The 53,951-nt window shown below is 34.4% G+C and overlaps 3 protein-coding genes across 3 annotated transcripts; all 3 read right to left on the bottom strand.

The window, feature by feature from the left end:
- Positions 1 to 6,642: 6,642 nt before the first annotated feature.
- On the bottom strand, positions 6,643 to 8,367 carry LOC145584182 (uncharacterized). The gene is made up of 4 exons (XM_081641090.1): positions 8,221 to 8,367; positions 7,354 to 7,672; positions 7,129 to 7,257; positions 6,643 to 7,067 (listed from the first exon to the last, which is right to left on the bottom strand). Exons 1-4 carry the CDS (start codon positions 8,365 to 8,367, stop codon positions 6,643 to 6,645), a joined length of 1,020 nt encoding a protein of 339 aa, XP_081497216.1.
- A 15,608-nt stretch (positions 8,368 to 23,975) lies between these two features.
- LOC145586433 (PH, RCC1 and FYVE domains-containing protein 1-like) lies at positions 23,976 to 33,158 on the bottom strand. Its single transcript, XM_081643274.1, has 9 exons — positions 32,648 to 33,158; positions 31,351 to 31,437; positions 28,621 to 28,710; positions 28,436 to 28,522; positions 28,235 to 28,354; positions 26,027 to 28,132; positions 25,799 to 25,945; positions 24,765 to 25,318; positions 23,976 to 24,409 (listed from the first exon to the last, which is right to left on the bottom strand). Exons 1-9 carry the CDS (start codon positions 32,693 to 32,695, stop codon positions 24,247 to 24,249), a joined length of 3,402 nt encoding a protein of 1,133 aa, XP_081499400.1. The 5' UTR covers positions 32,696 to 33,158; the 3' UTR covers positions 23,976 to 24,246.
- Positions 33,159 to 50,275: 17,117 nt separating this feature from the next.
- LOC145584181 (uncharacterized) lies at positions 50,276 to 51,121 on the bottom strand. The gene has a single exon (XM_081641088.1). The coding sequence runs from the start codon at positions 51,119 to 51,121 to the stop codon at positions 50,276 to 50,278; it is 846 nt and encodes a 281-aa protein (XP_081497214.1).
- Between the last annotated feature and the right edge of the window lie 2,830 nt (positions 51,122 to 53,951).

Here is a 53,951-nt window from a genome sequence, read left to right as displayed (position 1 = left end):
TAACGGTGCACGGGGGAGCGGTAATCTGACTAGGGATTCTGTCCGTTGAATAGCAGACCTTAGGCCTGAATTTCGCCTCATTAATGTCATTGAATTAAGGATTAGAAATTAGGAAGATTACCAGCTTGAGAAATTAAGGCCTTAATCGGATATGATAAAATTAATTTGTCGCTAATTAGAGAAGACTAAGCTAGACACCAAGCTAAGCTTGATGGTACAGTGGGAATGATTGTACCTTTTAACCTTAAGGTTGAGGATTTGATCCCCATCAGTAAGGGTATCCCTTACCTTTTTCCCTTGCTTTCAAAGTTTCTGGTCCTCAAATATTGAATTAAAAAAAAATGTAAGAGTTGAGGTTCGGTCAAGGTCCTTCCCTTTACCTTAAATAAAGATAGAGATGACTAGATGGGGTTGACGTGCAATATATGTGGATAATAAATGTGTACAGGTACAGCTAGAGTGAATTGGCATTTGGGTGTTACTGTAATATTTATACTATAGTATACTTGTTGGGTTCTGTTTTCCAAGGAAATGTGCATGCTGTTTCTCTTGGTGTTTTTACTTGTTACTCCATATATAAGATCTTCCTCTTCAAGTTTGAAAAAAAAAAAAATAGATTAACGGTTAGGTTTGGTTATTATGCGGGTCCCCGGTGAAGATTTATAGCTAGTGGTTTGATCAAATTGTCTAGTAAGATCGGATTACTTTATATGGGTTGATGGGTTGAGTATACATTGAGGATATGATTAATGGTTAGGTTCGATTATTATGTATTGAGCCCATGAGAAAACCCACATGTGAGTGGTGTGTTGTCCCACATTAATTGAGCGTATAAGTGAGAGCTTGTATTGGAATATATATCCCACATTGAAGAAAGAAGATAATTGTGTTCACTTTATAAGGTTAAGGGGCTACTAGCCTCATTGCCATATGGTATTGAAGTGGAACTTCCTTGGTCGTATAAAGTGGATAGTCGTAACTGTGTGGCCCAGACCCGTTTATCATTATGCGGGTCGGCAGTAAAGATTCATAGCTAGTGGTTTGATCAAATTGTCTAGTATAAGGTCGGATTAAGCTATATGGGTTGATGGGTTGAGGCGTTGAGCATACATTGAGGATATGATTAATGGTTAGGTTTGGTTTGGTTATTATGCGGGTTGGCGGTGAAGATAATAGCTAGTGGTTTGATCAAATTGTCTAGTATGGTCGGATTAAGTTATATGGGTTGATGGGTTGAGTGTAAATTGAGGATATATTGGGTTTTACCAAAACGGATACAAAAATATGTGTAGTGTTAACACTTTATGAACAATTGACAAGTGAGTCATAGAAGAACCATTTTAAATTTTTAAAAATGAAAAGGAAAAAACATTTTATAAGTTTGAATAAATATTCATCCTATTGATTTTAGAACGGAATTGAACATCTTTTAAACTTGTAAACACTCAATCTTTCTTTATATTTATTGGATGCAATCTAGGCTCATAATATAAAAATTGACGTTCACATGGTATTTATATAGTACACTTTTATGATGAAACATATACTAGACTTGAGTGATCGACATGTCACATTGCCCGGATGGGTGCTAACAGAAGTGTCGATTCAGGTAGAAACTAGTCGGTTTTAAATGGGTGAATTCGTCTAACTAATCTCAATCGGCTGATAACTAGTCGGATTTGTTTGGATCAATCATATATTCTCAAGTGTAATTAAGTATGGTTTTAAACAATTAGGTCGTTCATTTAATTAGTTTGGGTTGTAACATGTAGGTTGCAACCGGATTATATTCGGGTACCAAGTACATGCTAGGTCGAGTCTTTCGGGTGTTAGGTACATATCTTTCGATGTTAGTCAATTGGATAATAGGTACATCTGTACTATATTATATATATCAAAACAGTCCAACCAGACATTAGGATTTAGGAGCACATTGGGTCAAGTATTCAAGTCAAATAGGTATCAAGTATTTTGGTTGGGTCATTTAGGGTACATATATTAGATATATATCAGGGTTGTATCAATTGAGTATTGAATTAATTTGGGTTGAGTCCTTTATGTTATTGGGTTGTATACTTGTATTTGAATCATTATCGATTCAGAGGTTTTTCAGTACGGCAGACTACATGGTGCTGCAGGGGTTACTTATAAGGTGTTACTTGTTTGTCAGGGGTTACTTATAGGTGTTACTTATATTCGAGTAACCCCTATAAGTAACCCCAGACCAAACTCTCATATCAAACCAGTAACACCATACAAGTAACCCTTGACCAAAACTGATAACACCCTACAAGTAACCCCTGATCAAACCAATAACACCCTACAAGTAACCTCTAACCGAACCGATAACACCCTACAATAACCCCTGCTGCACCATGTGGCCAGCCGCGTACAAAAATTTGTATTATCTATTAGATCATTTTAATTATATATTTTTTAAAAAATCCAAAATCATTTATGCTAGCTACTATAGGTTAATAACACTTCAATATTCGGCTAGTAGCTTAGTATCAGCTCATTATTGAATCATTATAAATATCACATCATTATCAGTTTGATTTATAACGCATATTTAAAGATGCTTAAATATGTGCATTGGAAACTGTGCTAAAAATCAAAAGAGATAAACAAAAAGAAATGGAAGAATATATAACTTAGGGCATGTTCACTTCAGTTTGATTTCAGTTCAGTTCACTTCAACTCCAATCAATTCAGTTCACCTCCTAATTTCTTTCTCTCATAAAATATTCAGTTCAGTTCACTTCATTTCAATTTAGCTCAATTCAGTTAATGTGAACAGGTCCTTAGTTTAGGCGATAGTTGACCTTATTTCATGTTTGCAATATAATCATAGGTAGACTTTAGAAAATCTATACTTAAACTAATTTCAGGAAAATTCTTCCAATCCATCTCTTGTTTAATTTCTATTGAAGTATAAATTTCCCAAACAACACATGAAGTGTCTCACATTAAAAAATAAAATAAATGAATAAATAAAAAAAAAGGGGCTAACACTTTATAAGACTAGGGGCTACTCCTCCTTTTGATATATGGTTTTTGGATGAAGTTTCCTTGGACTTGTGAAGTAGCTAACTCTCTCTCTTGGTGACGGGTGCATCCTAAACCCATATTTAACAATTTCCCTTATTCTTCTATGAGAATTGTGAAACCCCCCCCCCCCCCTCCCCCTATCATTTTTTTGCTTCTTTAATTTAATTTTGAAACAACTGTGAAATTATGAAAGTATTGTTCTCTCTAAAATTAATAAGTTTTATACTCCCTCCGTTAATTTTTTTTTATTATTATTATTTGCATTATTTGATAATGCACAAAATTTTAGGAGAGTAATATAATATTGTGAGTGGGTGAATAAATAATTGTAATAAAAGTAAGATGGAGAGCATAAAAGAGAAAGTATGTGAGAGGGGATATATATTTTTATTATTTAAGTGGGGATCATGGAAGAGAGAAAAATGATAAAATAATTTGAGTGGGGTTTAAAATAAGAGAGAGAAATGATAAGATATAGTATAAAGTTACCAAATATAGAAGTGATGCATTCAAAAATAAAATATCCATAAAAAAAAATTAAAAAAAAAAAAAGGAGTACCAATGTGACACAAAAATTGTTTAATACCAACAACAATTGCATGCAAAAATTGCAAATATGATACGTAATAATTCAAGATCTGATAATGGATTAGATATGCCACATTTCAGGCCAAGAAACGGAAGCCTGATAAAAGTCGGCCCAGGAAAAGTAGCCCAATTTCGAAAAACGTAAAATTGTTTTGGGTGGAAAGGGAATAGGTCGAAACTCTAATTAGAAAGAACCGTCATTTGCAAACATTGCATATAGGATGGTGATGCGGTGTCGAAACGCACACAAATTAATAATAATTACCCTAAGACTACTAACTTGTAATTAGCGGAAGTAGGGGTCGATCCCACGAAGAATGTGCTTGCAAATAACTAAGAATAAGATCCAAGACACTTAACAAATACTCAAAACAACGAAGTAAATGATTGGGGGGTGTTTAAGGATAAAGATCAACTAACAACTAGGAATTGAACTTAAACTAATAACAGCAAGAACAGATAAGGAACTTGAGATACTCAGCAACTATATATAGAAATCCACCATGCAAATGTATAATCACAGACATAATACTTAACCCTTTAGAATAGCTTGACTTATGGAACAAGTTCCTCTGTTTTCCCTTATTAATGGTTACATCCCGTACGACTTTCACTAACTCTAACCAACAGATAACCCCTATACTACGAGCAAGGAATTTAACCTGATGACAGCATTAAGAACTAGGAAAACATCAGGCCAAGACAACCACAGCACTCCGGAACTTATGTGATTTGACCTCGATCAAGAATTACTTTTCAATTAATAGAGTGGAACGTCCTCCTCTACAATTGTTTGCTACTCGATTAATGTTCCCAAGCAATTACGGACTTAGTAGTATTAATTAGCAAAAGAAATCAGACCCAAACAAATAGTTGTACACCTACTTATAAGAAATCATCATTCGTATGAACAAAACAATAATTCAAGAATACTCTAAAGCATTAATCATTAAAACCAACAATACTCGTCTCAAATACTTAATACATGGCTTCAAACTAATAGTTACTGAGCATAACAAGCTAAGGACTCATAATATAAAGATAAGAAAAGAAAACGAAACAAGAACCCATCAAGTTTCTCATATTCGGATCTGAGTTCCTCTCAAGCAACTCCGAATTCCTCCGCTGCAATGTATCATGAACAGTGACCAACAACTCCTAACCCTAGAAGGGTTTTGGAGTGAAGCCTCCCTTCTCTCTCGTCTCTTCTTCAGTGTCTGGCTTGTTTTCTCTATGATTTCGTGGCTTTAAATAGGCTAAGAGATAATTGGGAATCTTTCAAAGATAAGGAAAGTAATTAGATAAAATTGTGAAAAATATATCTCTTCCATATCTTAACCAATTGATAAGATCTTCTTTTCATTCATATTTATCTTTTCCAACAGCTGTAGATCTTGTGAATTATTCCCCAAGATTTCCCAAATTCGTGGATTCAATGAACCTAGACGAACAAAACGTGCCCAGCAAGCTGTTTTCATCTCCGTCAGTTTCTCAAGTTCCTCGGTTGGAACTTCCAGTTGCACTCCGCATTGATACCTTCAGTTGGTTGATCTTTTTACCTTCTAAAACCACTCAATAACCTATAAAAACACACAAATGAGTTTTCTCAAAAAAAAAAAAAAACACACAAATGAGAAATAAGCCACAAAATATCAAAAACCTAAATAAAAACACTAAATTGCTAAAGGAACTTATCCAAAATCTAAGGAACATATATATAAAATAGTGTCAGAAATGACACTCATCAGATGGTAATGTAGTAATAAAGTTAAAATTGTGGTGAAAGTATAATGTACCATTTAATAGGTAAATAAATGTTGTGGTGGTATTAATATTTTGCTAATAGTACAAATAAGTATGTAAATGGTATATCAAAATATTATACCATTATGTGGTATAATAGTACTACTAAGACACAATGGTACAATATACATATATAATAGTACAAAATATATACCACTATAACCATAAAAAGTACCAATTTGAATGTCAAATGACTTATTGATTCTGTAAATTTACATTTTTGACCACCTATTTGCAAAAAATGCATATAGGAACTATGCGAATAGTGGGACTCAGAACCTATGATTCATATCAATTGCTGCACTATTTTTTCATTAGTTTTGGATAAAATTGCAATACTTTTATCTTTGGTTAAGAATCACTATTATTTTATTATTTCAATCTTCAATTAACCTTAGGTTTGCTAATTTTTTTTATTATCTCTCTCTCTCTCATATTAACAATTACATATACCTCCATCAACTCTATATTTTTTCTTAAGCTATGTGTCAAATTAATGCAAATTAGAGGGGTAATAAAAAGGGAAATTAGGCTATGTTTAGTTCATCTTATTAGGATTACTATAATATATTCATGTAGGGTCTTGTAAGATTTATCTGCACATATGGTTTCATATATATTATCTTTAAGGTTAAAAATGTGCATTACAAGGCTTACATACTATAATGATGCAATATTTCAAAATGAAAGAATTATATACTAAGAGAAAACACAATGGTTGCCCACAACCATTGTGGTTATTGCTTATTTCATTAATTTCTACATCTTTCACCTCACCTATAACCACTCTTATACCCATTTAATAATTAATGTCTCCCAATAGTTAACCACAACTTTTTGGTTATACATTTTCTCTCTCCTACTTTTACCCAACCCCACCACACAATATCTCTCTTAAATCCTATCATATATAACTAATGCACTTGGTAATAATAATCAATTAAAACTAATAATTATTATTAGCATACATTAATTAAATAAAATGACTTATGTTTAAAATTAATGCATTATATTATTTAATTAGTAAGTAATTAGTCGTTAATTAACAAATACACAATAATTAAGAAATACACAATAATTGCAACTTTACTAAATTCGATAATAATAAAAATAATACATATTCACAACAATCATTAAAAGATAAAAACGAACCGTGCTTGAGTACAAATGCAATAATTTAATGTTACGATTATACAACTATTAACGCAAATTATTTTGCCTACTGTTAACACCGAATTTGACCCACATATGTTCAACTAAGTCTTTTTTCAAGGCTTTATGCATAGCTTCATCACGAACACGAGCTCTATTAGACATATAAATTTCCAAACTTGCAATTCGGTTGTTGTTATTTTCGAACTGAAAAGGCTCTTCAGTATTTCTATTACTTGAAGACGCATTTGTAGCTTGATCATATTCATTTGGATCGTAGTACGTTTTATACATATCTCTTTCGTCCTCAACGATCATATTGTGCATAATGATACATGCTATCATTATTTTTCCTAACATTGATGCGTCACGAGCTAGCGCAGGATTCCGTATTATTGCAAAACGAGCTTGTAATACTCCAAAAGCACGCACAACATCCTTTCGTCTAGCTTCTTGTAATTTGGCAAAAAGACCTTCTTTTTCATTTTGTGGTAGTGATATTGTAGGAATGTATGCTACCCATTTAGGATATACCATCAGCGAGATAATACCCCATATTGTATTGATGGTCATTCACAACATAGTTAATAGAAGGTGCACGACCTTCAAAAACATCGTTAAACAAAGGGGATCTATCAAGAACATTAATATCATTACGACTACCTGGTGTCCCAAAAAAAGCATACCAGATCCAAAGATCATATGATGCCACGACTTCCAAGATTAACGTGGGCTTACCTGGTCTTCCAGAAAACATACCTTTTAATCGAAGTGGACAATTTTTCCACCGCCAATGCATGCAATCAATAGAACCTAGCATGCCTGGAAATCCTCGACGTTCACCAATTCTTAGTAGTCTTACCAGATCTTCTTCATTGGGCTTTCTAAGGTATTCATCACTAAAGTAAGAGACAATTCCTTCCACAAAATGTTGTAGTGAATCTCTTGCAAGAGATGCACTAATTCGAATGTAGTCATCCACAGAATTAGCAGAGGTGCCATAAGCTATTAGTCTCATAGCAGCTGTGCATATTTGCAATCCGGAGGCACCAAATCTTCCTGTAGCATCTTGTCTTTGCTGAAAGAAGGGATGACGTTATTCTAAAGTTTGTTTTATTCGGAGTAATATATGTTAGTTCATGCGAAATCTCCGACGAAATAACTGTGGGGGAAACACAGGATGGTCAGCAAAGTAGTCATTCCATAAACGATTGTGTCCATCCTCGCGATCCCTTGGAACGGGGATCCTTGGTGCCCTTGGAACTTGATTTAACATTTGATATATTTCAATTGGATTGGACATAAAAACTTCATCCATCATTCGGTTACAAGACGATTGGCTTGCCTTCGTCTTTCATATCGTTGTGTTTGGCTATTTTCTGAATTGAATGAAGAATTAGAAGAGTTGGAGCTTTCGTCGGATAACATGTTATTAAAACCAAGTTGATAATGTGTTTGGTATGTAGTCATCTATATTGTCTTATATGATAAATTTGAAGTCTTGCATGCATGCATTGATTTAGAAAAAAATTAATAATTTTTCAGTAATGTAGATGCATGCATTTGTATTGTCAATATCACCTTAGCATTGTTATGTACTTAAAAGCAATGTAATGTTACTATTACCTTTTCAGTGTTGCTGGAAGGCAAGCCTGAATACCCAATATCACCACTGGTTGGTGTTTCTGGGTTTGATGAAGATGAGTAGTTGCCAGCTTCATTGATACGTGATCTCTTTGAGTCACTTCCTTGAGTAGATTTTTTTGCTTGCATTTTTAAACAATATCTTCACTTGGTTTCCACGCATCATGTTGTATCAAAATGTCCCAAATATGCTTTTCTTGAAAGGTTTTAGACATCAATGATGTCTTTGTTTTGTCAACAGCATATATACTATATGCTGCCTTCATAACATCTTCATCATTGTGACCACTTCCCCTTCTTGATTCAGCATGAGCATATGAACCACAAAATTTAGAAAATGAAGCATTGATCCTTCTCTAACGGTTTCTAAGTTGCTCCGAACCCCTCATTTTCAACAAATCTTCTCGTGTTACCCCGTCAGTACCTTCTTTGAAACACCTTTGTTTGTATAATCTAACATTATTATATATTTTCTCAATTTTCCTCCAAAAAACATCCCCCTTTTGGTTAGTGTTAGTTTTTTTATTTTGACTAATCTCAAGCCAAGCCTTCACAAGAACCACTTCTTCAGCTTTTGACCAAAACTTTGTTTTTCCATCTTGATTGCCTTCTTCATGACCTCTTTCATTGACTTCAACTTCTTCAACTTTTGGTTCATTGTCGTCATCTGATGCATTCGATGTGTATGAGCAATTGAAACTCGGAAATACACTATCATCACCTTGTGACATAGGAAATTGGGACATAGGAAATGTTAGATCACCTTGAGAGATTTGAATATTCTCAAAAGATGGGATAACATTTTGAGAATATGAATAATTAGGATTTTGTGGTGGTTGAAAAGGAAAAGAAGTGAAAGTACTTGGATTTGAGAAATTGAGATTTTGTGAACCATAATTCGAAAATTGTTGAAAATTTGTATCTAAATTTGAGTTGAGATCAATTGGAATGTTAGAATAGTAAGGTTGAAGATTTGGATTATTTTGGGTTCTGATGAGTTCTGAGATTTTGTGGATTTTTTTTTTCTATTAGATTTTGGAATATTCATCTCTACACAACTTGATAATAAAGAGAGTAATATTCACTAAAAAAAAATTATTTCAAAATACCTCAATATTGGGCTCATTTTATAGAGAAAAATAAAATAGAGTCGTTGGTGTTTTTTTTTTTAGAATTGTATTTTGAAAATTATGGCCGTTACAAAATTACAACGGTAATAAAAATCAAAGCAAATATCACCCATTGATTAAAGAAATAGGTGTCACAATCCTCTTGTGCCACATCATCATGAGTTGTCATAAAAACCCATCCACTTGCAATATTTTATTGCATAACCAAAGCCAAATAACCGGTTATGAGAATAACCTGGTTATTGTAAAATTCCCCCAAGTTTTTCTCTCTCTTTATTTTTTTTATTATTTTTTCAGTTTCTCTCTCCCAATAACCAACCCAACTGGTCAACAGATGGGCATGCTCTAATAGTTAAATTTTTCTACAGGGTGAGTGGATGTATGTTGAGGAAAAGGACATACACTAGAGTAATATAACACGAAAGGAGCTTAAAATGGGAAATTCAAACAAATCAATGTGAATGAATCGCTGACAAACTATAAGTTAGTTGATGATGTGGCGCATCACATATGATTATGGGATGGTAGAGAGATTGTTTTCAACTATGTTTTTTCCTATAAAACAATAAATATTCACAACTTAACAATTGGAGAATGAAGGATTTATATACTTACATTTAAAGTTTCTAACCAGGGGAGTGAATATATGTTGAGGAAAAGGTTATACACTAGAGTAATAAATGTAGCACGAAAGGAGCTTAAAATGGAAAATACAAACAAATCAATGTAAACGAGTCACCGACAAACTATTAGTTGATGGTGTGGCGCATCACATACAAGACTACAAGATGGTAAAGAGGTTGTTTTCTACTATTAGTTTTCCTGTAAAACAACTATTCATAATTTAACAATAAGAAACTTTTCTTATTTTACAATCTTTGATAACTAGTCAACTAAATATGATCTACCTTATCACACGAAAATGGTAAATTTGATAATCAAAATAGGAACATTGTGGAAGAATCAACAAAAGGTGACCCTACATAACTGCCGACCAAAGCAGTTGCATATTTCCTCAACGAAAAAACGCCATAAACTACAATAATGGTCTCTTCCAAGCGACAACATTTCCTGTCGCGGGACTTTGATAGAACACTACCTATATTGATCATAGTCGGCAATTAATACACACTTCTACTTCAACAACCTTATCTAACTACAAAATAGAATCTCTTCTTGATCATCGTTTGAAATATATACACGGCATAAAATATATTTATATTTAATCATGTTAGTTTATTTTGTAATTAGAGATATTAACGAGTATAGTTATATATTTACAAGCGTGAGAAGGTTAGATGTTAGAAAATTTAAAATATGAGGCAGTATTTAGCTTGTATGTTATTAGGTGTAGCGAAACTTGATATTTAAAGTAAAAATAAAAAAAAGAACTCAAGATGATAATTATTTGCGGTTGTAATAGTCAATTGTTGTTCCCTCTATTCCTAATGATGTTCAATTCCAATGTTCATATATTACGCAGTTTCAACTCCTATGTACAAGTGCACCTTTGACCTTTGATTCATTTGGTTTCAGCTAAGTACGAATTATGAAGAAAAAAAAATGGAATAAATAAACACTTAATAAAGAAAATGCAAGATCCTCTAATCAGTTATCACATGCTAAATTATTCTTATAACCAAAGTATAATTTATTATGGTTGTCAAACTTGTATTGACCACATAGAGAGTAGACATACATAAAATTATAAATAAATTAGAAAGATGATTATAGCTCCACTAATAAGCATGCATAATCAACTTCTTTACCTTGAACCTAAGAGTCCAAAATTAATCATATTAACATAAATTTACTCATAGGACGACAAACCATCTTCCACTCCTACATCTAATACCAAATCAAAAATTGTTATGATTATATACTAATAATAGTATAGCGTGTAATATACTAATTTGCACTAACTTAAGATGATTTATTGGCTATACATTTATCTAATGATTCCTAAATTTCAACCGACTCTTAAAAAAATTCCATAATTGAACATATAAATTCCACTACCTAGTTCTATCACATGCAATATTTCTCTCTTAATTAGTATGTACTATGTTTTTCATATTATTATTATAATCTTAATGTCATCTAGTACTATAAATTTTTTTATTAACCAAAAAAAGTTATATTATTATAATCTTCACATCATCTATACAGTTTTTTATCAACCAAAAATAGTTTTAAATTATTATAATCTTCACATCATCTAGTACTATAACAAATACTAGTCGTCGCATTTAATAGCCCCCCACTAACCCATACTAACAAATTTTGGAGCCACCAAATCTTTTCAACCCCCACACACATGAAAATATACTATGTTTGTGAACCTTGCATTTATTTCCCTTGCCCAACATAAATGCTCCTAACCCCACCATATGCTACAATCTATCATCTGGGAGCTATCACCTACGATAACTCCTGAAATGTGTAAAATTATTTAACCTCGAGTTTTTTTCATTTTAATAATACCTTAGCTAACCGAAAATTTTCAAAACACCCTTATATATACCATATCTCAAAGTATGAAAAATATTCTTAAGACTAATTCGTTTTAGTGTGTTATCCATCCATCTTCGAGAGAGATTCATCATCAATCGATTCCTTTCATCTATTGTAACAAAATAATATTCCATTCTTCAAAATCATACCATATATGCCATAAATATACTAGTTTATATATTTAATTACTCCAACTCTCCTAGCCAGATTTTAGGTCATGCCCATAAGCTTAAGGCAAGTTGATAGTTATACTACATGCAAATAAAGCAACCATTTTATTAATTTGGAGAGATGAGAATAAGTTCATTATTTTACATGCTTAAGGTATTGCTACTACTTATATACTGTACTTCTTTACCTCTTGGGATTGCTTTTGGATCAAGGCAAACTGTTTTCAAAGTCATGAAGCCCGGCCCAAGGAACGAACTTTCGATGACCGTGTTTTCGAGCATGAAGCCCAAAGGATCACTTCCTCCCCCATCTGGCCCATCTCAACGTCACAATAGTTTAGGTTTAGAAGCTTCACCACCTTCATAGTAGGTATTACACTCTTGCATAGTTGCATGCATACATGTAAGTAGGTATGTATTATGGAGTATGTTTATGAAAAGATGATTAGATGACATTTATATCATACATATTGCTCTGATTTTCTCTTTATTGTTCTTGTTTATTGGAAAATATCCATGCATTACTATATTATGAGATTTATGCAAGTAATTGTAATTTACAAGTATATAAAATTACTACTTCGTACGTAGCTTTTAAAGCGTTTGTGCATTTTTTTAGAAATGATTTTTGTTCAATCAACAATAAGAAATAGGATAATAGGGCTTACAAGCCTTGCAACATTTACAATTGAGAGTTTTATGTCTATATGGTATGCTACTAAATTTTTTTGACAATAAGAAATTAATGAGCAAACAGATCGAATTTAAATTAATACAACGATTAGTATGTAGCTATTAGTTATTACCATGTTCTTTTTTTATTCTTCACACTTTCTCCAATAAGTTCGTTCCTATATTTATCTGTGTTTACACTTACACATTAATTATATTTCAAGGAATGACTAGGAAGAGTAAACAAGAAAACACACCTATTTTTGAGATGATATTTTTATTACACTTTTACCCCCCCCCCCCCACTCCTCATGCTAGTCATGCATACAAAAGGGCATATTTTTGCTACCCCTTGCACCATGTTGAAATAATAATCGTCAAGAGCGTTAAGGGACAGAGTTAGTACAAAGTAAAAATTGTCCTGTACAATTTTTTAAATATTTTAAAATGATTTACACTTTTGTAAAAAAAAAATAGTTTAATAGTACTCCAAGAAATATAGTACGAAACTCCAAGAAATATAGTACGAAATACTTCTCTTGCATTATAATCATATGGAACAGTTATTAACATTATACTCCTTATTATCCTTATTTAACCCTTAATTATACCATGACGCAAATTGTCTCAATTTACATGCTAAAAAATTATCAGTTAAGGTTTCGCGGGAGGGGGGGGGATGCCCCACTTTCTCATAGTGAGAAACAAAACACATGACATTTTCTTAAATAAACCAACAACTTTATTTAATTGTGGACCCCACAATAATGAAAAAGTTGTTGATTTATTCACAAACTTGCCCCCATGAGAAACAAATTTCGTCTCTCAGGGTCTGTTCTCATTGACTGAAATGTGCTGAGCTGAACTGAACTGAACTGAACTTATTAGAGCTTAACTGAACTAAAAATAATCGTATGAGAACAGACCCTCAATATGAGAAACATGGAATTTCCCATTTCGGGGGACATTTTAATACTTAAGGTCAAATTTGAAAAAAAAAATATATATATGATACCATAATTAATGTCTTGTTTTGATGAGAGCCTCAAAATTGTTTCAATTTACATGTCGATAAAACTATTCAATTAAGGTTACGGTTGTCATTTTAGCCTTCAAATTTGATCGAGATCAAAAAAAAAAAAAAAAAAAAAACCTAAACATATGGATTCAATATAAATATACTCCCTTGGTCCCTTAATTTTTTCCCCATAGCAAATATATGGGTCAAATTTTTAAAATTTTGACCATGAATTCTCATTAATCTATATATGATAATATATTCTTGAAGGTCTTGTTAAATTCGTCTCATAATATATTTTATTAACATCAAGTTTTTATAATTTTTACGCATATAAATATGGAGATATAATTGTTTGAATACGTGTCTTGTAAACCGTGAAAAGTCAAATGGCGCACAAATTAAGAGACGCAGGGGTAATAATCAAGGGTAAATATGTTAGTTAAAATTAAACAGCACCACACTTAACATGTTAATAAATAGGTCACCAACAATTATAACCTATTTAAGGCAGATATATTTCAAAGACAGACATTTAAAAAAATCGAATTTACAATAAAATATTGTACATCTGCTATAATGTTACCTTAAAATTATCAAAAGTTACCTTATAATGAATTAAAGTTACCCAGTATATATGAGTTATCCTGATATAAATAAAAGTTTTTTATGCTTTAATGATAACATTTACTCAAAAAAGTCTAAAAGTTACCCTAAATTCAATAAAAGTTACCTTGATGTATAGTAACACTAGATGAAGCCCGTGCGATGCACGGTTTGTTAGTATTTTTTTAAAAAATATTTTTTATATTTATATGATTAAAATTGTTATTATATTAGTTTTAAAATATTAGATAAAATTCCTAATCTCAAAAATAATATTTTGTATTTAATTAACATAAACTTTAAAATCTTATTCATCAATTTTGCTTACTGTGATGCACAGTTTGTTTGAATTTTTTAAAATAATTTATATATATATATATATATATATATATATATATATATATATATATGCTAAAATTTGTTATATATTTAGATAAAATTCCTAATATCAAAAGATAATATTTTATATTTAATTAATTTAAACTTAAAAATATAATTCTCCAATTTTGCTTGCGTGGCATTATTTGAAAATTAATTCTAAAAGAAATTAATAATCTCGTATTTAATTGGCTACCACTAAAATTTATTATCCTACATGGCACGCTGAAAAAATTAAATCCTACGTGGCTTTCTAAAAACTCGGGAAAAAACTCCCCTAATATATAGGATTTTTTGATTTTTACCACCTTCAAATAACGACTTTGTCGAATTTACCACCTCCAAAAAAAAAACATTTACTTTACCACCTCATAAAAAAATTAAACATCAGTTTTACCACCTCATCTGAGCTCAGGTGACGGAAAACGCTTGTGGGGCCCACCTTAACGGCTAGTTTTTGAATTTATCCCCAAATTCTCTCGATTTCCCTTCTATTTAAACCTAGTTCTTCATTTCTACACCAAATTCTTGAAGATTGGAGTTTTTTTTTTGCGATTTTCTTCACAAATCAGTATTTTTGGGCAACCTTAACAATCTCAAACCCTCAAATTATCAAACAATCAGGTGAACTCCTCGACAACAAACATCAAAAAGGTAAGCAATTTTCGTTAATTCTGTTGTAATTTTTTGCAATTCTTTGCGTGATTATGTTGCATTTGCTAAGAGTAATTGAAATTTGACGTTTTGTGAGGTCAATTCAACCCCAATTTCATTTAAAATACTTAGGGTTCATGTAAGATTAAATTAGATTGGGGGTTTTTGATATGTCAATTGGCTACTGAAATTAGGGTTAGATTATGGTGATTGTGTTCAAATACAATTAATTTCATTTCTTTTCTTACTGAATTTCAGAAAGGAATGTCTTCACTTAGCATGTCACCCTCAAAGGAGAAAAAATGCCAATGTGGAGTTCCAATGTCTAGGCTGACTGCTTGGACTAGGGAGAACCCTGGACGCAAGTTTAGGACCTGCAAATTCTATGATCCTGTGACAGAGTCAAGGGGGTGTAAAGCTTTTGAGTGGGTGGATCAACCAGATGGAACAACTTGGCAAACAGAGGTGATTAACAACTTGCTGCTGGACAAGAAACTGATGAAGGGAGAGCTGAATGACATGAAGAGGGAAGTTGATGATGTTAGTGGACAGAGGAGGTGCTTGCTCAATGAGATTGACAGCTTGAAGATGAGATGCAAAGCTCTTAGTTCAGACAGGAAGAAGATGAGCAAGGAGGTGCATGGCAGCAGTGCAACAACAAAGAAAATGCTCATAGTACATGCTCTTGTTGTGTTTTGTTGTTTTGGTTTGGTTTTGGATATGTATTTTAGATCTTAGGTTCATTTTGGATTGCTTAGAAACAAAAATATCCCCAACTTATGTTGTCTTTTGTTGAATTATTATGAGTGATTGTTGGGATGACATTTCTTGTACTACTTTTGACTAAATCAATGAGAAAAGGAACTTTTGCTAGAAACATATCAAATTTCATATTACTACTTGCAACACAATGCATTTAATTGTTTTACATTGGCTGAGACAAAAGTTAAGGCACCTTTGTGCAAAATCATTGTTCTAGTAGCAAATATACTGCCTACTATACACATGAGTCACTACTACAAAAAACCCCTAATAAGTCGGACTTTTAGAGTCACATGTACATAAGGTGCAACTTATAAACCTATCGAGTCGCCTCATACTTATTAGACGACTCTTTAAGTTGGGGTTAAAATCAACAAAGCACCTAACGAGTCGCCTAATATATATGAGGTGACTTGATAAGTTAACAAGTCGCCTCATATATGCATGCGACTCTATAGTCCGACTTATTTGGTGGTTTAAATTAGATTTTCAAAGTCACCTGTACATAAGGTGCGACTCGAAAACCTGTCGAGTCGCCTTCTACATATTAGGCGACTCAATAGGTGAGTTTTGTTATCTATGACTCTCACCTAATGAGTCGCCTAATATGTATAAGGCGACTCGATAGGTTAATGAGTCGCACCTTATATACAAGTGACTTTGAAAATCTAATTTAAGCCACCGAATAAGTCGGGTTATAGAGTCGCATGCATATATGGTGCGACTTGTAAATCTATCAAGTCACCTCATGTATATTAGGTGACTCATTAGGTGCTTTGTTGATTTTAACAAGTCGCCTAATAAGTATGAGGCGACTCAATATGTTTACAAGTCGCACCTTATATACAGGCAACTTTAAATGTCCGACTTGTTAGGTGCTTTATTATATGACCACTACCTAATAAGTCGCCTAATACGTAAGACGCGACTCGATAGGTTAATTCTAAGAGTGTATTTAAAATAGTTACAATATCTTATATATATGAAAAGTAACTTTGGCATAATGGCAAGAACTTCAACCTTCCAGGCAAAGAACCAGAGATCAAGCATGCTGAGTGTCATAAACATTGACATTATATGAGCTAATAAAAATAATTGGAAAAAATGTTGATTTTTTACGTGTCGCCTCTTTCAACACAAGCGACACAATAGATAAATCCATGGAGTCGCCTGTTTCAACACAAGCGACACAATAGCTTAACAAATAGAGTCGCCTAATAACTAATAGGCGACTTATATAAAAGCTATCGAGTCGCCTCAGAGGCGACTCCTAAAGTTGGAAGCTATTGTGTCGGTGGCTATAGAGTCGCCTTTAAAGCGACTCGTTAGGTCATTTATAGGCGACTCGATAGGGGTTTTTTGTAGTAGTGAGTAGTTAAAAAACTAGGCTGTCAATTACAAAATACTGATGAGTAGACAAAAGTTCATAGTTGATTGAGATCCTTGTCCTTCTTGCTTCTCATTACATGAAGCTTGGACCTGGTCTGTATTTTGACATTGGGAGGGGTAGCTGCTGGCACTCTTGTGGGCTGACTGAGGCTCTTCTTGCTCCTGTAACAGGCTGAGTTGGCAAGGGATCTGTTCTTGTTGCAGGCTGGCTTGACACAGCAGTTGCAGGTGCAGCATTACTTGACCCAGCCTCTGCTGTTGTTGCAGGCTGATATTGTGACAACTTCAGTGTAGCCTGCAATTACAGTATGACAAGAATCAAAAACCAAGCAACAAAATACACTTAAGTGGATGTTAAAATGTCGGAGACCAAAAATATACCTGTCTTGCTGCTTTCTCTTCACTTTTCTTCCTTTGTTCCTTGAGCCAAGGAGTCTGTATCTGTGGCCTACCACCCTTTGGGTTTGTTACAGGTGGGTTAGGCTGTTCTGGTGTTGCTTCAGCCTTGCATGTTTTGGCAAAGTGGCCAAAACCACCACAGTTCTTGCATTGCTTCTTCACCTTTGGCTTCTTGCCCTCAGGTGCTGCAGAAGTGCCCTCCCCTGGTTCAAGCTTTCTCTTTTTTGCCTTAGGTCATCCTGGTTGCACTTTTAGCACAGGTGGCAAAGGTTGTCTTAGCTTGACCTTTTCCCAATGCTTAGGGCTAGGCATTGGCTGGATTGGGTTCTCATATCCAGCCAAGTATGTCACCCTATAGTAATGTGGGTGCACATACAACTCAGGATCATCCCTTTTGTCCATTATGCAGGCAAATACATGGACACAAGGTATTCCTATCAACTCCCATCTAAAACAAGTGCATTTCTCTCTTGTAGATCCACAATGCACTGATCATCCTTGTATTTCACTTCAAAAATTTCATCCCTTGAAATTGTAACCTCACATGTCCTGGCATACTTCTCCAACCCATCAAAAACCTTGTTGACAAATGGGGTTAGTAAACCTTCCCAAGACTTTGCTGCCTCCCACTTGTCATTACTCCTCTTCATCATATGTCTTCTCAACCATTCCATTTGAGTTAGAATAGGCTTGTCTCTGGCATCTCTAATCACTGCATTATATGTCTCACACATGTTGTTTAACAACATGTTAGACTTGCAGTTTGTAGAGAAAGCATGCCTTGACCAGTGCTGGGGGTCAATGTTTGACAACCACTGGTATGCTTCTTCATCCAAGAAATTGATACTTTCCATAGCAACCTCAAAATCAAACTGATACAAGCCACACACATGACAACCATTCAACACAACATAGACACACATGGCATACAGTTTTCACAAAATAGAAACACATGCCATTATGAGCAAAACAAAATGTAGATAAATGGGCAAAATTCACAACTATTTGGCCAAAAACCAAACTGATACAAGCCAAACACGAGATCACCTAGCATACATTCTAGTTCACCATAAAACTCACATAAAAGAAGCTAAATAGAAGCTTACCAGAGTGCTTGCCCTAGCAGCAGCCCAGAACAATTCCTTGAAAGTTGCACCATGAAATTTTAGTTTGAAATTTGACCAAATATGCCTCACACAAAATCTGAGCTCAGCTTTGGGGGCCACATCTGCAAATGCTTCTAAGAGACCCTACACACAAGGCGAAATCAACAAGTTAGTGTCCTACTTTTACAAAATAAAGCAAAGTGATGTAAATACAATATGCAGCCCACTTACTTTCTGTCTGTCAGACATAAAAGTCAAGCCATCTCCTTGCTCAAACACACAAAGTGCCTTCAGCAAACTCTCTAGAAACCAGCACCAGTTGTCCTTGTTCTCTATCTCTGCAGTAGCCCAAGCAATTGGGAATATGGCATTATTGCCATCTTTTCCAACTGCAACCAAGATCTTCCCAAGGGATGCCCCTTTTAGATGGCACCCATCCACCCCAATTATTGGTCTGCAACCAGAAATGAACCCATCCCTAAGTGCAGCTAAGCACACAAACATCCTCATAAAAATTGGCCTCCCAATTTGACTAATATCATCCACCACCACATTACACTCACTCCTTGGGTTCCATTTCAACAGTGCCTTCCCATAATCCCAAACCCTTGGGTACTGTTCTGCTGAAGACCCATATATTATAAGCTTTGCCCTGCTTCTAGCCAACCAAGCCTTGGAGTATGTAATTTTGATCCCCAAGTCATTCAAGGCCCTGTCCTGAATCTGTCTAATCTTCCATCTGGGGTTGCCCCTGAACTCCTCCAAGTACCTGTCAGCCAGGAACTCTGCTGTCACCTTATTGTTCATTTTAGTCCTAACACACCTATGCTTCAGCCTTAGTGTCTTAATTTGCCAAGCCTCTAATTTCACAAGCCTTGTTGCATAAAACTTGAACCTACACCTAACACCCTTAGTACATGTACACTGCACTATCCTACAACTCTTCTTGTTATACACACACTTGCATTTCCTTTTGCAATATGTTGTCAACCTCTTTGAATCATTGTGAAGAAGGTAATACTCATACCTATTTTCAATTGCATGTTGTCTCAAAGCTTTTCTCAGTGTTTGCACATCATTGAACCTTTGACCAACTACAAATTTGATATCAAAGTCTGTCTCAGGGTTAAACCAAGTAACACTACCCTGATCATCATCTGAATCACCTTCCACACTCTTTAGCTCATCAGAATCACAAGCTGCCTCCTCTTGCAAACTCACTTCAATTGACTTTAAATTTCTTTCTATGTCAAACCTTGTGTCCTCATCCTTATCATCCCTATGTTCCCCTCCCTCACCAACTCCCCTCAAACTGCCTTTCACCTCACTGTTGATATGCTCTAAATTTTTCTTCAACCACTCTTCATCATCATCAGAGTATAAGTCTTCCTCTCCCTCATCAACTTCTAACTCAAAATCACTCAAATCAGAATCAGAAGACTCTGTATCACCATCCTCATCAGTAAACACATCAGTGTCATCCCTTAAGCTCCTCACTCTTTCTTTTATTTTTCTCACTAAATCACCATGATTTCCAGCCTCATTCCCAACCTTAGCCTTACCCTTGTCTGCAGCGGTGAGGTTACCCTTCCCTTTATGTGTATTAGCAGTCACTTTCTCAGCCCTAGGAAGCCTCTCCTCAGCCTCTTTGTCATGTATAACAATGCCCTTTAACCTAGGGCTTCTCCTAAATGGCTCTTCTTCAGTGGGCTTACTAAGTTTTGGGCTGGTTTCAATTAGTTTAGGCCCACCCAACTTCTTTTTCAGTTTCTTCCTTTGTGTAGGGATCAGCTCATTCCCATCTATACATTTGAAGGGTGTTTTCTTAGTCCCTACAATTGGTTCATGACTGGTAACATACATCTCACATGCCCCCTCTTTGTTCACGGACTCCAGGAAACCATTCACCTCACCATCAACAAGCTCCCTTTTACCATTCACCCAAGACTTCCCCTTTTGTTTATACCAGCAACTAAACCCCCTAGGAACCTTCACATTCACATACACAAACCCATGTATAGCTGCTTGCCTCAAAGAGTGTACATCTATCTTATTTTTTTCCACATTTCTCATCCAATAAACCCACCCACCATCCCAAGTTAACACCCTCCTATTTTTACCAGCTAAAGAAGGTATAAAGGCACCCCCTATTGTAATTTTTAAGTTCACTGTGTCCATTCTGTAACAATTCCAACAAAAGCACACACAACAATAAACAATTTCAGTAATTACAGTAAACAACAATAAACAATTCACCAATTACAACAACTAAAAGCAATTCACATTGACTGTGCACTAAATTAACAGTAAACAAGTAAAGCTAACCCTAATTAACTAATTATTTAACACATTGGCATAATTAGGGTTATAATACTTTAATTCACATATTCCCAAAAAAGCATAATTTACCCTAATTAACAACCACAAATCCAACGAAATGTACTAAAAAAGGGTTTAAAGTACCTCTTGTAGTCAGGAATCTCGATTTCTATCAGCAAATTACCAAGCTTTTGGTCCCCTCCCCCTGTGGAAGATGACAAGAGAAGCTGATGTGTTGCAATTTTGTGGTTCCAGCTCGATTTCAACCACCCAAAGTGAATTTGTCAGTTTTTATAGAGAGAAAGTGAAAAATCAAAGGAGAGAGAAGCAGTTACAGTGAGAATCAAGAAGAAAAGGAGAGAGAGATGAAAATTGATGAGGAAGTGAGAAATTTGGTGAGAAATTGATTATGGAAGGTGAGAAAAGGAGGAGAGAGAGGTAAATCGTGTTTAAAAGAATTAAATTGGAGGGAAGTGACAGTTAGTTGGGCCCCACAAGAGTTTTCCGTCACCTAAGCTCAGATGAGGTGGTAAAACTGATGTTTAATTTTTTTATGAGGTGGTAAAGTAAATGTTTTTTTTTTTGGAGGTGGTAAATTCGACAAAGTCGTTATTTGAAGGTGGTAAAAATCAAAAAATCCTAATATATATATATATATATATATATATATATATATATATATATATATATATATAAGATTATTGTACATTAGATGTATACAAAATTTTTGGTCTTTCAAAAGTGGTACAATGTATGAAGTATTATTTTAGAATAGTAATCAAATAAAAGATCATTTTTATTTGGATCTTGCTAACGAGCACCCCGGGGCGTTAGTTAAGGAATAATTTTATTGGTTGAAAGAGTATTAAGTTAGGAATGCATGACAAAATCACGCGTCGTTCGGTGTAATTAATGTTAGTTTTACTCTAATATTTCCACTTTTAATTCTCTTATCTAAAGCTCCGGGGGCGCTAATTAGCTTTTGCCTTTTTATTTATAGACAACCGATCAAAGGTCATATGTTCTTTTTGACGATTTAAAACCTTATTATTATTCAACTTTAGAGGCAAGCTTACAATAAAGATATTGATAGTATATACTTATGTAGTCCGTATCTTCTACCACCTTGGGTCGGTTTTTCATGCGAACATGCTTATGTTTTGAGATAGTGACCACCTCTACGTACACTTCTTACGAACGGACATATTAATTGTTGTCTGGCCAAAATCTTTGAGAAGTTGTATATGCGTCAATAGTCTTGTTCGGTAAAATTGACTTTTATTAGCTCTCTCGTTAGAAATTGGCATTGACTTTTTCTATGTGATCCAACCAATTGAACCAATGCACCAAATTGATATAGTATTCCGAACTTAGCTCAAAAAATTCATCTACTCATGGATGATGTTATACAGTTATATGTACTATCTATCAAAAAGTCAATCACACAACAGATTATGTTGTAGTATAAGAGTATAAGGCATTATACGTTTAAACTCATTAAGACATTTTTTTTGGGAGAAGGTTGTCCTAATTACTGTTTATGTACCTGAAAAATAAAATACATATTTACAATGATGATGATGGGCATGATCATGATATTAACCTTAAATACAACATCTACTGTCAACATCTCGATCTAAATATATGTTTAATTCACTTAATTTTTTTTTTTTGAATGGCATTTACTTTTTTGCTTATTTGATGTACTTTGAACTTAATTTTTTCTAAAAAAAAAAAAAATTTAATACAACCTTTTTTCCTAAGAGCTAACTAGCGCCCGTGGGTTCTTTAATAACAATTTAATACATTTTCTAAAATGATATTAACTTTGAAATACCAACTGGGGTTGGCGTGAGTGGCCCTCGGGTTCGAGCCTTGGGTATGGAAAAAATCCCAGATGGGAGGGATGCTGCACATCGAGGTACCCAAACTCCCGCGGTAAAAAACTTTGAAATACATGCCAAAATCATGCGTCAATTGGTATAATTTAGTAATCTCTATTTAATATTTGCACTTTTAGTCATTTTAATGAATGTCATCGATACGTTTGTTAGGTTTTGCCTTATTATTATATAAGAAAATTATATGCTTTGTAAACATGTATTGAACCAAAACATCAAATTATAAAAACATTTACAAATGTATTAAATGTTTAAAGTTTCACATTAGTAAATGTGAAAAAGTGAACTGTTAACACATCATAAATAAAAACGATAATATTACTTATATTTATAAAATAGTAATGTAAAGATACAATATTAGGTCAAAGTTAATATATAAATTGAGCACAACGTCAAAGTGATTCACTTATTTAAAAAAAAATTTGTATCAGAGATTCAGATGTAGATTAATAAAATGGAAAATTTGAAGCCATACAAATATACATTAAATTCATTCTACATTTACACAATATTATTTATACTTCCATCCGTTCCATAATTTTTGCCTCCGTTTGCCTTTCGGAACTTCATAATATAATCACGAAACCACCCTATGCTAATTAAGGGGTTGCCTAATAAAAGGAAAACAAAAAACAGCAAGCCATCCCAAGTTTTGAGGGAAAGAGACAGATTGGAATTCATCAAAACAATCTCCAAAATAAGAGGAGAATAACAAGGGATGATCGGGTAAATAGGAGACATTGACGTTAAACTAGCTACAATCATACATCCCATTTTTCTCGCAATGAATAATTTATATACACTAATATGACAATTAACAGGTCAAAAGGTGTAGCTTAACCCCCAAAAGGCTAAAATGAAGTGTAAAAAAAATAATCAAATATTCTAGAGGGGCAGAAGAATGTGATTTACTCTGTCAATATCATAGCCAATTCTTTGCAAAAAGGCATCCCAATAATTACAGGGTCACTACCTACCTACAGTCATCGGCTAGTTGTAAGAGGATGCCGGAGACATGGCTCCATCTGATCTTCTCGCTGTTTGTCCAGAAACAGATGACTTGTCAGACCCGCGAACATTGTACCTTTCATACACCTTTTCACGATTCTCCGACCACCATGTTTCCGCCTGATGTTCCCCGAATCTTCTTCGGCTGCATTATTGATGGAAAGATATGTTAAACCTTGGCATATATAGACCGCTAAATTTAGAGTGGTTTTACGAGGACATGTTTCAAGGAGGTAGCTCATTTAACACAATGTTTCTTTATCGATGATTTAGGTAGTGCACCTTGAATCACCCAATTTACAAAATGACGTGAATAATTTAGTGAAAATATCTTCGATGAACAAAAAATCCATGTCATTTTCTTCTATCAGTTGTATTAACTGCCTTGTGATGTAGATGCATAATGCATGGTTTAACTTTAACAGGCAGACTTTTCTCAACGTCATCATACTCTCAAGGGCCAAAAGAAATATTAAGACGCAAAAATCTGGAATATTTACCTGAAGCGCACTCGTTTGAGATCTCTAGTTCCATCTCGAAGGGCAACCAGAGTGATATAAACACCAGGTTCATACTGTTCAATCCACTCTGCTTCAACTTGACTATTATTATTAGCTGCTGATGGAACTGGACTTTTTGACCTACTACTATTAAAGCCATCTTGAGATGATGCCGAAAACCGAGCATCAGTGGCATCAGAAACACTGCTGCTGCATGTCTGCAGACCACCAGCAGCAGCTGACAGTTTGGCATGTAACTGATCCTCTCTACCCTTCAAGGCTGCAAAACTCTCATTCAGCTGGTAACTGTTTTCATTGAGCATGTATGATTCCCTAGGTGACTGTAAAGGTCCTTGAGTTCCGTTTGTCATGGACAAATCAACTCCAGTTAACGAGGAGATGGGACCATTCATAGGATCGGATCTTAAAACATGCTCTCCGCTTGCATCAGCAGAATGGATACCATTTGGTTCCAAGCCATTTGGTAATTGTGGCATCTTTATGTTCTCTAAATCATAGGCCCCAGGTGGCAACCTCTCAGCCATATCTTTGAGCTGAAACAAGAATTGATATATATAATTGTGAACCCATCTTCACAGAAGCATCCTCCACATAAAAACAGAATTAAACACAAAGAAATCACTAAATTAAGGAGAAAACTAAACTTGGTCCAAAACATTATTTTTAATGCATATCGCAATCTTACCTAAAAAAACCTTCTAGAAGGGAATGGGATAGTATGAAACATAATAAGGTAGCGCAAACAATGGGAAGGATAGCATTGGATTTTGGAGACATTTGCTAAGGGATGAACAGAGCACAACGCATTGTCAAAGGAGATAATATCTTAAGGATCAGCAGAGAAGAGAAATGTTTTACTAGTAAAAAGAATTCAATTTGAAGTTGAAAGTAGCATAAACGAAATATAAAACTCAGCTTCGTAAACTTGCACAATTATGTAGCACCAGATATTATAACATTAACTTCAATAAAATGATATCAAAAAGTGTTGAAATAGAGATTCGGATAAGAACCTGTGCAGTAAGCGACTTTATTACATCCTTAGCAGCTTTAGTTTTTGCAGTTTCATCAGCAGCAAGCGCCATAGCTTCTTGAGTTTTCTTTGACGATTTTTGAAGCTCTAACTCTTGAAGTTCACATCGCTGCTGCAAGCTCTCAACCTTACCAGATAAAGACCAATTAGATAAAAGCATTAATTCAAATGACTGCTAGAAAACATACATGGGAGGTATATAACATACCTGTGCACGCAATTTAACTACTTCTTGATTTAGGAGTTCATTAGTCTTCTTCAAACTGTCAGAAATACTTTTAGAGAAAGACAAGCCGGAAGTCGTAGGAACCGGAGTTGCTGAACGTGGAGGACTTGGCTTACGTGAGAAAGGTGACACTGGTCTGGAAATGGAAGTAGCAGCTGCTGTTGTAGCAACTGGCCTTGGTATTGTCTGCTTTACATCAGCACTACCAGATAAAACGACGTCCTTCAATTGTAACATAGGCGTTTGGGAAGTCTGAATCAGCGAGAATGTCTCAGCTTTCTTTCCCTGCTTGGCAGCTTTAGTATCTAATTGTTTAATTAAATCCAGGTTGGGAGGTAGCATTGACTTTGACAATCTTAATTCTGCTTTATCTAATTTATCTTTGTTTTCACCTGAGAGCCGAGGCCCAGAACTTTTTCCTCTATTGCTGCCACCTTCCAAAACTTTACTCAATTTGGCATAACAAGTATCACATACACGATAAGGTTTACTAGGATTTGGAGCAAGAGCTGCCCTAAATGCTTTCTTTGAACTACAAGAATGACAGTGGACAAGTCCACAATTGTAGCAGTTATGCCTTTTTCGAGTAAATCCAAAAGCCTGCCTACAAGAGGAACACTGAGACTGCTCAGCTCCAGATACCCATTTGTGAAGACATATAGCTGCTGTGTAAGTAGAACCACAAGTGATATATTTAACATGTCTATCCTTTAAGGCCTCAATCAAGGTTGGTGTCTTTCGGTCCTCTATATCTCCATGACCTAGCCTCCCATTTGCTCCCTTTCCCCAAGTGTAAACTTCATTCCTGGATGTTAACGCCGCCACATGATATGCACCACAGGCAATCTCTTCGACCATTTCACCACCAAGCCTATCTTCAACCAAACAAGGTAGTTTTCCGTCAGAAAAAGGATTTCCAAGCTGACCATAAACTGTACTCCCCATGGTAAATACATGACCCATAGTAGTCAACCCAACAGTTAAACTATGTCCACAAGCAACTTTATGAAAGTTGTATTCAATAAGTGATGGCACACAAGTTGGTTTCAGACGGGGCTCTTTATCACCTTGACCAAGACGATTTTTATCTCCGTCACCCCAAGTGAAAAGTTTTCCTGATGAAATGCTAGAACTGGATTGATTTACGATAACTTCAACCACAGCTGCAGTATGCCAAACCCCACATGCAACAGCAATTGTCCTCAAACCTGATAGAGAATCCACCTCTCTTGGATAAGGAATATTTTCACGGTCTCCATGGCCTAGGACACCAAAGGTTCCATCACCAAATGTAAAGAGCTGCCCAGTTGATGTTATTAAAGCAGTATGCCATGGACCACAAGTTACAGAAGCCACTTGGAGACCTTCAAGAGGTCCGGCAATTCTCTTTGGTATCCAATGACTAACTTCATTACCATGACCAAGAAGCCCAGCATTATGAGTGCCATCACCCCATGTGTACAACTCACCAGACATTGTTACAGCACAGCTATGAAACTCACCACATGCAACAAAATCAACATTATAAGCAACTAAAGATTCAACTAAACGAGGTTGAAAAACATCCTTCCCCACACCATGCCCCAGCCTACCTCCAGATTCTTCACCCCAGGTGAAAACTTCGCCTTGCCTTGTGACAAGAGCGGCATGCCGGACACCACAAGCTATGAGGTGTACATCCAGAACAACATTAGACTCCAATGGCTTGGGAAGAAGAAGATCTGCTCTTGTGCTAACAAAATTTACACTTTTATCAGGTCCAGCCTTGAAAGAATTCTCACATATAACCTCGCCCCAAATGTACACATCCCCAAGAGCATCACAATCATCACCTGCAGATCCATGACTAGAAGTGCTGGGTGCACTAGAAACACTAACCCGGAAAACATCTGAAGCAGATCCTTTTGCTTGCATATTTGTATTTTCTGAAGCTACATGTGATTTCTCAGAAGACATAAAGTTGCCTGACTGATTATGTTTAGGAGAGAAACCACCATGAAAACTAAAAGAGTCTTCAGGTGAGCTAAGATATCTTGTCAAGGTAAGAGAGCTGTCACTTGGACTACTTGATGTCAAATCTTTGTTTTCCTGCAATCAATTATCAAAAAATTAGCTTAAAATTCCTTTGGATTTACAAACATGAGAAACAGCAACCAAATTTCTAAGATTATGATAGTTTCAAATGTTTACTTGTAAGGAAAGGCCTTCATCATTCCATCCGTCAATTTTCGAGCGTCCACCTTTCCCTGCAGAGACGAGTGCTGTGAGACCAGCAATCCACACCTCAGCCTCAACTTTCTCCTTGCAGATCTGAAAGGCACAATAAACTTTTAATCATAGCCAGACATGATAAACTATGACCAAGACAATAACTAAAGCGTTGTTACCAACCAGATCAAGAGATCGTTTTCCGTTATTGTATATAAGGGAAAAGGACAAATAATCCTTGTCTGGACGCAAATACCTTCTAAAAACAGCCTGGAAAACAGAGATAAGAGAAAATGTTTAGTTGGAGTTATTAAAACATCAAGTATAACTCCAATACTTGCAAGTATTGCCCAAAAAATAAAACTCACAGTTCTTTGTCCAGGAATAACTTTTGAGACACAAGATAGCTTTATACTTTTCTCACCACCACTAGACAACCAAATCAATGTTGTTTCATCCTGTCATATTACAGAATAAACCGCATGGTCAGCAAAAGAGAGATCTGCTAAAAAGTACATATAAAGATGGTAATCTGACTAGCAATAATAATCTACTAGGTTAAACGTCGAAAGAATCCACTACAACGTAAATGAAACAGAACGTTACGTGCTTAGAATTGAAGACAGGAACATATACTATACACGAGTAAATTGGTAGATGATTAAAAGGCATCATCTACTTGCATTTGGGGAAAAATAGATCGATAGAACAGAGAAAGAAGATAGCTAGAAATCCCTGACTCGACCCAATAACCTGACCCGACCCAATAAACCGACTTGAACCTGAACCGAACAACCCGAATTTGACCCGATTTGACCCAAATATCATATTTTGTAAAAATATTAAGTTTTACATTATTTTTAATAGTTTTTAATCACAACCCAAAAATCTAACCCGAACCCGACCTAATGACCCGAATTGCCACCCACTGGAAGTTAAAATAAGCTAATAGCGATCGAAGCATCAATAATGATCAATTTCGAAACCCTATGAATGCACAGCTTACAAGTGTCATCTATAGACACATATGCTTAAGCAGGTCCTAATTCTATAAACTTTGTCGCTGCAATTAAATTAATATTCAGCTAAGACATGAGTCAATGTGTACTAAGAGTTACTAAGAAATATAAAAATCCCAGAATTATCAACAGAGCACAGTTTGTTTACTACATAGAAACTCTTAGATCTTGTTTAATGAAATTTCACAGTAATCCAAAATTGAACAATTGTTGCTTCACTTCAACTTCATATCTATAACCAAGTTTCCTCATTGCACTAGTAGTTGCATGGTTAAAGTTCAATTGTAATTTGCACCAATGTTGAAATCTATCATTCTTTATCATTTCTATGGCAGAAATTCCTAAAGGCCAACATCAACACATGCCACACCACTACAAGTCTACAATTGAAAAGATTAGTCATTCAAGATTATATGACCTAATGACCTCCATCTAGGATCTGCAACTACAGCTTACAGTACTTGACTGATTCTAAGCCTAATCTTATGTCATGAGTCAAACAATCTCCACTTCTCATATACTCCCTCTGTCCCTTTTTTTTTCCCCCATTTGACTTTTCACGGTCTCCAAGACGTGTCTTCAACCGTATATATCTCTATTTTTATACGCGTAAAAATTACAAAAACTTGATATTAATAAAATATACAATGAGGCGATTCTAACAAGATCTCACTTGAATATATTATAACTTATAGGTTAGCGAGAATTCATGGTCAAAGTTTTATTAGTTTGACCCATATATTTGCAATGGGGCAAAAAATAAGGGACGGAGGGAGTACTCCATAAGTGATTTACAAACTTCATTGAAACAATTTCATGAAATAGATAAAGCCATCGCAAAAATTCAGATCAGATAAACAGACAAGCCTATTGGACAACAATAATATTACTATTTTCCATCACTTTTCCAACTTAGCTTTGAACTCATCACACAATTCTACTAAAAGATTTATTTTTCTTTTCTTTTTTTTTTTTAATCCCTCTTAACCAACTAAATATTAAGTCAAGAAACACCATTGTGACACACCCATCATGAGAGTTCACTTTATAAGTCCAACGAGGTTTCACCTTAAAACTATATGGCAATGAAATGAGTAGACCCTTAGGCCTTCGCCTTATAAAGTGAACACAACTTTCTCTTCAATGTGGGATACATATTCCAATATTCCCCTCTACTTTACACTTCATTAACGTGGGGCAACACTTTCACTTACATGTGGGTTAGTCCATGGATTAAACCCTCCCCCTTGCACATGAGTTGTTCATATTACTAGCACATAATCACATATCACAACTCAATCCAATCCAACCCAACCTAGCTCTAATACCATGTTAAACAAGCCTAGCCGCACCCTTCACGAGAGTCCACTTTATAAGTCCACAAGGAGCTTTTACCTCAAAACCATATAGCATGAGAGGAGAAGCCTCTTAGCCTTATAAAATGGACAGAACTTTCTCTTCTCTTCAATGTAGAATACACATCCCAATACTTACTTTTTTACATTTGTTTGATGTGGGACAACACTTCCACTCGCATGTGGGTCCATGGGCTCAACATTCCACATTCTAAAAAAAATTCCAACACTAGGTCAAACAAACTTCATACTAGCAACACATTCATGATGCTAGTGGTAAGTGATTGACTTAGCATGTATCTTAACGTCTCTCTTTCTTAAGATCTTGAAACTAGTGATTGTTAAAAAGAAGATAACAGTAATAAGCTCTTATGAACCAATACTATTAATATTTTTGCAAACTCGACCCTTGTTTCTCAATAGATTAGATATTTCTATTCCAAAACACAATCAAAAGATGGAAAGAGCATTATATAACTTAAGACCCCAAAATTTAAAATTCGGTAAACACATACATCATAGATGTTGAATAAGCAGAAGTGCATATTGGCAAGAGCTGAAGCATTCAGCTCTTCTACAAGACTACAACATATCTCCTACAAGACTACACAACATAAACAGACCACGGTTCTTTTAACAGTAATACATGGACACAAACAAGATAATGTAAAGGATAGTGTTGGAACGTTGGTTTTTATAATAAACAGAAGAGCACTGAACTTACACTAGAAAGTCTAAACGGACAAAATTTTGGCTTTCCCTTACGACCATATTTAAGCAACTGAGCACCTTTCTTCAAAGCTATCAATGCCTGCATTTTAAATAAAAGTGAAACTGATTAGTTTATGAGGCCCTAATCAATATAGAATGAGTAGCCCTTACTAACTATTTTGACGACATCATTAACAATTTTAAATAAAGAGGGTTAATAGATAAAAGCAAGAGTAATCTAGGACATGCCAAGCTGGAAAGAGAGATAATAATATAAGTCGCAATAATCAAGAGTATACACCAACATCTTCAGAAATATGTGAATCACAACTCATGAAGTGCTCCCGTATATCTAGCAACCATTGTCTAATGTTCCAAAGTTGCCAGTACATTCTTCACAACTTAGAACAAGAATTTGTAAACTGTTATCAATAAACAAAGCTCGCCTGGATTTAAAACCACATTCATTAATTTTTATACATGATCATAAACGTAACCCATTTTTTCAAGGTTCTAAGCAAAATCAACAAAATGTACATAGGTTACAGGAATTACATAGGCATGCCAAACAATGATCAGCACCATCACAATACTAAAACCTCACCTATGAAAATCTTTCAAACCCCTTAAAGTTGCTATTTCCCCCTGCCCCCACAAGTCTAAAAGACAAAGCCTCCCCCTCCCTCCCCCCCCCCCCCCCCAAAGTTAGAGAGAAGATGATAATAACACAACCCATTTTTTTATACGACAACACGAGCATTTGCCAGCTCTACCAAAACAAAAACAAAAGGAGGAAAAAGGAATGTGATATGAGCGTAAATCCTACTTAAAACCCTCTTTAAAATCCCTCCTTGAGTAAACAATGTAGTTAATTCCAACCATGTATAAGCAAAATTAGTACACAATCTAAAAAGAACCCAACTTTTAAATTTTTAAACAATAATAATCAAAACAAAAATACAAAAAAAAAAAAGTTTTTTTTTTTTTATTCTTTTTTGAGGAAAAAACCATTATACTACATTCTTCCTAATTTCTAAAAAAAATTCATAAAAAAACCCCATTATACTACATTCTTCCTAATTTCTAAAAAAAATCATCAAAACAAAAATACAAAAAAACCCATTAAACTACATTCTTCCTACTTTCCTGTAATTTCAACCAAGTCAAAATTAACTTCAAATTGACCACCAAAATCAACTAAATTCCTCACATACAGCTAAAATTCGACGTCCCAAAAACAAAAATTGTTAAAACAAACCAAATTAAGCACAAAAAACAACAACAACAAATTGAGGAGAGAGAAAAACAACCTGCTCAATGTCACGATCGGCATTACCATAACTAACAAGATCTGCCATTCCATGTGAGAAATTCAACTAATCGCCTCCCTCTCCGATCTCTAACATCACTGCCTTTCATCCTCTTTCTACACTACCACCATTAAAATTCAACAAAATCCCCTTAACCTTGACCAAAAATCCCACTCTAAAAAACCCAGAAATTACACAATTATACTCCCCCAAAATTCAATTTTCAAAACCCTAGATCTAACTAATTCTATCTTCCCAAAAAAAACCCTTTTCCTTTTCCACCTCTACAACAACTCTAGTGCAGAGTTCCCACAGCAGATCAATCTTGCTTTTTACTAGCAATTGCACGAATTTCGAGGTAGCAATGAAATCTCGGAGTTTGAAGGAGGAGAGAGAAAGTACGGCGGCGAGAAGTTGCCGGCGGCGAGAACTCCGGCGAAGGAGGAGAAAGGAGGAAGAAATGAGGAGAGAGAATGTTTTTTTTTTGTTTTGTTTTTATTTTTTAATTTAACTTTTTATTGTCTGAAGAGAAAGAGGAGAGAGAGAGAAAAAAGAATTAAAGTTGCGGTCGCGTCCGCCTAAGTACAAGTCAAAGATGATGAAAGAACTGAAAGAGAGAGAGAAAAAATGTTGCTTTTTACAAAAATAAATAAATAAATTTTAAAATAATTTCAATATTTTTATGGTTTTGCTAGAATTATCAAAAGGCGCGAAATTGATTTTGGTATAGATTTTTTTTTTTTAAAATCTTGTTAATAGGGTTCGTGTACTATTAGATAACAATTTAAAAGCTTTCAAAAAACAAAATAACAATTTAAAATATTGTCTAAAATGTTATTATTAACTTGAAAATGCATGTTATAATTAAGGGCCTATTCGGATTTACTGAGCTGAGATGAACTGAACTGAATAAAATCGATTGAAGCTGTACTAAATTGAACTGAATATTTTGTGAGAGAAGGAAATTAAGAAATGAAATGAACTGATTAGAGCTGAATTGAACTTAAAATAAGGTGAAGAGAACAGGCCCTAAGTATTGATTGGTGTAATTAATACTTTTAACTATACATCCACTTTTAGCTAAGTCATCTGAGCAAGTGTTAGATTTTGCCGTTTTTTAATGTTAAGAAAAATTTAGAATATTGTTGAGTTTTGAAGTTCTTCTTACAAGGAGAACTCCTAATGTGATTTTGGTATAAAGTAGAGTATTAGATTGGACAATTCATATTTAAGAGTTGATTTATCTTATCTATTTTTATGTGGAGTGTAAACCTCCTGCTCAATTGTCTCATTTACTTATGGAGTATTAAACAATATGCTCTCTATATTTCGCTCATTTTAGGGCCTATTCTGATTTGTTAAACTGAACTTATTAAAGTTAAATTGAACTGAACAGAGCTGAAATGAATTGTGTATGATAGAAGGAAATTAGGAACTGAACTAAATTGAACTGAACTGAACTGACCTGAACTGAACTGAAATTAAGCTGAAAAGAACGAGCCCTGAGTTTGGTCCTTTATGCACTCACTTTTTTCCTTGTAGCTACTTTTTTTACTTGCAACCGAACCTACACTCAGGAATAGTAAGTCTTATGTAAATGTCATGGCTATTACATGGTAAATAAATTGAGACAAACAAAATAAAGTAATTATGTGTTTTTTTATTCCAAAATGGAATGACATTTTATTGTGAAGTATGTTATAAGTAGGGCTGCAAACGATCCGGAGCGAGCCGAGTTTTAGTCTGTTCGAGCTAAGTTTGATAAGAATTATTTGTGTTTGAACTATCTCGAGCTTGAACGAGCTTTTAAAAATCTTGTTCGAGCTAGGCTCGTTAAAAATTTGGCTTGTTCGAGCTTTGTTCACGAACATAGTCATTTGCATTTCATATTTAAGCTCGAGCTTGAACGGGTTTAAATAGGGCTTGATTAAATAAACGAGCCGAAATTTATCATTAAAAATATGATTTCTTTCCAATTTTAACACATCCATTTAATTTTATATAAGATATTTATATTCTTACTATAGAAAGAGGTAATGACGGAGTTTTCATGCCTTTACATGATGAAAGAATTAGTACTTTTTACAAATATCTATGAATAAAAGATTTATAAACTTTCCAAGTTTTAATTGGCCGTGAAAAAACTTATAAATGGACTTAAACGAGTTGTTCATGAACACTACCGAGTCGAAAATGATGTTGTTCGAGCTTTGTTCATTTATTTGACAAACTTAAGATTTTTGTTCAAACTTGTTTGTTAGCTTAACAAACAAGTTTTGACCAAGCTTTGACCAAGCTTGTTCGCGAGCAGTCCACGAACGTATCGGCTCATTTACACCTCTAGTTCTAAGTAAGGCTTAGCTTTTCAAATATCTTGTTTTAAATTCAATTTAAATAAAACTATATATAGGCGAATAAGTCCATATAAGTAAATTAAGTTTAGATAAGATAAAATAAGATAAGGTTTGATAACTACAAATAAGATAAGATAAGAATTGATAATTACAAATAAGATACAATAGAGATTTATAATTTCAATAAGAGCTAGATTTAATAATATCTTATATAAGACCTAATGTCCGATAAGGTTTTATAAGGTTCAATATGATAATATGAAGTTAATCAATAAGATAATCCAAGATAAGTGAAATTCAAATGAAGTAAGCGGGTTCTTGATCAACTTTGAATTGGATCGATTGCACTAAAGTTCGAGTTAAAAGTTGGTTTGGGATAGCTAGATAAATGAAGAGGGTCAATCAATACTCATAGAACTAATATAGTTTTTGGTTATAATCAGCAAGATTAACACTATAGAAGGAAAAAAAAATAGACTCATATTCCCCCCCCCCCTAAAATACTCCGATCTATAATAAAAAGAATCTTAACGGAACTACAACTCTCACGATTTTCAACTTCATTTTTTATAGGCTAACCTCTTTTAATTAAAGGAAAGCATCACCATTCCCCATTCTCAAACACTTGAGATTTGGAGAATTTATTTTATCTAGTGGCGACTTCAAAAGTTATAATTTGAATCCTCAACCAAGCTGATAGCTTAAATATATCCAATTATGGTATAGAATCACGTTACGTTGTATGGTTTAATCAATCTGAAGATTACATTTCTATCATGGTTCTCTACACATTGGCAATTTTTAACTATTGTCCAGCATTAACATTGACAACAACACTTTAACAACTACTTAGCTTCCTTCGTTCCAAATTATATGACAAAGCTTGACTTTGTGCATTATTCACATTACTTGCTTTGACTTCGCTTGTTTTCATGTTGAGAAAAAAAATATAGCCATGTAGGGTCTTGTTAGATTTGTCTCAACATCTATTTTTCAAATATCAAAATTTTTTAGTTGTTGCTAATATTTAATCAAGGATGATTACATTGGAAAATATGCATTGATAAACATGCCTAAATGAAATATGCCATCTAATTTGAAACGGATGGTGTATTATTATAAAAACCAACGTTCCAACACCCAAATTTTAGTATGAGTTTAGCAAATTTGAATATCCAATTTGTGCTTTAAAAATGAATTGTGCAAAGTTTTGGATACCATAATTAAAAGTTCTGTTTTCTTATTTAGTTTAACTAATTGTTTGATTTTCAAATATAAAGCACTTCATATTTAATTTAGGCAGATCAAGTTAGACTTTATTGCATTATTAGCTCTTTAGATGTGTATAATGAGTATTGATAATGGTGGCTTAATGAAAGAGTTTTAGGCGGCTTATAAGGAGACCAAAAAAATTCAAATCTAATGCTATTTTAATTTGGAAAATAAGAGTCACTATAATATTATATGTTTTTGTTGATTTGTTCCGAGTGTTTTTTTTACAAATCTATCAACTTTTCTCAATCAAAAATCTTTATATGGACAAGAATGAATGAGAAAAAAAAAATTCTTTTAAGATCTTTACTCCTAGCTTTCAAGTGTAACTAAAACAAAATAAAGGTGATATTCGGACTAAACTAGTAAGATATTATGAGAGACGAAGAGAAAATTATAATTTATGCATTTTATACTTTTCAATAATAGAATATTTAATTATGTGAGAAATGATTTTTTTTTTATTTTTTTTACGAGAAGAAAAAGGATTTCATTAATGAAAGATAGCCAAACGACACTTACAAACAATTCCTAGGAAATCTAAAATTCCAACACAAGTACAAATCACCTTAGAACTAGTTACATCGCAGATTTGATCAATGATCGCCTTAATAAAAAAATTCATCCAAAACAATACAATCTGTGAGTTAGCACTAATTCGGCTTGAGATCCACTAATGAGTAGTTGTTTGGGTGAAAAAACTCATATGACCGTCTAGATACTTTCGGAAATGATGAAACCCTAAATCTTCAAATTTTAGCACACGAACAAACAAAGAAAATAACCCTAATTGAATAAACATCATCATAAATATGGGATCCATTTATTGAAAGCAATTAAAAAGTTTTTTGGGTCTTACCACCGGTAAAAACACCGGAGTAAGCCCCTACAAAAATTTACAATTGAGATTAGAAGAAAAGAGATGAAAGAGAAAGAGAGAAAAGGAAAAGAGTGAAGGAAAACCTTCAAAAAATCAGAAAAAATATAGCAATGGAGGCTAGAAAAACCCTTCTAAGGGGAAACCCTAGAAGGAACCAAAAAAACCCTCCCGTGAGAAATGAGTCAAGTATGATAGGATTTGCGATAGAAATAAAACACTACTAATTGTAGAGTCAACCCATCAAATGGACTCTTAGGTAGCTATAAATGAAATTGAAATAATCTATGGAAATTACAATCTATGCCTACATTGGATTGTCATTGTCTTCATTGATTTGATTAGAGATCTCCTTTTCTTTGTGTTAGTGTTAAGTTTTAGCAAAACATTATACACTCGACACATGTGCAAACGTCAAGATGAAAAAGACTTAGATGGACACAAGAGGGAGATTAATAGCTAATGCATAACATATACGGAAGTACATCGATTTACACCTTCATATATCCTGTATTAGTTACACTCAAGGTTTTTGTCTATTCAATTTATTTTAGGTTGACAAATTTATCTTGTTTGAACCTATCTTATTGGGGATCTTTTGAAAATCAGACAAATTCGCTACAACTAAGATCATTCCCGCATAGTGTTGGCACTACATTCAATATGAGCTTTCTCCAAAACGATCGTGAGCTAGGTAATCTGTAATTTACGCAGTAAATATAAGATTATTGTTATTGGTCTCATGAATAGTACACGTATGGAACCAAAAATCTAAGCAGAAGAAACACTTTACCCTAAGCATTCTTATTAAATTTGTCACTATTAGCTTAATATTTAATTAAATTAAAATGAACTCGTATCTTTCTTAGCTTATAACTTAAGTATAAACAATCTTTCCTAGAATCTGAAATCTTTTTATCGAAGTGTACAATGCCCTAGATACGGTGGTAGGTTAGCAACTTTGTTTCCTTAATGGTTGATGCATTTTACTTACTTTGATATTATTATGGTCCCACTTATTAGCAAGTTTGGTGATGCCTTCATAAATGGAAGATCACCTACTCACTGTACATATTGAATTGAGTTTATGGTTGCACGATTTGATGATCATACTTAAAGGGTAAATTTTTTTCCCATTTTATAATTATGATTTTTGGTGTATGCAATTACTTATTTTGATGTTTTGGCATATGCATTGGTTCTTGAATCTTAATTACATTAGTAAATTTGAGGAAAGACCGAAAATGATTCAAATTGTGAAAATTCGTTATATTTAGATCTAGTTGTTTATCACAAATTGTGAAAACTTGTAATAAACAATAAAAATAGTAAGGCAAATTTGTTAGGAAAGACCTTTTAAAAGCACCATTTTGTGAAAAAAACCCTTTTAAAAGCATTTTGGTTTAAAAAACCCACTACGTCCATTATTTTTGCAAGAGGATACCTATTTACTTAATTAACCTCTTATTTACTTAATTAATCTCTAATTTCCTCCCATTTCTTCTAACTAACCTCTAACTCATCAAAATACTTAATAATTAGATTTAATTTATATATATAAATAAACCACCACTCTAACCACCAACCAACCACCTTTCCCTTCCCCTTCCCCTTCCCCCTCCCTTGGCAGCAACCCCCACCCCCATCGAACCCGCTGCTCGGATCCCCCCCACCTCCGGCGACCTACCTCCACCGCTGGCCGACCCTCCCTCTCTTATCCCCGTCGGCGACCACCACCTTCCTTCAAATTTTTGGCTCTAGTTTACTCAAACATGCTCAAATCAAGTCCAAATCAAATGCAATTTTCTTCTAAATCACCCTAATATCACATATATACATAATCAAAGCCAAAATAAGCATCAATTGCAAGCAAGAAGCATAAAATTTAAAACCCCCAAATTGATTTTCTAGGGTTTTTTTAAATAAAAAAAGATGGTGGTCGCCGACGGGGATAAAGGGGAAAAAGAGGGTTGGATGGCGGTGGAAGTAGGTCGCCGGAGGTGGGGGATTTGGGAGGCGGATTGGTGGGGGGATGGGGTTGCTACCAAGGGAGGAGGAAGGGGAGGAGGTGGTTGGGGATGGTGGTTTGTTTTATAGATAAATTAAATGTAATTATTTAGTAAGTTGGTGGGATAGAGCTTAATTAGAAGAAATAGGAAATTAGAAATTAATTAAGTAAATTAGAGGGTAATTATGTAAATAGGTTTCTTCTCGCAAAAAAAATAAGCGTGGTGGTTTTTTTTTTAACCAAAAAGCTTTTAAAAGTCTTTTTTTTTTTTTTTTTTTACAAAATGGTGCTTTTAAAAGGTTTTTTTTAACAAATTAAACTCAATTTTTATTGGTCGGAAGTAATGTAAAAGGTGACTAGAGAAACATCACAACAAATAATGTTTAATTTATTTTTTCTCCTCACCATTTTCTATTCATGGCAACTAAAATGAGACAGAGAGAGTTTGCGTCACCCTTCCCCTCCAACGGCCAAAAGCAAATCTATATCAACCATTCAAGTAGTTCATCTTAGCGATTGGGGTCACATGATTCACTATCTAAAATGATCAATTTCAACCTCCAACGGAAAAAATTGATAGATAGAAAAGCTAACCATGTATAAATTACTTTAATAACAATCATGAAATTACGCAATGATAAGTATGAAAGCCGCCTTACAAGTATCTATAAATGTGATTAAAAAGCCCTTAAAGTAGATTTTCCACAAGGAAACAAACAAAATTAAGGCAAAATGTAAAGTTCATGCATAGTAATAATCAATCATCAACTCATGAAAAAAGCAAAAGTGAATAATGTGCGGCTAATGAAGGTAGACTTGTCCTACTTTGACCCTAACATTCCCCTTAATTTGGTCGGCCTTGTGTTCTTAGAAGGCCATCATCCGTATATGGTGCTATAAGTGACATCTTTGGTCCCTTTTTTAGGCATCTTATTGGGCATACAACATCACTTTCACTTCTTGTCCTAATCTATAATTATTTAGGCCCTATTTGATAATTAATTAGGCTATGTTTAGGTGACGTTATTTTTATTTAGTTTACAAAATGTTTTGTGTGAGACTGGACTCACGTGAGTTCGGGCTCATAAGCAAAAAGGCGAGGGCCTAATATATCCGACCAAAGCCCACGCGCCATTTTATAAAATGGCTGAATTTTTTCATTTTCATCATTTTCCTCAAATTTCGAGCGCCGTCATTTCCTCAAATTTTGAACGCCTTCATTTCCTCAAATTTCAAACCCTTTCATTTCCTTAAATTTCACAGGATTCAAATCTTTGAATTTCACAACATTCAAATCATAAAAATGGAGAAATCAAACAACACGATGTTAATTGAAGGAGAATCTGATTCACCGATAGAATCAATTTTGAGTTCAAGTACTGCTGAAAAAGGTATAATTTATTTAATAATTTTAGATCGTATTTAATTTTAGAATCAATTTCGACTTAATTTCAACTTTTAATTTGAATGGAAGGCTAATTTAATTTCAGATCGTATCTAATTTCAACTTAATTTTGACTTATAATTTGAATTTGTACAATCAATTTCGAGTTTATAAGTTTTCGCAAAAGCATTAATTCAACTTTGCATGCGATTTAAATTTGCATGCAATCAATTTCTATTTATTTTCGACTTAAAATTTGAACGGAAGGCTAATTCAATTTTAGATTGTATTTAATTTCGAGTTAATTTTGACTTATAATTTGCATGCAAAGGTATTTTAATTTCAGATTGTATATATAAGGTGTTTCAGTAAAGTAATTTAAATTTGATTCCAATTTATTGTGTATTGATAATTTTAAGCTGTGAAATTCAAATATACTAATATTAATGATGAATGCAGCAGATAATGTAATTATTGAAGAGAACACCAATCAAGATAGAGACGAAGAAGAAAGAGATGAAGATGCTGCATATATAATAGGTATGTTTGTCTGAAAATTATAATAATTAGAAGTATACTACACTGATAATTAAATGCTCTGTACTTATAATGATGTAATTGCCGACAATTACACTACTACAAAAATAAGCAAAGAGACCCGCTGAAATATCCTTTACAAACCGCCTATCAACGGGTCTCTATCTAAGGGGTCTGTCAGATAAACAGACCGCCTATAAGGATGGGGTCTGTTATTAAATGGAGAAAGAGCCGTTATGCAAAATACCAGGTTTGTTAGAGTACTTTTTTAGAATAATTTATTAAAGATAAGAGACCCGTTGTAAAAGAAATAGGGTATGTTTGCTAGATATAACAGACCCGCTAAAAGAGAAATGAGGTCCTTTTGAAAATTAAATTCAGATCCTATATCAAAGATATGGGGTCTCTTTGGTTTTTTATTTTTTTATTTAATTCATCAACCTGTAAGATCCGTTTTTAATCTAATAGGTTTGTTAGCCACCTTTAATTTTTTTTTTTCCAAAAAATCAAAAAAATAAAATATTTAAATGGCTTTTTTTTTCCAGCAATTTCTTCAATAATTACCTGTTAATTTTCTTTTAAAACTAATTAACCTGCATATATAATATGTAATTCAATAAAATTTCTTGACAAATAAATTTTTAAACCTACTTCATATATAATTCAATCAATCCCATTACAAAAAACATACCCATATAATTTTGTGCCACCCATAATTACACCATTACAAAAAAATAACTAACCCTTAACTTTCTCCCATTCTACCATGTACACCATTACAAAAAAAAAAACCATGGCACCATACATCAACCATTGTTTCCAAAAACATCAGCACGACATATATTCAAAAGTGTAAGTGCTGATTAAAAATTTGAACCAAAACGCAAGCAGTTACCATATTACTGTCTTTGATTTCGTCATTAGCTTAGTTTAGTTGCTTAAGCAAATATTCAACCCAAATATCTCGTATCTCATCAATTTCTTCTGCTGAATAAGCTTCTTGAGTAAAGAACTGCAATGTAAATAGCAAAAAAAAGAATTAAATAAGATCATGGAAGTAGTGTTAAATTTCAGTTGAAAACTGAATATGTGAACCAAAGCTCATAACTGAATTTCAGAACCAAACAAAAATTGAATTTCAGAACTTATTTTCAGAATTGAATTTTAGAACTAAATTCAGAACTGATTTTAGATCTGAATTTCAGGACTGATTTCAAGCAAGGGCAAGGCAGGGCAGGCGGTGTTGCAAGGCAGGGGGTGTGCAGGGTAGGGGAGTGTGCGTAGGGGGTGTGGGTGCAGCTGCCCTGCCAAGGCAAGGCGGCTGGTGCTGCCCTACCAAGCCAAGGCGGCTGGCTTCTTTTTTTTTTTAGCTCGAATATTTAGCTAATTCCTGCCATTTCTTAGGGGGGGGGGGGAATATACCTTTTTCATACATTTGGTGAATGATGGTTCAATCAACCCAAGAAAAAAAATAAATGAATTTACTTTAAGGAGGATGTCTTTGTTTAATGATTACGGAGTATTACTTAAAATACTAATATGTGTTACTTTAATCACAAAGTCATAGATAGAACGGTTTCATAGAGAATTTTTCGTGAAAGGCAAATATTAGATGATTTCAGCCACCAAATAAGTCTCTTGGGTGTAGGAAGAAGCATCTCAAAGCCTAAATACTACTGAGTTTCGAAATATTTATTAGAGGCAAAATTAAGTCTTTATAATACAATATACACAACATCAAACCTTTTTGGGGCTTTTATTTAGATTTTCGAGATCGATGTCAAAACTTCAAGTGATAATAGAGAATGTTTTTTAAGATTGTCAAAATTTATTTGAATTCATATACACTCACTAGTTGGTCACATAAAAGCCTAAAATGATCTTGAATCAATAAGGGGCGTACATACTTCATAGCAAACTATTTAAAAGGCATGCATTTTAATAGAATAAAATCAAATGAGTATCATAACACAATTACATTCAAACAAAATTCAAGTATCCAGTCCCAACTTAAGACTCGAATGCGGCTGCTGCTGCTGCCCTGCCAAGGTAAGGCGGCTGCTGCTGCGCTGCCTAGGCAAGGCTGCAGCTGCTGCCCTGCCAAGGCAAGGCTGCTGCTGCTGCGCTGCCTAGGCAAGGCGGCTGCTGCTGCTGCTGCTGCGCTGCCTAGGCAAGGCGGCGGCTGCTGACCTGTCAAGGCAAGGCGGCTGCTGCTGCCCTGCCTAGGCAAGGCTGCAGCTGTTGCCCTGCCAAGGCACGGCGGCTGCTGCTGCGCTGCCTAGGCAAGGCGGCTGCTGCCGCCCTGCCAAGTATAGCTAGGCAGAAATATTTTGGTTAAAGTGAGCAAATTTTGGTCAGAAATATTGAGTTGCAACAGCCAAAGTATCCGAAGTGCATAAGTTCTAACCTTGTCAGTAATCCATAATACCCTTTTTCTAAAATCTCGAGCATGTACCGGCACAAAACGTATCCATAATCCTTCTTGTGTTTAGGATGGCTAGGACACTACAACAGATCATTCATGAGTTACTTTATCATGTCCAAGACCTACAACATATCATTATATGTTAAGTTTAAAAAGAAAAAGTGAATACCTTTGGTTGCTTCCACCCAATATATGCATCATTTTTTATTTTCTTGATATCCTTGCGATGGACAACGCTAAATTGTTTGATTCCTCTACATAATTATGACAAGATCAAATGATAATAATGACAAAAATACCAATTACTTGAACATCAATACAAACATAATGAAGTCATTAAATGATTACTCAATTACTTAGTCATTGATGACTGTTTTAGCAAACTCAGGTATGCTGTCTGCTCCACTTGGGTCCAACCAATAGACTATCCCATTCCAAGGGCTAATAACAGCTAACATCCAATTTCGACTACATACAAATTACACGAAAAGTTAATAAAGTAATATATCAATAATTATCAGCTATTGTAGAGAAAACACATACTGCACGTACTTTTCATTATAAGGTGCAAAGAATAATTGGTTACGATTCTTTCCCTCATTGCACCCAAACACACAAGCTAAGTATGTCGACTGGTTTTCCTCTTCTATTGTTGGAGTCATTGGGGATAGAACATTGGAATCGCAAAATCCAAACATACCTGAAATTCCTTCTTCTTGACATTGCTCTTTCAAGTACCTTTCCCCGCCATCCATAAAAGGTCAAACATGTAAGAAGTTACTGAAAATAGAAATTCTCAAATCTTAAAAATGTAAATGAACTTACTTCATGAAAATATTCAAGTGAGCTGCTCCGATCTCTTTCTGGAAACACCAATTAAGAAAATCTTCATAGTCAAGAGTAACATTAACCACATGTTCAGTCAAAAATACAGTTTTTTGGAAACTTAAGGAGATGGATTCACTCCTCTTTTTCATTCCCAGAGCATGACTTTTTAATGATTGTAACCAACTAGTAGTCACTTTTTCACAATCTTCAGCACTGAAAAGATACATGTCAGTGCTTGATGTTTGGGATGATGCCGATCTTGGGGATGGAGTAGTCACGTCTTTTTCCAGGTGCACATCAGCCTTTCACATAAAAAAACAACATATATCAAGTAAATGCAACTCTTAAGTTAAAATAAATTCCAAACTAATTCAGTTCGTAAAAAAACTAATATAACATTAATAGGGAAAACAAGGAATTTATAGTTAAAACTTTCAATACAATACCTTAACTGGAAGAATCAAGTGAATTGGCCAAGTAGTGTAACTCTTCTTAGCTTGTCAAACAAAAATTAATTCTTCGTTTGGACATGGCAATGGAGCATTCGACACAATATCTTCTATAATAGAGACTCGGCGGTGACCAGGGGGTAGTGATTGGACATGATTTCTGATGACTTCTTCTGCCTTCTCTATATAGACTTTCCCATTAGCAACAATTACATGTCCTTTATCACCATCCTCAATAGCCAGTTGACAATCACTCCAGCCCTATACAAGTTATGACACAAACAAATTTCATATACATAATTTACATTTGAAGATGTATGACTTTTAATACAATACCTCAGGAAAACTGAAATTGCTCTGTTGGAGGCCAAGATCAGTTGAGATATCATCATGATTGTTCTGATGTGCATGGTCAGGTTGATTAATTTGCTCTGTTTGAGGCCAAGAAACATGGTACATCTCATCCTCAGAGCTTTGATGATGAACCTGGTGCACGGGAGGACTTAGTTGAGCCTCATTATCACGTGAAACATTAGCAGCATCCTCAAATTGAGACTCTAACAATTGATGACCTTCACTTTGTTGTCGCTCAACCCCTCTAGTTAGTAGTTGTGTAAGTGGAATGTTAAGCATTCCATGGTCAACCAAATTATTTAATTGGGTAAAACCTAACCTATTACCATCAAGACCACCAAAACCACCAAATTCAGCTTGACCACCAAAACCAGTCTGACCACCAGAACCAACTTGACCCCCAAAAGTAGTCTGACCAGAAGAACCAACCCGTTGACCATGACCAGACTGACCACCAGAACTAGACTGACCACCAAAAGCAGGCTGACTACCACCATTGCCAAATTGACCAACCAGCCCACCCAAACTGCCAAATTGACCAAAAGTATTTGATTGACCAAAGATGCCCATGAACGATTTCAATTGCTCCTGATTTAAGCATGACATGATGAAAGACAATAATAAATTCTGATTATTTTTCATAGTTCCCATCTCTGATTGCATCATGCCGATTTTTGCATACAATTGGCTTGGTGCAGTTGGTTTGTTAAAGCCAAAATATTCCTTATTTGTGATACCTGATCCAACTGCCTTCACTGAACCACCATGCTCACGCTTATTCAATGCTCTTGCTAATATGTCATCCCGACCATTGCACACGAATTCTCCTATTTGAGCTTGAGCCTCTACTGCAATATGCAATTTAATAGATGAAACCAATTGAAATAAATTCAAATCAAGGCCATCATTCACAAGAATTTAATGAAAAAAAAAATTGTTGTGCAGAAGAGTCTTCATTAGATTTCTTACTATAGCTTCATGGATTTCCCTATCGACTGGATTTTCAAAAAATATGATTCCATCTTTGACCTGAGAATGGGCTTTGATCCAAGTCAAGTGTCGAGGCACTTGTGACACATGGACTCCCTGTTTTTCAAGTTCTTTTTCCTGGCATTGTACAAAATTAATTTAGACTTATGTTTGAAGTATATTTGGAGGAAAATTTCAACACCCGTACTGTATATATGGCAGTTACATATACAATAAATGTCAAACTCACTATTTGTTCTTCAAAATATTGATACCCAAGTCGGCCTCCTCGATACTTTGAGGTCTTCTTCTTTGCCCTCACACGATTTTTTTCACTCAATTCCTACAAAAAAATTTGAGATTAAATTCACTATACACTATCTTGGTAGAGGAAGCTTAACATAAACTTATAAAGCATCAAAACATATAAGCTTTGTAAAGGGGATAAACTGAATTTCAGAGCTGAATTTCTTTTTTTTGATGGGAAGTAGTGGCAGAATTTATTAAGCAGCAGGGGGGTTGAAATCAGCCATTACAAGCTCCATAAGAGCACCTGGGATGTCTTCCATCCATACCATAACATCCTCATAGTTAAAGTTTCAAGCAATCGATTTCCAGGCATAGCCTATTAAAACCAGATTGTAGGAAGATGCTCAGAGTTGAATTTCAGAACTAAATTTCAGAATTGAATTTCAGAACTGAAATTCAGAACTAGATTCAGAACTAAATTTCAGAAATGGATTCAGAACTGAATTTCACAGCTGAATTCAGAACTGAATTTCAGAAATGGATTCAGAACTGAATTTCATAGCTGAATTCAGAACTGAATTTTAAAGCTAAATTCAGAACTGAATTTCAAAGCTAAATTCATAACTAAATTTCAGAACTGGATTCAGAACTGAATTCCAAAGCTGAATTGTTTCTTAAATTCAGGACTGATTTAAGGAAATGGTAGGGAAAAGGGGTGTTTGCAAGGCAGGGGATTGTGTAGGATCATGTGGCTAAATTTGAATCTAACACTCAAATTATTTCATAAAAATATAACAGCTACCTAAAACTCCTTCGAAGTACAATATTTGACGAACATCTCCCAATCTGTATCTTTTATAAAAGGATATTTCCATGGGGGTTGTTGTCTGACTGCTCCATCTTCTAGATACATCCATTCAAGTCTTAACTTAGTCTTGAAAGCTTTCCATGCTTAGAGGCTTGTGTCAGTATCCAATTTATGCGATTCTCGATGACATAAAATCCCTTCTGCATTGTTGATATAGAATTATTAAACCTTCCTTTGTAAAAGTATATTGTATGACTTATTCAAATAACTTATAACTGAATATGTTTGCTTACTGTGATAGCATTGTAGACTTCGTCTAAGACTCCATTTGGAAGGTCAGACCACTCCTTATAAGTAATCGTTACTCTTTCACGGGCAACAACACTAATGTAGGTGGAGAAATGAGACTTGTGCTCTCTAACTGGAATTCTTTTAATAGGATGCCACTCCAAACGAATCTTGGTGCCAGCTTGGATCGCCTTCCCCACCATAGCAAATACAGTACGACCCCTCTCATCCTCACGCCTTATTTTCTCATAATCCTCAGAATGTAGTGTGTCACCATCATTGGATGGGCGCACACGTTTTTTCTATCTAGCCATCAACCTATAAAAAAAAACAGAAAAATAAATTAATAGGTTAGTTGAATGCAAAAATCATTGTAATAATAAAACCAAAATTTTAAGTAGGACTTCCTAAAGAAAAACCAATAATAAAAACAAGTTAACACTTTATAAAAAAAAATATTTACATGTTTTACGAGATCGCTTTCGCTTGACATTTTTTTTCTTCTTTTTATCTTTAACCCATGTAACCTCATTATGATCATCTCTCACATATATTGAAGAGTCATCAACATTATCATCCACTACTTTTCTTGTTAAAGAAGGAGTCTCCAACACACTATAAAAACAACAATCATCAATAGAGTGTCGAGGCCTTGGTGTTATGACTACTGACCTTCGCTTATCTAAGGGGTCAGTCATATAAAAAAATTTGCTTAGCTTGGGTAGCTAAAATAAAAGGATCCTCTTTGTGACCAACCTTGTTAAGATTGACCAAAATAAGTCCCAAATTACTTTCTTCAACAATGTTGTTGCTGTCAACCCATTGACATTTGAAAAGAGGAATCGAAAACATGGTGTAATGAAACTCACAAATCTCTTCAATGACTCCATAGTATCTCATTGTACCACACACGGGATTCTTATCTTTTGCACTAGCAAAGTGAATAGCTTGAGCCTCTAAAGTGACCCCACTATTTTGCATAGTGCTATTTTCATCTTGGAACTTTGTGTAAAAAGTGCAACCATTTATAACATATCCTGAATAGTTTGTTGCACTAAAGTCAGGTCCATATGCTAAACTCTTGACTCGATCTGAAATTACTATTAAAGAGTCATCGAGCTCCCTCATTACTTCATCTTTGAACCAAGAAATGAATGATTTGCTATGTTTGTCAGCTAATGCCTTTTCGCTTGCTCTTGGATTGTACTTTCTCAAGTGTCTCATATGTCTTTCAACATAGTGTGCAACTTCATCCTCATTATGCAGAATATATGAGCGTGCCTTCTGCCAATTGTTATAACACATATCACGTTGCTTACGACCTAAGGTTCCCACACCATCCATTCGTCCACTATGATTGGATGCAGGAATCCCTATTCTCATTGAATTTACCATAAAGTCACTTGCATATTGTAGTACTTCTTCATAGAAAAGTCGCTCAGCAATACAACCTTCAGGTCGATAAGCATTCTTCACACACCCTTGGTATGTTCTCATTTGCCTTTCGAAAGCCCATTGAACTCTCAAATATATTGGACCACAAAATCTTATCTCTCTTACCAAGTGAACCATCAAATGAACCATGATATCAAAAAAAGATGGAGGAAAGTACATCTCTAATTGACATAAAATTATAACAATTTCTTCCTCCAAAGCATTCAAATGTTCGGGATCAACGACTTTACTATAGATTGCATTAAAAAACAAACAAAGTCTAGTAATGGCATATCGAACATTTTTAGGCAATATTGAACGAATAGCTACGGGCAACAAATTTTGCATCAAAACATGACAATCATGAGACTTAAGGCCCACAAGTTTCAAACTTTCCATGTTTACCAGGTTGCGAATGTTAGAAGAATAACCTTCTGGCACTTTCACCCCGGCCAAGCTTTGACATAACTCGATTTTTTCTTTTCTAGAGAGCGTATAAGCAGCCGATGGCAAGTACTTTCGACCATTCTCATTCTCAACCACATGGAGTTCATCTCTAATCCCCATTTCCTTTAAGTCATCTCTAGCTTTCTCCCTATCTTTGGTCTTTCCACTAATATTTAATAGTGTATCAATAACACTATCACACACATTTTTCTCAATATGCATCACATCAAGCGAATGTCTCACAAAAAGGAATTTCCAATATGGTAAGCTCCACAATATTGAACACTTTTTGAATCCCTGCTGAGGAAGAAGTTTTTTATGCTTCTTACCATATGTGATCTTGAGATCTTTGATCTTTTGAAACACCTCTACTCCAGATAGTATCTTAGGGCGCACCCTATACTCTTGTTGTCCATTGAAGGCCTTTTTCAAGTTGCGATAGTGATGAGTACATGGCAAAAATATACGATTCCCATCAAAGACATTCTTCCTAGATGCACTCAACCACCTTCCTGGAAAACCCTCCATGCATACGGGATAAGCAGTTTTCCCGTAAATAGTGTATCCTGATAGATTACCATATGCTGGAAAATCTTGAATTATACAGAAAAACATTGCTTTTAAATTGAAATTCTCGTTTCGATGTGCATCGAACACCTCTACACCTGTTTCCCACAACATCTTCAAATCATCAATTAGTGGAGCCAAATACACATCAATATCATTACCAGGCTGCCTTGGACCAGAAATTAGTAGTGATAACATCATATACCTTCTTTTCATGCAAAGTGAAGGAGGTAAGTTGTAGGTAATCAAAACAACATGCCATGTACTATAAGTGCTACTCAATGAGCCAAATGGATTGAAGCCATCTATAGACAAAGCAAGGCGTAAATTACGCTTTTCTTTGGCAAACTCTAGAAATTCTCCATCAATAAACCTCCATTATGGGGAATCAGCAGGATGTCTAAGCATTCCGTCATCCTCTCGACCATAGGCATGCCATGTTAACTTTTCAGCATCTCCGGCATTAGAAAACAGCCTTTTAAACCTAGGTATTATTGGAAAGTACCATAACACCTTAGCAGGCACTCGTCCTTCATCATTTTTGTATCGCGAGGCATTACAAATTGCGCATCTCTCTAACGATTCATTCTCGTTTCGATACAACATGCAATCGTTAGGGCAAGCATGAATTCTTTCATAAGGTAAACCCATGACACTCAATGTCTTTTTTGCCTCATATGTACAACTCGGAAGGACATTATCATCTGGAAGCATGTCTTTTACCAATTCTAGGATCATATTAAAGCTTTGATCAGTTAAACCATGACCCGCCTTCAAGTTATACAGCTTAAGTATGGCAGACAACCTAGTGTATTTAGTGCAAGTTTCATACAAAGGCTTTTCAGAGTCACTTAATAAGCTCTCAAATCTAGTGGGATCTTCATCAAAATTCTCATGTACTACATGGAGCATTTCCTTTAATCTATCTCCCTCATTTTTATGTTGACCTTCATTAGCATTATCTGAAAAGTTACTCACCGAAGCTTCATCCCTACATTCTCCATGCCAAATCCAACGGGTATATGTTTTATCAAATTCCCATTTCTCCAAGTGATTAAGTATCTCTTCGGGTCTCTTGTACAAGAAATTATGGCACATGTGACAAGGGCATGGTAGCTTATGGCGGCCTCCACTATTCTTAACTGCAAACTTAACAAATTCTCTTACACCTACTTGATATTTTGGGTCACTTGGTTTAGTTGTTGTTATCCAACTTCGATCCATTTAATATTGTCTACAGAACAACTAAAATAATTAATCTCATTCTAATTATTTTATTTAATTTTTATACACTCCTGCCCCTGCCCCTCTCCCTACACCTTTCCCCTCATATTCTAATAATTAAATTAACAAAAAGCATAACTCAGCAACCAATAAGCAACGAAACTCACGATTTTGAGTACATGCATGAATCCATAGTGCATTTGTAATAAAAAAAAAACAAAAAAAAAACAATTTGGAAAACCCAACCACAATAAAGATGTCATACAAACAAATATATAATCGATACACAAAACCCTAACAAAGCATACATGCATCAATTGAGCCAAAATTCTAACCTTTAAGTTTGCGGTGGAGCCGTGGAGGAGCTGTGGAGGAGCCGTGGAAGAGTCGCTGCTCTTTCTTTTTTTTTTTTTTGTTTTTTTGAAGAAAACCCAAAGATGGGCAGCGCTACCAATAACACTAGCCGTAGTACAATCGATGAAATCAAATGTTCATTTGGGAATTTGATGAAAAATGGAAGACATGAAATCCAATGTTCTTCGGCAATAGAGGCAGCAATTGAAAAATTGAAGAGGGTTTTTTTTGATGAAATTGAAGGGTTTATTTTGGGTAGGAATTTGGGAGGGAATGGAAAATAAGATAGGCGGCAATAATGGAACTCTGTAGAAATCGAAGTATTAGCATTATTTTTTTACCTTACATGTATGAGACCCGTTGTAAACAACAGGTCTCTTACCTAAGAGATCCGTTGTAAATAATAACGGGTCTTTAATATTACCTTGTAATTTCAAACCGCAAAACATAATATTTGGCGCCTACTATTAGAGACCCGTTACGTGTAATGTAGGGTCTTTTATATAAAATAGACCCGTTAATTGGTACAACGGGTCTCTTAAAAGGGGTCTCTTTTCCATTTTTTGTAGTAGTGTTAATTTAATATAGTCTAATTTCTGACAAAAATAATTTAATTCCTGACTAAATTAACCTAATAATTGAGAAAAATAATGCAATACCTGACTAAAATAATCTAATTCATGACTAAAACATACTAATTCCTGACTAATATTATCTTAAACTATTAAATTCCTCACTAAAAACTATTAAATTCCTGACTAATATATTGTAATGGCTGGCAAAAAAAGACCAATACGTGACATAAATTATTAAATTCCCGACTAAAATATTGTTATTCCTGACAAAAGTTGACTTATACCTGAGAAAAATTATATAATTCCTGAGTAACACATGTTAATTGCTGATAAAATTAAAAATCAAATTTCTGACTGTTTTAATCTAATTCCTGACTAGCTGAAATAATCTAATTCCTGTATGTAATAATCTATTGAACAAAGGAACTTGGATTTTAAAACATAGCAATTCCTAACTAACATTATCTTATTCCCGACTTATATTATCTTAAACCTGATTAAAAAAGTATTAAATTCCTGACTAAATATTGTAATGTCTGACAAAATAATTCAATACCTGACATAAATTATCTAATTTCTGATGAAAACATGCTAATTCCTAAGACCTATAAGTTTCAAAAGAAGTTTAATTACTGACTAAAATATTGTAATTTCTGACAAAAATAGACCTAAACTTTACATAAATTATCTAATTTCTGACTGTATTTATCTAATTCTTGACAGGCTAAAATAATCTAATACCTGAATGAAACAATCTTATTCCTGATTAAAAATGTATTTACTTACAAAAATAAGTTAATTTCAGACCAAAATGCTATAATTCCTGACTAAAATATTCTTATTCCTGATTAAATTAATCTAATTTCTAACTAGAACAATTTTATTCCTGATTAAGATAATTTACTTCCTGACAAAAATAATTTAATTCCTGCCCAAAATAATCTAATACCTGACTAAAATATTCTTATTCCTGATATATTTAATCTAATTTCTAACTGAAACAATTTTATTGCTTACTGATATAATTTAACTCCTGACAAATATATTTTAATTTCTGACAAACATATTTTAATTCCTGACAAAATTAATCTAATTCCTGATTGAAATAATCTAATTTCTTACGCCAAAAACTATTTAATTCCTAACTTAAATAATTTTGACAGTATGATTTATATTTACTTTTGTTGCAGATTATTACATATATGACAAGGATGAAAACATAAATAGATGTCTAGTAGGTTATACAGTATCATACTATAATGATGGATATTTTTTATACAAAGCTCCTTCAAGATCTGTTGGTTTCAGCGTCAGAAAATCAACAAAGAGAAGAGATAACAATGATATACTGTATGAGTTTTATTTTAGATGCTCTAAGGAAGGATAGACGAAGGGTAAAATGAAGATTGCAGGTGAACAAAATTCAGTCGAAATACCTATATTGGGTAAAACTGATAAAAAAAGAGAAAAGAAAGGGAAGTAAATGACACAAAAACTGGATGCAAAGCTCATATTCGTTTCAAGAAAAATACAGAAGGTAAATTTGTTGTTCTAACACATGAGTTGGAACATAATCATGAATTTGTAATAACAGTTCAACGACATCATCTAAGATCAGAATGGCAAATATCAGCTCCAATGGGTGAGCTAATTGAGAGCATGCTTGAGAGTGGTATTAAACCAATGGATGCTTACAATTATATAAGCAATGAAGCTGGAGGAGAAGAATGTGTAGGTCATACTAAGAGAGACCACCTTAACTATGTATCGAGGGTGAAAATGAGTATGGTTGAAGGTGGAGACATGTAGAATGTATTAGACACCATTCAAGAAAGAGCAGATAAAGATCCTTCATTCTTTTATAGACTGAAATTTGGAGAAGAAAATAATGTGGTAAGCTA

The sequence above is a fragment of the Chenopodium album genome, chromosome 16, assembly GCF_948465745.1.
Source record: "Chenopodium album chromosome 16, dcCheAlbu1.1, whole genome shotgun sequence".
In the NCBI taxonomy this organism is placed as follows: domain Eukaryota; kingdom Viridiplantae; phylum Streptophyta; class Magnoliopsida; order Caryophyllales; family Amaranthaceae; genus Chenopodium; species Chenopodium album.
This window is presented reverse-complemented; position numbering and strand designations above follow the sequence as displayed.

Bases quoted from the DNA above. Each gene is read 5' to 3' on its own strand.
- LOC145584182 (XM_081641090.1), bottom strand. From the start codon at position 8,367: ATGCAAGCAAAAAAATCTACTCAAGGAAGTGACTCAAAGAGATCACGT. The intron at 7,258-7,353 runs GTATGTTTTCTG...TTGGGACACCAG, and splicing joins TTGTCCACTTCGATTAAAAG to GTAGTCGTAATGATATTAAT. The intron at 7,068-7,128 runs GTATATCCTAAA...ATGAAAAAGAAG, and splicing joins GGGGTATTATCTCGCTGATG to GTCTTTTTGCCAAATTACAA.
- LOC145586433 (XM_081643274.1), bottom strand. From the start codon at position 32,695: ATGGCAGATCTTGTTAGTTATGGTAATGCCGATCGTGACATTGAGCAG. The intron at 28,133-28,234 runs GTAAACATTTGA...AATTGATTGCAG, and splicing joins ATGAAGGCCTTTCCTTACAA to GAAAACAAAGATTTGACATC. The intron at 24,410-24,764 runs GTAAATATTCCA...TCAATAATGCAG, and splicing joins CTCAAACGAGTGCGCTTCAG to CCGAAGAAGATTCGGGGAAC.
- LOC145584181 (XM_081641088.1), bottom strand. From the start codon at position 51,121: ATGGATCGAAGTTGGATAACAACAACTAAACCAAGTGACCCAAAATAT.